This window comes from Hydra vulgaris, chromosome 05, assembly GCF_038396675.1.
Source record: "Hydra vulgaris chromosome 05, alternate assembly HydraT2T_AEP".
Classification (NCBI taxonomy): Eukaryota; Metazoa; Cnidaria; class Hydrozoa; order Anthoathecata; family Hydridae; genus Hydra; species Hydra vulgaris.
This window is the reverse complement of record NC_088924.1, coordinates 38906431-38978519: the sequence shown is the minus strand read 5'-3', so window position 1 is coordinate 38978519 and position 72089 is coordinate 38906431. Positions and strand designations below refer to the sequence as shown.

Sequence of the window (72089 nt, the reverse complement as noted above, 5' to 3'; positions counted from 1 at the left end):
AAAATTTTTTACAAATGTGGCATTTTTTTTTGGCAGAGATTTGGATCCTTGATTATTTTCAAATAATCAAATTTATTTTTTTGTTATGGTCAGGTGATCAAAAATATACCAATTTTGAAATGAATAAAAAAATAATTTTTAATTTAACTTTTAATATAAATCTTCGATTTTTGCATATCTGCATTTATAATTAAGATTTTACATTTTTTTTGTTACCACCAGTTAAACACCCAGTGTTAAGACACCCAATAATGAAGAATTTCTTTTAGGATAAACAAATAAAACTTTTGTTTGTGAAAACATTTTATGATATGCGTACATATGTATAAAATGTTTTCAGGAACAAAATAGCATGGTATATTTGAAAACATTTATCTAAATGTAATTGGAGCTGTTATGGCGAGAAACTTCTTCAAGGTTTTCTGGCTTGAAGAAATTGAGAATTTTGTCATCATACATTGTAGTATAATAGAGATGTATGGAAATTATAATATATAATAATCCAATTTAATTCAGAGTCATGCTTCTTTACTTTTTTACATATTGACAAAAACACAACCTACCTTTAAAGAGTACAAGTGACTTGTCAACGCTAAATTGTTCTCCTGAACTGTAAACTTTTTGGTAATGCTCTCTGGTCAAGTTTAGGTATGACTTTGTGCAATCAATCTTTATTAGGTCATGATTGGAATCATTGTTGTTGTTGAAAGAAAAAAAAAATTTAAACGGGTCCTGAGACACAGTTTTTAAAAAGATTGGTGTCTTTGGTGTCTAAACATCATCAATGAACCAATACATATTTAAACTTGGTTTATAGATGACACCCAATAATTTAAAAATGTTTTTATTTCAACTACTTTAACAGATTTCAATTCAAGTTTTCAGCTCCAGTTGTTCAGGTAAGAGTTATTATTAATATCTGGGTGGCTGTTAAAAAAATATTTGCAAAAACTTTAAGTTCTAAAAGAGCATTGATCAAGTCTTTTCTAAAAGAAATTGATCAAAAAGAGTCAAGAGTATTATTATTATAACATTTAGACCTTCAGTTGAAAAGAGTTTACAAAACAAAAAAGAAAAAATATTAGAAAAAAGTCATGTATCAAAATTAGAGGGTAGCCCCGGACACATAGTTTAACAATGTTTTTACCTCTTCTTTACCCGTGTGACACAAATATAATATATAATTATTTAGCATTTAACTGTTCTCAACTCATTTAAAAAAAATCGTTTTAAAAATTGCATCTAATATATAAGGAATGAGAATGAAAATGTTATCATTTAGAAATAAAACATTTATAACTTCGAGCAACAACAGGCTCAAAACTGTAAAGAAGGTACTTTTTTTTAAATAATCATTTTGAATACAAATTTTCAAGAAATCCAATGCATTATATATAACCTATAGTCTTCCAATACATTAACTAAAAAGTTTAATCTAAAAAGTTTAAGTATAAAATTGTAACCAAAATAAATAAAAATAAATGAAGTAAATGAAGGAATAAAATATAAAATAAACTGTAAAAATTAGTATAAACTATAAAATCCAAAACTCTGTTATGCTTGACTAATACAATAAAAACATTGTAACAATAAAAACATTACATTTCAAGAAAAATATATAAAATATCAAAGTATATCAACCACCTCAGATTTCACACTTTTTGTTGCAATGGAATATTATAGATCAATTCTATAAGTTGTCTTTACACTATCAAACTCCATATTCACAGCACCTCATAAATTTTCTTTCTCAAATGCTGTACTCAGGTTGCTATCTGCTTGCTCCTGAGATGCAGAAATATCACTGACCAAACTTTGAAAATGGGCGGTTAAGGCAAAATTAAGTGTTGGTTTGGTATATTTCTGGAAAAGGCTGCTAGCCTTTTCCACAAAACGTATTTCGTGAATACGAAAGTATTTAAAATACTTTCGTATTCACGTATCACTTTTCTCATTGAAATGCATCATATATTAAGATTAAATATTTCAAAGAAATTAATTTATACTTAAAAACATCTATAATAATTTAAACTTTTGCATTGTTGCCATAAGTTTGTGCAATGTAAAACTATTTGTTTTGTTTTTTCTTTCAAATTTTGTGATGTTTCTACAATGTTTATTTTTTTTTTCGGGTTTTTTTTAATATGATGGTAGGCAATGCTTTTCAATATCTTAATTCTGTGCGCTGATCAAAGGATTAACTGTTTTAGAATGGTCGCGTGTTTTGTCTGTGCTATTCCTTAAGCTAGCTTTCCAAAATGATTTGAATCATGTTATTTGTCGGAAAAGAATGTGGACAAGTATTGCGTTCTTTCCACGCATAGCTACAATTTTTGTACTATTTTCTGGGTTCTGGACTAATTTGTTGTGGACTTTTTTTTTAGTTTCTAAATATCTTCTTTATATGAAGTTCCTGCCAAAAATATATTTTCAACTTTATCAAAATGTTTCAAACCTGTAAAAATGTTTAAGTTATCTATAATAAATTGATTTTTTTTGTTTTGTTTTTAATTCTTTATATTAAAGTACAAAACTATGCTATAGATTCGTTTTTTCTCCACGTCTTGTTCTGAGATGAGAAATTGGTACTTTACAGATTGTTCTGCTATTGGAAACCATATGCGGAAATGTGTGTTTTTTAATCGTCCAAAATATTCCAATGAAAGAATTCATTTAACGCCTCCGAATTTAAATTTAAAAATAAAATAAACTTTTATAATATATTTTTTTATATTTAACTTTTTTATATACATTGAATTTGTTATATATATTTATATAAATATATATTGTTATATATATGAATTTGTTATATATATATATATATATATATATATATATATATACACAGAGGGTTTATTGGTCAAAGTTCGTGCAGAGGCTAATCCAGACCATCCAAAAAGGAGGAGGGGGGAAGGCGACTTAAGTTTTTTTGGTTTGATGGATCTTGACCATCTAGTAAGGGGGAGAATTTTAGATTATAGAATTTATGGGCAGGCAAACCCACAAATTTCATATCATTTTTGAATAGTCTTTATATTAAACCTAGTTTACTTCCTTATTTTTCAAATAACATGTAAAGTGCCCTAAACGCCACCACCCCCTCCTTCCCCCATGGATCTGCCCTTGGGTTTGTGTTTCTGACTTAAAGAGTTGCTGAAGGATCGTAGTATCTTTAACTGTTCCCTCGACCTTGCTAAGTTGAACATGTTTATAAAAAAAAAAAGCTATTTTATTGAAAATTTATTTAACTTCTTTTTTATATTAAAATTTCATATATTAGAAGTGCAGTATTTTTATTTTAGAAATCACTTTAAAATTTGTTGTGTTTTCATTTTTATTTAGTTTTGTTTTATTGCTTAAAACACGCTTTTATTCTTTTTATAAAATATTTGTTACTTAACTTTAAATTAGTATTTATTAGTATTAAAATATAAATAATGAATGTAATTTTTGATTATTAAATTAGTTGTAATTGTCTTGTAAATATACCCATCAGCTTTGTACTACAAGTGATTTTTAATTTTATTGTTTTGAGTGTTGTCGATATTAAGTGAATGTTATTTTGTGGGTAAGTTGGTTTAATATTAGAAAAGGCTGCTGTTTGTGATCTTGAATATAATTAATCGTTTGTTGCTCTACGTTCCTGGTAAAATATTAATTCAAATAAAACTCAACAATAAATTATCGTATTATTAATATGCGCTCAAGCGTATCGATTGTGATATTAATTAAGCTTCTGTAATTAGTTGGTTAGGTTGGAGAAGCTTATAGTATACTACTTTAATGGTCTAATTAAAACCCTTACACAACATTAAGTGTCTTGACAGAATATTCTTTGTTTTTATACGAGTCTGAATTGTTCCTTTTTTATAATCTTTTCTTTCACTTGATATGACTCTTTTTCTTTCGCTTGTATGATTCTTCTTTCACTTTCACTGATATAATTTTTCTTTCACTTGTATGATTCTTCTTTCACTGATATGATTTTTCTTTCACTTATATGATTGATTATATGATTTATATTATATGATATGAATATGACTCTTTTTCTTTCACTTGATATATTTATTTTTTTTTACATAAAACGAAAAACGTATACAAAGATGTCTAATTGGCCCGTATAAAATAAAACCAAAAAAATATAAAATAAAAATATTAAAAACTCGAAGAAAAAAGAAAAAATGAAAATTATACGATATAGTCACGAATATCTGCTATCAAATTTAATCTTCCGTTTTTAAAAATATTTCTTATTTCATTTATGTGTTTTTCTTGTTTATTGTGTTGCCTCAGCATAAGTAACTCATTTAAAAATAATCTTTTAACTTTTCTAGCAAATATTTCTTAGTGAATGTTTTTGAATTGACTTTTCATTCTGTTAATATATATCTCACAAATAAAACTTTCTAATAACAAACAGCCTAAAACCCTCTGGGCTGCATTTATTTTTGTATCCAAAAAAAAAAAAAATTTAAATTGTTATCATGAGGATATTTGGTAGGGTAGAGCTGGTCTAAAATATCTAGAACATAAAATATTAGTGTCTGTACTTTTTCACATTCGTACATCATGTGGGCGGTATTTTCATTTTTAAGTTCGTACTGTGGACAAAGTTTGTCTTTTCTAATCTTAAAATCAAACATTTTTTCGTTGGTGGGCAAAAATGTTTTAAAGAGAATTTCGCTCTCTTTATTGTTGGTATTTCGTTTATAAAGATTCGTTTCTAATCTCTTTCGTTTATATTTTTCATGCTTTCAAAAGATTCTTTCCATTCATAATATTTTAGCTCAAATTTTTCGTTGGTTTATTTAATAACTTGTATAGAGTTAAAACAGTTAGGTTTTTACATTTGTATTTTGTTTTCCTTTTGGCTATTTAAAATGGAGATTTTCTAAAATCATAATTTTGACATCGGCTACTAGTATAACATCGTTATTAACGTGAGTTTCGCTTGGAGTTAAAAACTTATTTGGGATCGTTTTTATTATAGAGTTAAAAAAAAGAGGTTGATTCAAAATTTCTTCAATTTTGGTTATAGGTAAAACATGTTTTTGTTTTAAACTCTGTCAATTAACTAATAAATGAGAGTAAAAAGGGGGTAATAGTTTGATTTGAGTAGGGATAGTTTCAAATGTGTGTATGCTTTGGTTTGCATTACGAAGAAGATTTAGTATGTAAACCATAACATCTTTCCTCGGACCACATATACTTTCGTTGTATATTTTGCTATTCCATTTTCCAAGTTGTATAGCCTTAAGTTTGTTGGTTAAGCTGTTAACTCCTGCGCCGCCCTCATTAATCTTTTGTTAAGTTTTTGTTTTGTTTAGTCTACATATTTTACCTCCCCAATAGAAGTTAATAATTTTGCTTTTATTTTATTTAGAATTGCATTGCTTGGATGGGTTGCTATAAAAGCCAAATGCAGTGTTTTAGAGATAATTAAAGAGTTTATGATTGTTTTTCTGTCTTATAGGGACAAGTTGTATTTTTCCCATTTTCGCAGTGAGTTTTCCATTTTGTTAAAACGCTCCTTCCAGTATGTTTCGTACTGGAAGTTTGCGTTATTTGAGAAAAAAATTCCTAAAATTTTCCTCCCAATTAAAATTCAAATACTCGCTTTTGTCTTTAGAAATATTTTTGCCTGACCATATGGCTTAACACTTGGCAAAGTTTATTTTAGCGCCTGTGGCTTTTTGATTGAAATTCCTACTTTATATATTTGTATTTTCATTTCGCTCCCTTCGACATGTATACCTTTAATATTTTTATTTTGTCTAACATGGGATGAAAATATTTCTTCCTGTATGATGTACAATATCATTGACAAAGGAAAATCTTGCCTTAACCCTCTTAAGGTGGTAGCCCTATAAAAAATGATGAAAAAAATTTTTTTTTTATAAATTTTTTTTTTATTAAAACAGCATCATGTATACCACTACTTTCATTCCCAAAAAAATTAAATCACCTACCATACCTTTTATGTCAGTTTTGATAACTTTTTAGACTATCTATATTTGGAAATTTACATAGCAACGCCCTTAGTTACGGTTCAAAATGATTATGGTCTAATATAATCCCTTCATGTAGTTCTTTTAACTCTTTTTTTTCTCCAGGTAAAACATCCACTTTGCTCTACTCAATATAGTTCTAAAAAGTATATTTTAAAACTACAAACAGCATGTGGAAGTTACATCGAAATTCGTTACATAGTAGTCATACTTTTATAGCTTCATATATATGTTTACTATTTTATTTGGTGCATCCTTTATGTATCTATTAGTATATGCATGTGTGTCTTTATACACATAAATAATATTTTTTAGATTTTAAATAATAATAGAATGCCAAAAAAACAAAATTCCATAGTTAAAAAAAAGAGAAAGTGGAATGGTGCAATTGCAAATAAAAAAAATATTGGGGATTCATCTGTTCTTGGTACTTGTTCAAGTCAAAGGAAATTAAATATGAATAATGAAATGTCTGCATCTATAGTAAAAAATCCTCTTGATAATGACTATTTTATGTTGGTACATTTTGCAATGCTTCAAAATATATTTTGTGAATTAATGTGTCCGAATTGTGGTAGTAACATCATATTATATGACGAAGACTTAAAACGGCGAGGGTATTCACACTCACAAATGTTCCAATTGTGACTGGAAAACCAAAGGAAATTAAAAAGATTCAGGGTCGCAGAGCCTTTGACATAAATGTACGAGCTGTTGTTGCATTTTGTGAAATTGGATGTGGTTTTAGTGCTATGGATACCTTTTCTTCAGTAATGAACTTAAAATGTTTAACTAAAGGTCCATTCATCCAACTTAATAAAGTTTTTAAAGATTGTTACAAAAAAGTAGCTGAGTTTAGTATGAAAACTGCTGCTGGAGAGGTTGTCCATATTGACACTGTTAGTGATATACCATGCACTCGTATTTCTGTTGATGGGACGTGGCAGAAACGCGGCCATTCTTCACTACATGGAGTAGTAACAGCCATTTCAGGTGACAAGTGTCTAGATGTGGAAATAAAGTCAAGGCATTGCTTTGGTCGCAAAATGTGGGAAAACAAACATGGTACCTCTGATTACCAAATTTGGAAACTTAAGCACATCTGCAAAATTAATCGTACAAAATCCTCATGTGCAATGGAATCAGCTGGTGCTGTGGCCTGATTTATAAAGAATACTTGGGAGATAGAGACACCAGTTCATTTAATGATGTTCTAAAACCTAATCCATATAAAGATCATAATGTAACCCCAATCAAGCTCGAGTGTATTGGTCACGTACAGAAGCGCCTTGGGACTCGTTTGCGCAATCTTGTGAAATCATATAAATACACTAAAACACCTTTATCTGGTAAGGAAAAATTTACCAACAAGTGCATTGACTCTATGCAAAATTATTATGGTCTGGCCATTCGTAATAATATTGGAAATTTGAATGCTATGAAGAAGGCAATATTATCGATCCTTTATCATTTCACTGACCTACCAGATCCTTTCGATTGTCATAAATTTTGCCCACGAGATGCTGGAAGTTGGTGCAAGTATTGGTTAAAAGAAAATAAGTCATATAGGTCACTAAATTCAATTCCTATGTGGATAAAAAATCTCATCTTTCCAACTTTTAAGGCTTTAATGGAAGATGAGCTATTGCAAAAGTGTATGCATGGCAAAACACAAAATGCAAATGAGGCTTTTAATGCAATTATATGGTCTCGTGTACAAAATCTATATTTGTTGGAAGAGAAACCATAGAAATGGGTACCTATTCAGCTGTCATACATTTTAATAATGGCAGGAACGGAATCCTTGGCATATTAGAATATTTCGGATTGACAGGAATAGTTTCGCACCAAATTGCAAAGAAACTGGATATATCACGTGAAAAATACATGACCAAAAAAGCTACTGACAATGTAAAAAAGCGAAGAAAATCCATCAGAGCAAAGCAGAAGGATTACTGTGACATTTTAAAAGAAAAAGAACCCATAGACTCTAATGCAACAGGAAATTATTAGGATTTAAAAAAAATATTTGTTGAGATTTTTACTCTTCAAACTTTCTTTCGTATTTTTCTCAGCTTCGCGTTTTGAATGTTTCTTGAAAACTTAAAAGATGATAACTTATTATTTGATAGAGTATTTGCTTTCAAATTTTCAGGATATGCTCACAACATATATGCACTCCATTTAACCGTCAGAAGTTTTATGAATCACTCTAAATATTGATTTATAGACCCAAACGTTTCAAATCATACCACAAAACTATTGAAAATCGATAGGTTCATCCAAAAAAGTTAATAACTTTTTTAATATTCTGATTTAGGAAAAATCTGACGGTTAAATGGAGTATCTAGCTGTACTGCAGAATGTTTTAAAATTTATTTAAAAACAGATAAAGACAAACTGACTTAGAGCATTTTGAAATGTGATCAATTTCGCTGATTTTATGACACTTATCAATCATATAAAGCGATAAGTTCAAAATTGAAATAGTTAATTTATTTTCTTTGCTTGGTGTCATAATAAGCAGTAAATTACATTTTACCGAACGCATAAAAGAGATAAAAAGCAAAAGTATACAAAAAATTATTCTCAATAACTAAATTTTTTTTTTCAAACTAATGATTTCTTATTAGACGATGAATCTGATCCTGATCTTAATTTGAAATTAATTATTTTTCTGAAATTAATTATTTTTCTGATTCTGGTGCTTTGCAAAATAAATGCAACTACTTTCATACCTATGAAATTAAAGGATTTCTTGATCAAAATAGTATTAACACAATTCACATTGATATCCAAAGTTTAAGAAAAATTTTGAAATCTTAAGTAATTTTATTGAAGAAACTTGTAATCTTTTTAATATAATTTGCTTAACAGAAACATGGTGCAGTTCGGATGACGTAAACTCTTTTACCAATTTTGAACTGCCGGGTTTTAATGTAATTTCATTAGCACGAAAAAAAAAAAATAAGCGTGGCGGAGGCGTTCTTATTTATGTTAAAAATAACTTACGATATTTTTAAACTCCTACTTGATCTCCTTTGTATTATCTTTTGAAGAGTTTAAAAATGCCTTTAAAATGTTAAAATCTAACAAAGCAGTAGGTCCTGATAGTATTAATGGCAACATTACTATAAGTTCATTTGATGTTTTAAAAGATATACTCTTTAAGATTTTTTCAATATTAATTAAACAGGGAATTTTTCCACAAGCTCTAAAATTAGCAAAAGTCATACTAATATTAAAAGGTGGTTAGGAATTTGTAACTCTCATTGAGAATATAAACCACTTTACTTTAGGTGTTTTCCTTGACTTGGCGAAAGTTTTTGATACTTTTGATCACGAAATTATTTTTAAAAAGTTGGAGTGGTACGGAATTACTGGAAATATATTAATTTGGCTAAAAAGTTACTTAAATAATCGAAAACAATTTGTTTATGCGGATAATAACGTATCATCTAATTTGTTAAACATTTTATGTAGAGTTCCTCAAGGATCCATATTAGGACTCTCCTATTTCTAATATATATCAATGATCTACCAAAAGCTTCCTAATGACAATTATGATGATGATTCCAACTTATTTCTTTCTCATAATAACATTTTTACACTTTTTAGGAACATGAACATTGAACTAGTCAAAATTTCCGAATGGTTTAGATTAAACAAACTATTAAGTATTGATAAAACTAAATGGATTCTTTTTCATCCTTATGGTAAAAAGCACCAGCTGCCTAGCAACTTACCCTTTCTTTTTATCAATAACATAGTTATTAAAAGAATTCTTGTGACAAGATTTTTCGGTGTATATATCGATGAAATTCTTACATGGAAAAGCCACATTGCTAACTTGTGCAGTAAAATTTTAAGAGTATAGGCATTTTATACAAAATAAGAAACGTTCTTGATAAACCTTAATTCAATTATATTATTCGTTTATTCATTGCCATATTAACTATGCACACTTATAAAAGTAAACTTAAACCTCTCTATCGGCAACAGAAGCATGTAGCACGCCTTATAAATTTCAAGGAGCGTTTTGCTCACGCCAAGGCTCTTTTATATGATATGAAAGCACTCAATATATATGACTTTAATGTTTTTAATATTCTTTGTTTTATGTATAAATGCATGACCCACCTATCATCCGTTTCTTTTGGTAACTTGTATTTACAAAGAGATAGAAATAAATGTATTTTAAATAACGATAATTTAATTCGAGAACCATTTTCTCAAATTATATTTGGAAAATTTTTTATTTCATTTCGTGGACCATTTTTATGGAATAGTATAGTTCCAAATACTTCTAAATGTAATTTTGATTATTTTAAACAAAATCTTAAAAAACTCATTTTTTCAACTGAAATTATACTAATCTACTTTTAAGTTTTTGAAAATCCCTTATCTATATTAGTATGTGTATATATTTAATGTATATTCTTATTTATTTATTTCGTTTTTTTATTAACAAGCAATTATTTAATATGTTTGATTTTAACAAGTTTTTGTTTTTAAGTTTTAAAACTTTTCTATTGTAATATTGTATGTTTATTTTTATTTTTATTTATAATATTATATTACGAACTTTATTATTAAATTTAATTTTGTAATAAAAAAAAATTGAACAAAAATAAATAAATATCAAGAATAAAAACATTGAAAAAATAATAATTAAAAAAAAAAGAAGACAAAAATATTAAAAATATATATATACAAGAAAAAAAAAAAAAAAAAGAATCGATGTATGTATATAATGGATGCGTATGTGCCAATATATGTATGCAGGCTACGTTTGGAGGTGAACCATCCTTTGGCAGTGGCTTGGCGTTTTTGTCGTCAGAAGCGTAAACGGTAGTTTATATATTTGGCAGTGGCTTGGCGTTTTCGTTGCCAGAAACGTAAACGGAAATTTGGTAATTTGACTTTACACACAGCGATAACCATCGTATGGTTATTTAGATCCTTTTGCACAACCTTTTGAACAATCTGGAAATGTATTATATTCAGTCTGGAAATGAGATTATATTGATTATTCTCAGTGATATATAGTGAATAATATATAGTGATTAATAAGATTCAGTGATTATTTTCGACAAATTAGATTCAGTGTGCACAAGAGATTTATCTAGAAAATTATGGACATTATTATTCGCAAGAGTCAGCTTTTCGGAAGACGCAGTAATTTGATTGATGCAAGCTGTAAACACCTTAACAAAAGGAAAAAACCATTAAAAAAAAAACGTTTCAACTTTTTCAATAGCAGTTTCTCTGTGACAAGACCTGATGGTCTTCTTTGAATATCCACGTTCTTTATATTTATTTTTAATCCTTATTTCTTAACAATATCTTGACTTGTTAGTTTTCTTTTTTTATATTATTTGTATCTGTATCATAAATATTATAATAAAGAACAACAACAAAAAAAAAATCTATTTCCACAATCTTTTTATTGAGAGAGATTTATTATGCCTACCATAAAAGCTTTATTTCCTAAGAACTCAGAAGAGGCGGTGAAGGAGGCCATCCAAGATGTAAGAAATAAGAGTACGCAAGGCCAGACAGCTAAAAAAATATTGTGAACCAAGAATTACTCTAAAATATAAATTGGAAGACAAGTCACCCATTGAAAGCAAAATGGAACCTCAAACCGTTCTAAGCTACAAAGAGAAAATAGTTGAAAGAAGTTGAAGAGGAACTGGGTTTATAAATGTGAATTTAGGATAGGATAAGAAAGTATACCAATATATATAATAAAGTATAGCGGTTTCTAGATGACAAGACCATCGGGTTTTTGCAAGTTTCCCGCCTTTTTTTATATTTTTGTATGTTACAACGTTTGTGGGTTTTAATTATATACTTTGTTAATGATTTCTTTATATATATATATATATATATATATATATATATATATATATATATATATATATATATATATATATATATATATATATATATATATATATATATATATATATATATGTATAGATATATATATATATACATATATATATATATATATATATATATATATATATATATATATATATATATATATATATATATATATATATATATATATATATATATATATATGTATATATATATATTTATGTATATATATATATATGTATATATATATGTATATATATATATATATATATATATATATATATATATATATATATATATATATATATATATATATATATATATACATATATATGTATATATATATATATATATATATATTATATATATATATATATATATATATATATATATATATATATATATATATATATATATATATATATATATATATATATACATATATATACATATATAAAAATGATGATTATACATATCGTGAGCGGCGTAGCAATTAATAAGTTGACCTCATCTAAAAAAAGATTTTGCTAATCTGCTAAAAGTAATAGTGGGTAATCGTATTACTCATTCTGTGTTAAATAACGGTTTTCGCAAGTGTGGGCTCTATCGCTGGGATCCAACCATACCTAGGGGCTCCAAGACATTAAAACTACATTACTTTGCAGAATGCTGTGCTAGATAACAATTTACATTCTATTTGTGATATGTTAACCAGGGATTGCAATTCTTGAATGAGAGTTTGGGGTAAGACAAATTGGAATTATTTGAGTAATCTACAAATGATTGGGAGGAGGAAGATCACTTTTTCTGTTGTAGAAGAAAACTGAGTTAGAACTTAAAAGGCTTATTGCCAAATCAAAACAAACATCTTCGAATGACAACACCCCTTTTGAAGAGGGTGAGGAGGGCCATCAAAAATATTGTTTCCAATTGTTGACGGCAATGAAAAATGCTATAATTGCATCACATGTCTTTTAGTTGAAAGTAATGAAGATACCGCAATCGCAGGACAGCACAACACAAAATCACCATATCCATCTAAAAAATATAGATTGTCTCCGTTGTTGGCAAGAAAAAGCCACAGAAGAAAAACCCAAATAAAAGAATACCGGCTATGGTGTTTGGGGAACTTGGCCATTTGTATTTCTAAACGAAGATGGAAAAAAATGAAGCGGAAAGAAAGAAACAAGAAAGACAAGCTGAAAAGGAAAGAAGAGAAAATGAAAGAGAATGAGAATAAAAAAAAAAAAAAAGGAAGATATGGTATGAAAAGTCTTATAATTGGTAAACTATCAAAGATATGGCAGTCAAACGGAATTTTTTCTCTTGAACGGTCAATTACTAGTAATTATTAGAAGGTCCAATTTCGATACTAAGTCGTTATTCATTGACGCTTAAGTGTGGATACTTAAAACAATATTTACTGAATTGTGATATGGAACGTTGGATTTATTATTTGGGTTATAATTACTAATTTGTTTGTCTTTCGAGTTAAAATCAGGTTTTTCTCTTAATGTTTAATTTATATAATCTAGGTATGTTAAATCATCGTATTTGCACCAATCGCATAAAAAAATAATTGCTACGAATCAAAAACCAAAACAGTATCATGGTGCCTCACTCTCCCCAGCTTTCTAAAAAGGTGTCAGAAATGTTTGACTTCAGAAAAACTTTTCATAATAAATAATTTAGTAGTAGCTGTATTTGATTTAGTATAATAAACTAGATTATTTTTTTAATTTAAAAATATAGACTTTTGTATATGCTTAATAATTTTAGGTATTTTTTTTACTTGATTAGCATAACGACATTAATTTATTACGTAAGAATTTGTCTATTGGATTATAAAAAAATTTCAACTCAAGATATCAATTTCTTCTTCGCTATCATCGTCACAATTTGGAAGCGCTGCAACTGCTACAACCTAAATGTAGAACCATCATAGAATTGGTGAATTTTATTATGAAAGAATTATAGAATAAAATACTTAAACGTGAAATATTTTTACAAATTTTACATACTTGTTCATTTACGAAGAAACCACTTTGTTGTTCTTTGCGATCTTGCCGAACATTTTTTGAATATCTTGTTAGTTTTTTAGTGGATCTCGGTAAACAACTCTTAAGTTTAGCTACCTGAATAAAATAAACTGTGTTTAGAGATTCGTAGCAAGGTTTTCAATTCAACGATTTCACGATTTTATACAAACTAATTCAACTAGTAGAATAAAAAAATCACAAAATAAAAATTATTTGCCTACCTTCTCTGAGTTATTAGAAATATTTTTCTTTCTATTAAAATTGCAAGATTCTAAATAAAATTATCATCAAAACTAACATTTAACAAACTTTGTGAAATATAAATTTTAAAAACGTTCCTAATTTTGTTAAAACTAGAAAATAACTAATTATGCAAGGGTATTTCACACTTGATTTTTTACAACTAATTCATTTTAAAAGTTTTTGAATAAAATTACATACTGGTAACTTTACTGCGTAGCTTATGTATTTCTTTGTTGACAAAAATTTTCACCTTCTCGTATTTGTGATCATCAATCAAATCAAAATCTGCATATATAAATAAAAAAAATTTTATACTATTTTTTAAAAAACAAACAAAGAAAGTAATGAAGTAGCACATACCAATAAAGAATTCAGTATCTGATTGGTGGAGTTCAGCTTTTGGATTAATAATATTTATAACTTCTAATTGTTCTTTTAAACCCAATCTCCTTGAAACGATATCCATCAGACTCTCTAAAGCTTTGTATTGTTGTTGTTTTGTATATTCACACCTAAGAAAGCATAAAAAAAATAATATTTTTATTGTCTTCACTTAAGATCTCTGCTCTCAATTAAATTTCAATTTTTAAACCAGAAGTATTAAATGCAAATCCAAATTTAGATTTTGTTTAAATTCAGATACCAAATGAACAAGAAATACTTTTTTTTTTGTTATTGAAAAACCAATGTCACCCATAAATAAAATTTATTTTAATGAATAAAAGAAATGATTTTACAATATTTATTTGCATATTATATACGGTATCATAGAAGGACTTATGAAATATTTTGGTATAAAATAAGAGTCAAAGTAAATTACTTATTACTCTATTTGAAAGGATTATTTATATTTAAAAGATTTATTTAACACTCTTGGTGTTTAGGTGTTCCAAGAAAACCTAATGTTTACAGAGCAGAATTGAAGCAGTATCATACTTTATTTTTTCCCTCAATCCATTAATCTTATATGCCATAATTATATTTGAACCACCGAAAGTTTAAGCAAAAGAATTTATTTAAATTTTTTAAAGTAAATAAATCTCAACTTTGCTTTTTTAATTAAAACAAACAAAAAATATTATTTTTCAGTACGTGATTTAAATAAAACTCTTCAGTACTCTTCAGTATTTTAATGATAAAATTTTTCATACAGCAGGTTAATGTCAAAGTACTATGCTACTAGGTGATCAAAATATTTGGTAAAACCCTAGTTATTACTATTAGGCATTAGGAAAACTATTACTATTACAATATTACTGTTAAAAGTGTTAAAACAATATTGGATATAATTTCATGTTTTTAGATATAGAGTTACTTTTTCGTTAGGGTTCCCTGAATGTCACGGGAGCAGTGGTGTCATGTAGAAAATAAAAGTGCCGGAACGGTCGAATAATATATATATATATATATTTTACGCCGACGATAAAAGTACTGGAAAGGCGTTCGGTACTATGACGTCACTGCACGAGAGGTAGTGTTATTGCTAACTTTAGTGAAATATGTAAAAGAGGTAAATTATAAAATGCTTCTACATAAGACTTTTATTTTTGCAGGTACTTTTAAATTTTTGCTTTACTTATCTTTTATTTTCTATATTCCACTACAAAATAATGGGGATAAAGAAACATGAAATTGTAATTGAAATTTTAAAAAGTTAAAAACTCTTGTTGACTTTCTTCGTGACATTGTTAAATATTCTGCATATAATTACACTGCTAATTCTTCTTTATCATAATGGATTTTTTCAGTTATACTTTTTTCATTAAATTTTATAACCAAATACTTTAATTTTCTGTAGCAATGGCAAGCTTTAAGCAATTTTGATATAAAAATTAGGAAAGCTTATCGAGTTCATTCAATTAAAGAAAACAGACAACTTTCTTTTATATACTTTATGCTGAATTTTCATCTTGATATGCGAGAATAAGAATTTTTATCTTGATATATGAGACTGTTTTGATCTTTCTTTAAAGAATAAACAAGAATTTTCATGTTGATAGGAGGCCATTTTGATCTTCCTTTAGAGGATAAGAATTTTGAGACATCCTAAAGTGAAAAAAACAAGTTTGTTGCTTTCACTTTGAGATCTCTCAAAATTCTGAGATCAAACAAAATGCAATGCTTTAAAAAATTCAAAGAAATTAAAACTAGTGGCAGTGGTTTTAAACCACTACTTAACTTTTCTGCATTACTTAAATTGAGGTAAAAAAAGAAATCTGTTTTTACAATGGCAAAGTTTTCTTTTATGATTGTTACATAAACTATTTATAGAGAAATTATATAAACACTACCATTAAAATTTCTATAATTTATTTAGATGCCACAATATTTAAAATTGCAAAGGAAAATTTTAATGTTTTGAAAGTAATAATGCAAGTTTACAGAAACAGTTGTTGACACAAAATATTAAAAGTACTCCATATGATTTAGTACAAGCTGGGCAAATGAAAAGCTATCAATTAAATTAAAAAAAACAAACAAGAATGAAAATCTTTTCTCTGAACCCACAACTCCACTTCTACATAACACAGTAATACCCACAATATTACACTTTTTGATTACAATAAAAAAATCAAAAACTGTCAAAATTGCCTGAAGTAATTTATAGACAACCCCTACAGAATCCGGATAAAAATCTGAAGCATAAATACTCTGAAACATCAAGTCCCATTTTATCCTTGACTGTAATTAGGATAATCAGCATCTTGTTTACTTTTCAATTTAAACACTTATATTATTTGAAAACTACATTTTATAATATAACAATAAAAGATTACACTAAAAAATGATTCAAAAAAACAAAATTGATGTCTGATTTTATAATTGCTGAGTAGTTGTAAAACAAATGTTAAAGAAAAATTTACCATTTCTTTTGAAACTGCTTTAAGAATTTATTTGATTTCTTTTCAGTATACTTGCTATTCACATTTTTCGTAGAGCTGAGATATTCTTTTGACAAAAACTTTCGAGGAGATTCACAACCTTCAAATTAATACAATTTAAAATTTTTTTGAATTACATATAAAATTACTTGATATCCATAAAACTAAATTTAGGAAGAAAAAAAGTTATAACATTCAACATTAATAAAAAATATTTTCTTTTAAAAATTTGTTGATAAAATTATCATTAATATAAAAAAACAATTAAATAGTTGAAAAAAATTATCATTATCATAAAAAACAATTAAACAATGTTAATAAAACTTGTCTGCAAATAAAAAAATCAACAACACAATGCCAAGAAAAAAACAAAACAGATTATTTCTTTTCTTTGTTAAAATACAAAACAAACCATATTCATCCATGATCATGGAACAAAAAACGAACCATATTCATCCATGATCATGAAACAAAAAACAAACCATATTCATCCATGATCATGAAACAAAACATCAAGAGTTAAAATGTAAATCATAAAGTTCAGAAAAAAAGTTCTGTTTTGTGTAAAAAAAGTTAAAAAGATCTAGTTATAATGCAGATTTTAAACAATATACTAATAGCCGGAATTCCATAAGGACTCTGGCTTTAAGTTTCTATTTTTTGATCTCTGGTCTCCAGCAGCTCTACAAATTTTGGGTGACTTATGAACAGCATAAGTAAAAAATTCATGAGATTTAATGACTTGGAACCTACTTTTTTAAGCCAGGAATCCTGGAGCCCTTCTGCCATTATTCAAAAGAAGTCCGGATTTAATTGATATTTCTCAATACATAAAGATCTGAATCTAATTGATCTTAACCTAAAAGTCATAATTTTTTCCCCTGAGAGTACACTAAACTCTTTATACTAGTGGAGCACCTGGATACAAAAAATCAAAAAGAAATTATCTTTTGTGGCATTGAAATCTGTAATATGTTTTGAGACTATGCATTCCTGTTAATACTATACTAATATACTTATTATTAATTTTTATTAACATTTTTTCTTTAAAATGGTAAGTTTTATTTAAACAAATACTCTGATAAACTTATTTAAAACGCAATCATTCCTTAGAATTTTTAGAATTCCCTTGGAGATTTACTGTTGAAAGGTTTTTTAGATTCTTAATGTTGAAAATTTTTAAATTCTTTCAGTTAAAAGATTTTGATAATTGATTATTAACTGACCCCAAAATTAAATTTTGATTTTCAATGGTAATTTCCAACACCATATAATAAAATATCTTTTTTCCCTTATTTTTACCGTTATTTCTTAAACTATTATTCTTTTTAACTATTCACTAAAAAAACTGAAATTCCTTAGATTTTTTTTCTAAGTTTTTTAAAATTTTTATTAATAAAATATCTAAGATAATGTTCTAGTCTGTAAAAAGATGTAAAGATATAAGATATAATTAAGAATTAATTGAAAATTTATTTCCAAATAAAAAATATTCTGAAATAAAAAATAAAAAATCTATCAATTTTTATGGCAAAAATCTGATGAAAACTATAAAAATTACTGAAGCATGATAACTAGAGTGGTGGTAAAAACAACTTATTTTAAAAATGTCAGCTGACAACCCCTAAATGTGTTTTATATAATAAAATAATACTGGATTTAAAAAATTTTTGAATAAAAAATATTTTTACGGGTGCCACAAGGCCCTTATACATCAAACAGGTTCCTAATATTATAAAAAAAAAAAGTTTTTCAAAAGTATGTCATGTTGGGTCTCAAATGATGCAAAAATATATAAAAATTTCAAAAATATGAATCATTTTATAAATATATTATTATTTTAGATTTTAGTAAATAGAAAATGACATTTTTTAATTTTTTAATTTATAACAAAAAAAAGGGAATTTAACAAGATTTTTTTAATTATAATTTTTTTATCTCTGCTTTTTATAAAACAATGATTATTTTTGAAATTTTTACATAATTTTGCTTCATTTGAGCCCCAACATGATATACTTTTGAAAAACTTTTTTTTTATAATATTAGGAACCTGTTCGATGTATAAGGGCCTTGTGGCACCCATAAAAATGGTCTGGTTGTACTTATCCTTTATTTTGCTGCACCCCTGCCATGAGAGGAACCAAATTTTTTATTAGACCCTGTTTCTTTGAATCATACTTTTGCAGACATTTTTTCTCTATCCCTGTTGGCATAAAACATCGTGTTTTATGCCGACAGGGATAGTATATTCAGCAATCTTATTCACTAGAGTTTCAGTTTGAGAATTATTATTCCATTTCCACCCAATTATCCATTCTTAATTTTGTTTCTCAAACGAAGCTGTGAAATCCCGAGCTGTTATGTTCATATTACTGACATCTTTTGGCATATCACTTCTTAAGTCACTTGTAGTTGACTTTTAACCAAGTGAATTAAAGTCAACTACAAGTGCTTCCACAAAAACTTCATTCCCATTTGGTGTGACAATTCTACTTTCTTCGTTATTTTTAGTGCACATTTTTTATAAATGATGCAGTAGGTACATCCTGAGTTGATCAACACACCCTGAAGCCATTAATGTCCAAACGTATAGTAGGTAACACCATTATTGATTGTTTAGGGAGAGAGCTGGTGCAAACATCTCCCTCTATACATTTTTTGGACGTATTCTTAATGTGTCTTTTCTCTTGACACGAGTAACACATAGCAAACTAGTTGCATTTGATCTTTAATCGACCTTGGCTTTGCACATCTTCTTGTTGCAGCAGCAGGAAAATTTTAATTCATTTCATTGTTCTGTTCTTTAATCATGAGTGCTCTTGCTTGTGCAAGTATTTGTATAGTAGTAAGATCATCCATATGAGAGCTTATCTCAGCACCTGTCGAACTTCCTCAGGGAGCCCAGAAACAAAAGCACATGCAATTGCTCTGTCTGGTACCACACCAATTAGCATAGATAATCTTTGCAGTCCCGCTAAATAAACATCAACTGCCTCTCCATGCTTAAACTTTCTTGTAATGAACTGTTCGTAAGCTGTAAATGCATCAACAGCAAATGCTTTTAGCAACGCCTCTTTAACCTGGTCAAAATCTTCATTATTAGTTTCTGCTAACTGTTGATATACTGCACCATTTGTGAGACAGAGAGGAGGAACACTCGCCAGATTGATTACACCAATGAGTTTGTATACCATTCTGCAACTGATTGTTGACTGTTTCCACTAAACTTTAGAATTAACTTTAAATCAACTTTAGTTGACATTTTCGCCGAAATAGCTTGTTGTTTTACATTAGCAGAGATTTATAAGTTAAGCGTAAAACACCTCATCTATCTTAATGCAATTCAACATAATTTATATACAAACTAATTCTCTTGATATTTAAAATTATGTCTTTATATTATATACAAATGCGCCTATATACATATACAATTATTTACAAGTAATGCTAATCGATCGTTAGCTTTAAAACAATCATTAACTATATTTACACATTACAGGAATGTTAAATATATCTTTTTTTAGATTTCTAAATAATAAAGATAAGTAAGTAATTATTAATTAAATCAAATTTATTAAATAATGAGTATATTAAGAACTTAAAGAAGCTTTTAAAACATTGTTTTAATTTAAATGTAAAATATAAAATATTTATACATATGATTCATAATGCATAAATATATGCAATATATAACTTTGATTCTTCCAAATAGATCCAATAACGGTGGTAAAAAAACACTTGTAACTGTAACCAACACTTTCCAAATCAAACTTCTATGTTAAATTTAAAGAGAAAGCAACAAACAAACAGCAGATAAAACAACATACTTTGCTCTATACTTAACTCTAAACAGTAGTTTTATACAACAGATTGAAGATTTAAGAGTTTAGATTAGGGGGTGTTATTTTTCTGGTGCTTGCAGCCAAAAAAGTAATTGGGGTTCAGACTTTTTCTAATAATCTTTGTCTTGCAAACAGACCAACAGCTATGCAATTTAAATAAGTATATCAAAATGTCTCTTTTCAATAGAACAACCTAACTTTAACATTAATTGTCTCTCAGAATCAGATTTCTCTGCTGCAATTGCACATTTCTTTATGTATGATGAACATGTTGATCATGCCTTTCATGCGGAGGAAAGTTCAATCAGAAACTTTGTTTATATGCAAATACCTTACTTTATAAGGTTTTATAATTGAGGTTGGCACCACAAAAAAAGGCATTTAATTTAAAGGCAATTTTAAAACAAGATATTTCTTAATTATAATTGTTGTTTTAAATTTGAATGAATTAAATTTATTTAACATCTGAATAAGGGGTATATAATTGAACTAATATGAATTAAATACAGTGATAATTTAATTAAAAAGATTTATACAAAAAATGTTAAATTTATAAAAAAATTTTAATGCATTAACATATTAATGTTAGATGATATAATAAGGTTATATAAGCAATGTTATGATATGGATTTAAAATTATTTTAATTTATAATTTTTTTTTTTAATGGGAAGCCTTCTTGTAAGAATAATGCAAAAGTTTTATATTTCATTAAGTGTTACATACTGTTATGATTATTTGGTCCTGCAAGACATCCTATAATGCTATGCAGCTAAAATTACATACAATTATCAGGAGGTGGTAGGCATTGATTTTAGCTAAAAAAAAAACTTAAATCACAGTAGTATTTCATCAATCAGAAATCATCAGGATTGACATTTAAGTTAAAAAAAAATTCTTTGGTTTAAATAGATAAAGAACATTTAAATCAAAATAATTTTGAGAACTGTTAGTATTAATTGATTAAGATCATTTTGCAGAGATAATTAAAAATGACTTTCTATATATATTTTTGTTTAGAAATCGTTTCAAAAGGTAACAAAAACATAAATGAAAGCCACAGTACCACAGTTAAAAATAAATTTCTGAATTTTTATTTTTTACTGAAATTTTAACTACTCGCTGACTGAGGTTATAATTTCTGACTTCTACTTAAAGACTATTAATACAGAAAAACTACAAGAGAACTAAAATTAATAAATTAAAATTAATAAATACTTTGAGGCTGTAGTCGTTCCATTGAAAAAATATCATGAGAGGTCATAAACTCTAAGTCACAATTTTCTGAGCTAGTAGAAGGACAGGAGGAGGATGATGATCTTTCATCATCTAGCAATGATGTATAAAGGTTATCTTCTGAGTAACTGGAACAAAAATTTCTAAAGCAAGAAAAATCTTTATCCAAAAGCTTTGATGGAAGATTCATATTTATAAATTAATTTATTTATTTAAACACACACACACACACATATATATATACACATATATATATATTTATATATATATATATATATATATATATATATATATATATATATATATATATATATGTATATATATGTATATATATATGTACCTATATGTATATATATGTATATATATGTATATATATACATATATATATATATATATATATATACTTATATATATATATATATACTTATATATATGTGTATATATATATATATATATATATATATATATATATATATATATATAAATATATATATAAATATATATATATATATATATATATATATATATATATATATATATATATATATATATATATATATATATATATATATATATATATATATATATATATATATATATATATATAGAACCCTTAGATGTTGTCTAAAAGTTTTTTCCATATTTTGTTGACAAAAAGTAAAAATTAAAATGCAAGACCGGAATTTTTTTTTTATAAATGATAGACTGCCTGCCCCAACCAAACCCTCAGTCGATGTAGCAGCACTCCCTAACGGGTCAGGCTATTTGTCAGTCGATGTAGCAGCACTCCCTTGCGAGTCAGGCTATTTGTCAGTCGATGTAGCAGCACTCCCTTGCAAGTCAGGCTATTTGTCAGTCGATGTAGCAGCACTCCCTTCCGAGTCAGGCTATAAGATAGTCGATGTAGCAACACTCCGCGCATGATTTACAGTAAAAAAAAATAAAAATAAAAACATTTTATTAAAAAAAATAAAAATAAAAACATTTTATTAAAAAAAATAAAAATAAAAACATTGTTTATATTGTTAAAAACATTCAAAATGTTTTAAAAACATTCAGAATGTTTTTAAAAACATTCCGGTCAATTAAATTTGCGTTTTTGTGGTTTTTTTATATAACAATTAATTTGTAATTAAATTAATGGTTTTGACTTTCGTCCAACACGAAAATGTTGGACGAAAGTCAAAAGTAATTAAAAGTGACGTATGTGTTGGCGTAAGAATCACTTTTTTCCTTCCGCTCTTCCCAAAGCCAACAAACTATAGATCTATATATATATATATATATATATATATATATATATATATATATATATATATATATATATATATATATATATATATATATATATATATATATATGTATACAACCCTCAGAATTTGCTAACCTCTTAGTAGAGATCAGCATCAGGTTGGTAAAGACTTTAAGGTCAGCAGTTAGCTCAAAGTCTTTGACCTCAAAGACTTTAAGGTCAGCAGTTAGGTCAACATTGCTGAATGCTGACCGTAATTCTGAGGGTTATATATATATATATATATATATATATATATATATATATATATATATATATATATATATATATATATATATATATATATATATATATATATATATATATGTATGGGTTACACACATTTATCATGATTTACTTCTATATATATACTGCGATAATTAATAACATCATAAGCAACAACTACAGCAATAACAAGAGCAACAATATTAATAGATGCAAGACTTTTTGAAAATACTGTATATTCTAGGATAATAAAAATATTACCAACCATTGGTTTTTAAAAACTTACAAAAAACGATCTGCATGAAAATCAATAAGATAACTTGAAAAATCATCACACATTCCAAGTACTCTAAAAATTGTAAAATTAATATTAAAATTTAAAGTACACAAAAAGAAATGTTATATGTATTAATATTATTTTATAAAATATGTTTTTAATAAGAATCTTAAAAAACATTTATAGATAAATTCTTACTTCTATTCTGTCTATATCTTATTAGAGACATTTGCATACGTCTTTAATTAGTTTTAAATCAATAGTATAAACTTTTTTTATAAAAGTCGAATATAATATATGATATAAATTATACCTCGACCACATTGTGGTCGAGGTATATTTTAATAACTGAAAAATTAAACCATAAATTGGTTTGATAATATGATCCACATCATTTTTGAAGTGTTATAATACTCAAAAAAAATCAAATTCAAAAAATTTACCCATGTTCCAGTTGCTCTGATTCTGAGGCAGAGAGCATCATTATTATTATAGAAAAATAAAAAACGTTATTCTACTTTTTAGATTATAAAATTTATTTCTAGGAACATATAGGCGCCCATTTTGAATGTAATACTGAACACGTGTAATTTTTGTTATGAAATGGTATATTACGCGCATTCAACCCTAAAACTATTTAATATTATCTTGACTTTGACTATTGTAATTCGATCAGCGGTCAAGATTTGACTAAAAAGTAATAGCACTTGGTCATTTTTTCAAAACTAATTATAGAAACCAAGTTTTATGAAGACCAGATATAAGTAAGTTTTCTATGCATTGATTGAAAATTTTGAAATTTATTTTGATTTAGAAATTGTTAATCCATATTATCAATGTAGGCTAATAATCACTCATAAACGATTTTTTTAAACAAAACGAGGTTATGATAAATCGATTATAAGGTCAAAGCTTTTGTAACATGTTTATAAATATTTTTTTTCAAAAGTTAGTACCGGTATTGTCAATAGTTCTAATTAGTAACGCTACTTTGTTTTTATGGTATTGATGATAAATTTTGAGACATGGAAATAATTCAAAACACTTTTATGTTTATGGTCATTTATTTACATTTATGAACATTTATGTAATTTATGGTATGAAAAATATTAATTTATAGTAAAAAAAAAAACAAAGAAAAACCCGAGATACTTGGGTTTTCTTTTGTCCTCTGATACTGCAAATACTTGCAGTGATCAGAGGACGAAAACATGTTCTGATCTAAATAGCTAAAAAAAAGAAATTTTAAGATCATAGTTCTTCAAATGTTGGTTACTGTTTTAATAAAATTTATATTTACGGACATAATAAAATTCTATACAGTAATTTTTCAGTGTTCAAAGTTTATGACCGTTAAATAATTGAGGTCTTTGCCAAATTGAAGGAGGAAAGAGGCGGTTATATACTTAAAAAATAATATAAAAAAAGCAATGCTTTTTTTAGAGGTTTTCAGTTGAAATGATTTTTACTTCAGATTTTATTAAGCCACTCTGTTCAGTAGGGTTGATATATAATCGAAACTGTTAACGATGTAAAAGCTGTACTTAATAATATAAAAAATGTGTTTCATCTTTTTTCTAAGAACTTTACACGTTCAAAAATTAGAAGGCTCTAAACATTATATGGCCCTATTTTTCGAGCGCTAAAAAATACTTTCATGAAACTTGAAATCTTATTATAAGTTATGACGTATATAAAGAACATGTAAATAAATATTTTTTTTCAAAAACTAATTTCTCTCAACCAAAGAGATATTGCGGGTATTTTTTTAGGGAATTTTTTTTTTAACTTGCTGATTTAAGGTAAACTACGTGATGTTTACCTTAAACCACAGTTTGTTTAATTTAGAGACGAATTGCAAAGTATTAGCAAAAAAAAAGTCTTAATATACTACATCATTTGTTGACAAATTGTTAACTTTTCGATTTTAGGGTTTTCAGTTCAATATTTTAAAAACTTAATTCTGGTATCAAATAAAATAACTTTTATTTGGTTTTTTAATCATATTGTGGGATTAAAGATGTTTAAAAAGCTAAGTCACTGATCTTAAAATGTAACATTATTTTGAGATATTTTGTTGTATTTTAAGATCAGTGAACTAAGTAATATTTCATTCCGATAAAAAACGTCTAAGCAATGCCAAACGTTTGGCGTTAAAACATTGTGTCGTTTTTCCCCAATATTTAGAATTAGACAGAAAGTTCAATTAATTATTTAAAAATGATAAATTCATTTCATGAGGAAAAAATTTACAAAAAAAAGAACGCAACAAAAAAGTCTTTTCTTAGAAATATAAAAAAAAGTTAAAAAGCGATGGTAAATAACTCAGAAAAACGTATACCATTTAAAAAAAGTTTTTGCCATAAATAAAATTTCAATGTCTAATATTACGCAAAATGAATACGTCCAAATTTAAAGACGCAACATGTTTACGAATAAATTTTTAGGATATATTCACAAAATTTATATGCACGAGTTATAGAACTTTTAGGTTCTGATATAAATTAGTTTGTGAATTTTGTTTGAAACGTCCACCACCTGATACATGCAGCTGTTTGAATATGGCAAATTAAACCTAACTCCTTAACTATATATATTCAATATGTGAATCTAATGTAACATTAGAATCTTTGTAATGATAAAATTTTAAAACAAATCAATGATCTTATTTTATTGCTTTATGTGCATTTTTCTTTTTCTGTGATTAATATTTAGATAAACAAGAATAAAAAAGTTATTGACAGAAATTAATACCCAAGTATTAATTATTTTTAATAATAATTATTTTTAAAGTTGAATATTTTAGTTTTTGATTTGAAGTATTTGCAAATTTTTAATTGATTATTTATCCTAAAATAATTTATTAATTTTTTTCATAAAACTTTTAGTTCTACTTTAAATTAGATAATTTGTCACTGACAAATAAAATAAAATAATAGAGAAAATACTAAACAAAATTTTTTCTCAAAATAAGCCAGCATAAGGCAAGACTTAAAAAAATAATGGAGATGGATCTGATTCTGTTGTGCACATAGAGACAAAGAATGTCTCTCTTTTGAGAAGATTAGTTCATTACTTTAATAATAAAAGAATTTGTTGACCCTGGATTCAGTTCGAATTCTCATCCGACTGTAATTTACACGTTGCATGACTAACCTTATGCTTTAAACAGAAAGTTGTTGAAACTTCCTGGATAAATCATTTTTGTTAAAAAATTAGTAAGAATGAAGCAAGAAAATGCAAACTGCTATTAATTTTATTTACTGTATAGTCTACTAGACTACTAAAACTAGAGTTTTAGTATACTAGCCTAGCCTAGCCAGTACTTGAAAAAAAAGATTTGTTTCTTGTACGCTTAAAAAAATCTGTTGTTTGTGGCAGTAAAAATATAAATTTTTTGACAGGAGGACACTCTCCCTATTAAAGTTTTAAGAGAATGATTATATGTAAAACATAAAAGAAAAGAAAATATCATGAACTTAAAAATAAAGCATGGTTACACAGCCGCGGTGAAGTGGGTAAAGTTCTAGCTCAGAACCAAGAGGTCCGAGGTTCAACACTTGGTCTAACACATTAGGCGACATTGGTAAGGAAAGAGGCGTGAACTTTCCAGTTAAATATTCTTCCGCAGTGCTTTGTGATAAGACCGAAAAGATTTCTGGCAGCACATTACAAATCACACACTCAAAAAAAGATCTTCCAAAATATGCGGTGTTAGGTATAATAAAGGAAAGAATTGTTTATATGAAGTGTTGCTATCAAAGAAGTAAAGAAATTTTATGTGTAGCTCAAAATAGTAGTAGATATTGTTGCATAATAAAATATTGTATAAAAGTAATTCTACTGTATATAAAAAATTATTTTTGGAAACAAAATCTGGTTCAACTTTTCCAGTCATATGGAAAAGGGGCTGTCCATTAATTACGTCAACAAAATAGGGGAGGGGGTCTGGAGATTTTTGACAATTTTTGACAGGGGGGAGGGGGAGGTTAAGAAAAGTTGGCGTCAACAACGTTACTTTTTCGAATAAATTTAGTTGTTTCGTTACTAGTCATGCATACTTAATTATTTTCTAGTCATGCTTACTGGCCGAGAAAAAAGATATCAAAGCGAGACTATTAAATGACAGGATCAGACGGCCTGCCACTTACAATCATAGTTGCTCATTTAGAAAGAGATCTTGGAGTTCTTATCTCAAATGATCTTAAATGTAATGTTCAAGTTTTAACAGTGCGGTGAACACTAACCACTCCGTTGAGAGGCTGAAAAAAACTTTTCGCAGCTTTAGTTTTTCACTGTGGAAAGAAGTGTACACCACATATGTTCGTCCTCACCTAGAGTACGTTATCCAAGTGTTGTCACCTTACCAACGAACAAACACAGAAGCGCTTGAAAAAGTTTCAAAATCGTGCTACAAAAAACATTTCTGAGATTAAACATCGCACTGCCGAGCAGCGAAGAGTCATGTTAGGTCTTACGACACTTGAAGAAAGAAGAATAGGAGGTAATTTAATTACTATTAATTATTAATAATAAACAGCAAAGAGAACACAATTGCAAGCTAAGAGAGAAATTCTTCACGAACCGTGTTGTGTTGCTGTGGAATACCCTGCCGCAAATAGTAATTGACGCAACTTCCATCAACATTTTTAAAAATCGACTAGATGAACATTTAAATTAGTTAAAAGATAATTTTTAAATGATAACTGGAAATAAACTCTCTCCCCATATGTTTCCAGTATTTTATTATGTTCTTAAAGTATGGTACTTTTGTCGCAGATGTGCATAAGTATCTTAAGGCTATTAGTAAGAGGTGCCTGATTCAGCACATCTTTGTTGGTAATTTAAACATAGAGAACATTCATGATTTTTCAAAAGTCTATAAATTTATTACGGATTGTTGTAAATATTTTAAATTATTGACCACTAAAATAAACTAAATCAAAAAAAAAAAAAAAAATAGGGCAGCGTTTGTTGTCTTGTGATACATATTCACCCAACCCAAGGTAAGGGTTACCTTGGGTTGGTTCAACCCAAGTATTTTAAGGACATTTTCTATATTCTGCTTTATTTAAACTGTGTTGTGCACTAAAAATACCTGACACATACAGAACTAAATGAGCACAGGTGAGATGTTTACTCGTAACACTATTTTTTTCAAAGTTTGTGTTTGTTGGCCTGATGTAAAAACAAATAAAGATTTATGTAAGTGCATAATCTACATTATATTATTTAAATGTTTATTCCAGAATCGGCAACCTGCTGTTCGCAAGCATGTTACCGACCCTGGTATAAACATTTGATGTCAAAATTTAAATGTCATTATGCAACTCTTCAGCTCCATGCACAAATACTATTATAATATTGAAAACAAGATGTTAGTAACTATTTAAAAACTGGAAAAGTTTTATAAATTATAAACTTTGGGTCTTTCGTCTTAAAAGATTGCTAACCCCTTGTTTATACAAATTATCAAATGCATTGTTTTTTATGCTAGACTTTATTAGAATTAGTTTGCTTTTTTGTTTTGTTAAAAAAGATCTTGAATATCTTATCAAAAATTTCAATAGTTTCGATTTCTTTATCATAGTATGAATTTCGGAAAACATCGAGGAATACTCTCCTCCATGAAAGTTTTAATTTTTCTCTTTGTTCTTTTAAATTCCATAACTGAAACAATTTTTTAAATTATCGACTTAATATCGACAAGCAGTTCTTCGATAAGTTGAGTGAATTTAGTTTTTTTTACCTTCTACCATGCACTGAAAGAAGTTTAAACCAATAGTGTTGCATGTAGTAATCACTTTTACTCCTATTCACTTTTTGTGAATTTCCCAAATTGTATGATTTCAGTTCAATTGCTGTGAAGCCATCAACAAAAAATTCTCCTGCATATGACTGTATTATTTGCTAAATAACTTATCTCCTTTGTCCAGCAGTACTACTCAAGAAAAATTATCTAAAGTTGAAAAAAGATGCACAAAATGCCTCACTGTGATTGGACCGGGTTTATCCCATAAATGCACCCCTGGAACTAGAAGTACAAACCTGATTGCACTTGTAAAAACAAACACAAAAAGTGCAAAAATTCTTGCATCATCTGTTTTGGGAACCCAGAAAGCATCTCCAAATGGCATAGTGCGACTAAGCAAATCAAGTGGGGGACCAAAATTACCACTGAAACTTGGTAAGTGTTTTTTCACTGCTTTTTGCCCAACATATTGCTTTTCATTAGGTACATTTTATTCTATTAATCCGTTTTAAATTTCAAGCAAAGCTACTCCAACACAACTGTTTAAGGATCCTCTTCCAACTGAAAACCTTGTGACAGTTCAACGTAACACTGGTTTGTCCAACAACCAGATGAGACAACTTGCTTCAACTCTTAACTCTGAAGGCCAACAAAAAATTGTTGAGCCATATTTTGATAGGAAATTTGCAGAGCAATGAAAGTTGCTCAAAGATCACTTTTCTGTTGCTAAAATTAAATGTTCTGACATTGACCACCTTAGAGATGTTGTTCATTGTAATGATATTGGTAGCCTTCTTCAATTTATGGTATCGCAAGATCTGTCTCCGAGGAACATCTAATTAAGATCGGACTTGATGGTGTAGGTAACTTTCTTAAGATGAGTCTAGAAATTATTAAGGTAGCCCTAGAACCAACCAGCCTCGTCTTGAAGACTCCTAAGCTTTGTAGTTCTTCCTTCAAGATTCTGTAAAGTAAAGAAACAGCTGTTTATATCTCTGAAGGAATGCCAATAGTATTGCAATAGTATTGACAATACATCACTATAATACAATAGTATTGACAATACTTCACTATAATATAATCGTATTGACAATACTTCACTATAATACAATAGTATTGACAATACATCACTATAATACAATAGTATTGACAATACTTCACTATAATACAATAGTATTGACAATACTTCACTATAATACAATAGTATTGGCAATACATCACTATAATACAATAGTATTGACAATACTTCACTATAATACAATAGTATTGGCAATACTTCACTATAATACAATAGTATTGACAATACATCACTATAATACAATAGTATTGACAATACTTAACTATAATACAATAGAATTGACAATAATTCACTATAATACAATAGTATTGACAATACTTCACAATATTACAATAGTATTGACTATTTCCTTTGTCTTGTTTTGTGGTATGAAAGTTGCTAACATTCTTTGTGGACTTCAGTCTCATGCTAGCAAACATCCTTGCTGTTGGTGCGATGCAGACTCTTCAAACCTTGGAAAATGTGGTGCACTGAGAACTTTTGGAAGCATCAGAAAGGCTCACCAAGCTTTTGTTGCTGAAGGAAGTAATTTAAAGGTTTCTAAATGCTATGGAAATATCATCAACGTGCCCTAGCTCAATATTTCAGATGAAACACTCATTCTAAAAGCAATACCACCAATGGAACTTCACCTACTGATGGGTGTGGTCGACCACCTTTTCAAGAGTCTGAGCAAAGTTTGGCGAGAGTTCAAAGAATGGCCAGAGGTTTTAAAAATTTTCCTCCAACCCTTTCATGGAGGATATTTTCATGGAAATAATTATCAAAGGCTGTTAAAAAATATTGATAATCTTCAGCAAAAAGTTGAAGCAGCAGCTGTAAGTGCAGCATTTCCCTATGTTAAAGCATTCAGGCAATTTGATAAGTTAGTTACTGCATGTTTTGGAACCCATCTGGATGAAAATTTTCAAGAATAAATTAAAAATTTCAAAGCAGCATGTCTTGCTCTTCCAGTCTCAATCACTCCAAAGGTCCACACTGTGTTCTTTAACGAGGCCCAGTTCATCTCTCTGAGTCATCAAAGTCTTGGAATATACAGTAAACAAGCCACTGAAGCTCTTCATGCAAACTTCAAGCCTCAATGGCAACAATTCAAGAGACATGCACTTCACCCAGAACATGGACTGTAATTACTTAACTGTGTTGTAGACTGCAACAGCAAACATGAATATTAGAATTCAGATGTTTTAGCTATATGATTAAATCTATTATGATATTAACTGTGTTAATATCAAAATAGATTTAAATCTATTATGATATTAAGATGACCAAATTGTGAAATTATACAGAGATTTTCTTTGTTGTTCTTGCTTTTTCAGTTGTTTTGTTAGAAAATACAAATTTTTGAAAACAAAATCTCAGAACTGGATGAATGAATAGCCTTTTAGTACTAAAAGATAGTTTTGAAACTTAGTATTGAGAAAAACAAAAATGCTAAGTTCTCTCACTGACGGTAGTTGTTGATTTTAAAATCACTTGTTATAACATCCTATGGGTATGTACTACCATCCCTCTTAAGGGTTTTTTCGAGTATTTTTGTTGATGACTCACCCCAAACATTTTTAAACCGACAACGGCATCTGACGTCAAATATACGTGATCCGATATTTGCTATCCGGAATCATAGTGAGATAATCAAAATTTTATATTTATATATATATATATATTTTAAATTTTTACACATATATATTTAATTTTTCTTATATATATATTAAAAGTTTGTGTATATATATATATATATATATATATATATATATATATATATATATATATATATATATATATATATATATAAACCATGAGCGAGACTAGGTTTTTTCAAACCGAGACGAGACCGAGACGAGAAGTTAGTACTTCTCGTGAGACCGAGAACGAGACGAGACGAAAAATTTAACAATTTTTGAAAACAAATTTATTAAAATCCAAGTAAAAAAAAAATGTAAACATGGTTTTGACAAATAGACACAAATGACATTTGTCAAATGTAAACAACTTTTTCAAATATAAATTCAGAATTTTTTTGCCAAACTTTTCCAATAAGACAATGTTTTCTCTGATTAAGATGATTTGTTCTACTTTTTCTGGCTGTAAGTTGTGTCTGGATGATCGGACGACATTTCCACCTGAGCTAAAAACTCTCTCTGATTTAATTGAACTTGCTGGAATAGCAAAAATTTGTCTAGCTAATGAAGAGAGTTCTGGCAATGTATTTGAATTCAATTTCCATTAATCAAGAATCAGAAAGTCTTTTTTGGCATCAGGGAGATATTCATACTGGCACATTTTGCTCAAAATAGGATTCAGTTCAGATGTTGGCTCTTGTGTTTTAAGTCTGACGTTTAACTTGCACTTCAGTTTTGAATTAGGGGACAAATCTTCTGAAAGGACTCTGGCAACAGGTTGGCACTCAAAATTATCCTTAACCTGTGAGGCTAACCATTCTTTTGTTGTTTGAAATTTTTTGAAGAGCTTTAAGTGAAGTCCCTTTAAAGCAGGATTTAAGTAATTTGCTGCAGCACTCAATAAGTTTCCAGTGTGACAAAGAGGAAACCTTTTCTCAATGCAGCTTTTCAAGTTTTTTGCATACAAGACACCGTAGCCATTTTTTCCATCCGTCTCAATAAATTGATCAATTTTGTCATGGATTGAATAAAGAGAATCGGCGACAGTGTTAATTGTTAGAATAGACTGAGCCGACCACGTTTCTGTAGCTTCTTTAAGTGGTGCCAAAATTTCTTTTGCTCCCTCGATTGATTTCCACTGTGATGCACTGATGGTCTTTGAAGAAAAAATATCTTTGCACATTAGCTGATAATTGCACTCTTTAGATGTAGGATAGAAGCCATGCAATCCAGTTCACTATTCCATCTTGTGTCAAAAGATTTGCGTAACTGTCTAAAATTGATTCCTTGAGCGTCTGATTCAAGCAACTCAGCTGCAACTGTTGACTGGTGAGTTAAAGAAGCCGAATCTTTGCATGTTTGCAACGCATCATCCATTCCAGCATTCATTCTAAATGTGTCTCGAACTGCATATTGCAAAATATGATTGTTGCACAAGTATTGGTCAAGGCGCTTTGACAATTTGACTGCGAGTTTTATGTTTCTTGCCTGGTCGTTCACGCAGTACATCGGCAAATCAGAAGGCAAATTTAGTTCTTCTAAGAAAGAATCCAGCTTTCCTTCAATTAAGATACCTGTGTGTCTACCTGGGAACTGTTGGACATGGGGTGTCCAGTGATGTAGTCTCCAATTTTCGTCAATAGCATGAAAAGTCCAAGAGATGTAGCTGTCCTGAGCTCTAGAAGTCCAAAGGTCAGAAGTAAATGCAGCACTTTTTAGATTTGAAACAATTTCTTAAAAACTCTTCCTTCGACTGCTTAAAAGGATGCCATATCAGTGCAAAAGTAATCCAGCATTGCAGAGTCAAACTGTTTTTGAATGGAATTGTCTTTGTCATATTTGGACTTTGTTTCAAGCATTTCGACCATGGTTCGTTGTTTCTTCTTAGGAGGAGGAAAAAGAGAGTCGTCGGTTTTTTCAGAATACTCAACGTAATCTTTGCTGTGTTTTTTTTCGAGGTGACGATGAAGTCCGCTTGTGTTTCCATCTTGTGTTTTCAAAGACTTTTTGCACGCCTTGCATTCAGCACCGTCACTTGTTTTTTGAAAATATCTCCAGATTTTGTTTTTTCTTGGTGACATTTTTGATCGTTGAAATGAGGGAAGAATATTTCTTTTCAATATGAACAATATGTGTCAAGTTGAATTCCACTGGTAAAATAATGAAATTAAGTCGAAAGTGCACCATTTTATACAAAAAGTTTTTGTATTTAAAATCTAATTAAAAATATTTAAAATCTAATTAAAAAATTTTAATTAGATTTTTTTTTTAAATCTAATTAAAAAATTTTAATTAGATTTTAAATATTTTTAATTAGATTTTAAGTATTTTTAATTAGATTTTAAATGAAAAATTTAATTTGTTTTTGTCAAAAACAAATTAAATTTTTCGTTAGATTTATTAAAATCACGGAGTCAAAATTTTAATTAATTAAAAAAAACAAATTCTTAAGCATTTTGTAAATTATAGTAATATTTAATTTGGAAAATAATATAATATTTAAGTCTCGTTCTACTTCTCGCGAGAATTTTCTATTTCTCGTTTCTCACGAGAAGTCCCATTTCTCACTAGAAACGAGAACGAGACGAGATCTCGCTCATGGTTAATATATATATATATATATATATATATATATATATATATATATATATATATATATATATATATATATATATATATATATATATATATTAATCGATATATATATATATATATATATATATCGCAAAAACTTTTGACGTAAACGGACGTAATCGGTGCTTTCTTTAAACTAAATTAAAAATGGCTAAATTCACCGTTTCTCAAATGAAAGACCTGTTAAATATTCATGAGAATACTTTATTAAAAATATTTAACGAGAAGTTCGATAAAATGGAAATTAAGCTATTAAATCTTCATGAAGAAAATACAAAACTAAAAAAAGAAACTAATGAACTAAGGAAATCGGCGGAGTTTCTTAGCGAGAAATATGAATCAATTGTTCAAGAACTTTTTGAAATGAAAAAAAAGCCAAACTTAACATCAAACCAAAATGATATTACAAACGTTGTTGTCAAAGACAAACTAGCTGAGTTGGGAGACAGGAGCAGAAGAAATAACCTAAGGTTTACAGGAATTGAAGAAGATGAAAACGAAACGTGGGAATTGAGCGAGGAAAAGATTCAAAATGTTTTAAAGACAAAAGTTGGATTTAAAAGTAATGTTGAAATTGAACGGGCGCACAGGACAGGGAAAAAAAGTAGCAATGGAAAAAAGTATAACAGAACCATAATAGTTAAATTTTTAAACTACAAAGACAAAAAAACTGCGTTGGATAACTATGTTCAGTTAAAATTGTGGAACGATCGATTTTACGTAAACGAAGACTACAGCGAAAGAACTTTAGAATTGCGAAAACAATTATTTAAAGAAGCAAAAGATTTGAGAGCCAAAGGTAAATATGCTAAAGTTGTATATAATAAACTTGTAACGCGCGACTTTTAAGAAATTCTTTTATTTTAGAGTTATTGATTTTATCTTTATTATTTATTTTTTTTAATTTTAATTTTTTTTAAATACAAAAATAGATTCAAGTCGCTCTAAAGATTTTGATATTTTTAAATTGAATGATTTTATACTTAACAAAGAGTCCGATCCGGATCAAAGTTATTTTAGTGAAACAGATGCTTTACAAAGCAACTGCAGCTATTTTTATACTTTTGAAATAAAGAATTTCTTGAGCGTGATAAATTTAATGCAATTCATATAAATATAAAAAGTTTAAAAAAAATTTTTGAAAATCTTTGCCATAGTTTTGAGGAAAATCTAACTATTTTTAGTGTAATTTGCCTAACTGAAACCTAGTGTAGTTCTGATGACTCAAATTTAGATAATAATTTTAAATTACCGGGCTATAATTTAATTTCATTAGGGCGGAAAACAAATAAACGCGGCGGTGGTTTAATTATTTATGTAAAAGAAAACCTACGGTATTTTATTAGGCATGACATGAGTATTTCTGACGTCAATATAAAGGTTTTAACGATTGAAATATTGAGCAATAAAACTAAAAACATTGTAATTAGCTGTTGTTGTCGCCCACCTATTGGCGAAATTAAAACATTTAGTTTTATTTTTACATGACGATATTGTAAATAAAAGCAACCACGAAAAGAAATTACTTTACATATTAGGTGATCTGAATTTAAATTGCATTGAGTATCACGTCAAAAAAGACATTAATGGGTTTTATAATGGCCTATTTGAAAATGGAGCAGTTCCTCTAATAAACAAACCAACAAGAATTACTCAAACAACAACTTCCTTAATTGATAACATTATAACCAATGATATTTTTAATAATTCACTTAAAAAAGGCATTATTAAAAGTGACATATCTGATAATTTCCCTATTTTCTTTTCAATAGATATTTATGCGAAAATTTTATATAATGCAAAAAAATCATTTAAAAAACGACTTTTTCATAATAAAAACCTAGAATCTTTTAAATGTCAACTTTCTTTAGTTAATTGGACATTATTAACTTTTCTGAAGACATTAATTTAATATACAAATGTTTTTATAAAATTTTTTATGAAATTTATGACATCAATTTTCCCAAAGTAGAAATTAATTACAAACATAAAAAAATTAAATCGCCATGGATTACTAAAGGTATTCTAAAATCATCTAAAATTAAACAAAAAGTTTATATTAAATATTTAAAATTGAAAACAACTGAGAGTAAGACCATTTATAAAAGTTACGTAAGACTATTTGAACGCCTAAGGAAAAATTCAAAATCAATATACTACACTAATTTAATACAAACTTAACTTAAAACGCACTTGGCAACTAATAAACGAAATTACGGGTAACACTAAAAAAACATCGCAATCTTTGCCCTCAGTTATTAAAGTAGATGATAATTTTATTCTTGATCAAAAAATAATTGCTTCCGAATTTAATAAATATTTTGTATCTGTAGGACAAAACCTAGCCGAAATAATTCCAAACCCTAAAAAATCATTTAAGGCAACATATGACCCTCTAAACTCGTATCTAAATTTTTTTGATTTGTCTTTTAAAGAGTTTAAAAGTGCTTATAAATTGTTAAAGTCAAATAAAGCAGTTGGTCCAGATGATGTCAATGGGAATGTTATTATAAACTGTTTTGACGTTTTAAAAGACATACTTTTCAAAATTTTTAAATGCTCTATTAATCAGGGAGTTTTTCCTGATGATTTAAAAATAGCAAAAAATTTCCTATATTTAAAGAAGGAGAAAAAACTAATGTTAAACACTATCGTCCAATTTCTATCCTCTCTGTTTTTTCTAGAATTTTAGAAAGAATTTTGTACAAAAGAATATACAATCACCTTTTATCAAACAAATTATTATATAACATGCAATATGGATTTAAAAAAAATAATTCAACAGAGCATGCAATTATTCAGCTTACAAGAAGTATATCAGACTCATTTAATAATTCTAAATTCACATTGGGAGTATTTATTGATTTAGCAAAAGCGTTTGATACCATTAATCATAAAATTCTTTCTAAAAAGTTAAAATTATGTGGTATAACAGGCAATGTTTTAAAATTGTTAAAAAAGTTATTTAACTAATTGCAAACAATTTGTTTACGCCGATGAAGCATTATTATCAAATTTGTTAAATATTACATGTGGAGTTCCTCAAGGATCCATATTAGGACCTCTTCTTTTCCTTATTTATATTAATGATTTATACAAAAGCTCGGAGTTAATAACAATTATGTTTGCTGATGACACCAATTTATTTATGTCACACAAAAGCATTCCTTCTTTATTTAGTTGCTTGAACATCGAGTTAATCAAAGTATCTGACTGGTTTAAGACTAACAAATTATTTCTTAACATTGATAAAACTAAATGGGTTCTTTTCCATTCTCTTATCAAAAAACATAAACTGCCAATTAACATGCCCCATCCTGTTATTGACAATATACAAATTAAACAAGTAACAGTAACCAACTTTTTAGGTGTTTATATAGACGAAAATCTTACATGGAAAAGTCACATTAAAATCATATCAAGTAAAATTTCAAAAAGTATAGGAATATTGTACAAAGCAAGAAATGTTTTAAATAAACGTACTTTAGTACAATTATATCACTCATTTATTCATTGTCACATAAACTATGCAAACATTGCTTGGGGTAGTGCAAAGAAAATTAAACTTAAACCTCTTTATTGTCAGCAGAAGCATGTAGCACGTCTCATATATTTTAAAGACCGTTATACTCATGCCAAGTCTCTATTATTTGAAATGAAAGTTTTTAATATATATGAGCTTAACATTTTTAATATTCTTTGTTTTATGTTTAAATGTAAAACCAATTCAACCCCTTTTTCTTCCCATAATTTGTATTCATCGAAAGATAAAAATAAATACATTTTGTGGAATGATAATTTTATTAAGCAGCCCATTTTTCAAACAAATCTTTTTAAATTTTGTATTGATTATCGCGGACCATTCTTATGGAATAAAATAGTTTAAAAAAATTTTACTAAGGATTTTATTCATCAAAGTAACTACTTTTCTTTTAAACGAAAGCTTAAAGAACTCATTTTTACAATCGAAGATGTAACAATATACTTTTGATATATTTTTTTTATTATTATTTGTATTTTAAATATTGTAACGAAATGCTTATTTATAATGTAATAAAAAAAACAACAACAAAAAAAAATTATATGAATTTTTAAAATCTTTAAAAGTCATATCTTGTTAAACGATATGTTTATAAATGTATTAATTTTAATAATAAAGGCAGCGTATAACTATTTTTTTTTTACTTGATTAACTGATGAGGCTGACCACAATTGGTCAACGAAATATCGTACATATATTATTATAACTAAAATATACTTAAAAAAATAGTTGTACGCTGCCTTTATTATATATATATATATATATATATATATATATATATATATATATATATATATATATATATATATATATATATATATATATATATATATATGTATATATATATATATATATATATATATATGCACATATATTTATAAATTATTCATTGAATAATGATTAATTTATTTTTTATAATTGAATAAATTAACCAATTAATCTTCTGAATTCGTTCCGGTCCTAATTTAAAAAATAACGTCATAAGTTTAACTTACTTAACTTGTTGATTCTAAGTCATTGAACGTGGAGACAAGATTTAGTTATTGCCAAAATTTTATGTTCGAAAAGGGTAGAAAACTAAAGTGGTCTTCGATAAAGTATGGTTCAAAAACTTTAAAAAATTAACGGATTGTAAAACTGAAGTCAATTAACGGATTGTAAAACTGAAGTCAATTAACGGATTGTAAAATTTTAATAATTTATAGAATTGTAAAACTTTAGTAAATTAAGGTATTGTAAAATAATATTAATTATGGTTCAAAAACTTAAGTAAATAAAAAAATTATTTTTCAATTTATTAGAAATAGGTAATAATGCTCATATACTTTGATGTTAATAAGATTAAATTGATTTGCAAATTTATTGTTTAAATTATCTACTCAGTTTTTGCAGTTGCATTGATTTGTTTATAATAACATTTGGACCTGCATCTGCGATTGCAACTGCGATTACAGGTTTTTGTTAGCTGAAAAATTGCTTGCATCAACGCGCAAGTTGCGAAGTCTATTTTTTTTAAATTGCAACAAAAAATGATTTGATAATTTTTTTTTATAAAAGCAAATATTATTTTAGTAATTAAACGTTAATATACAAAAAATAATATTTTCTTACAATCTCTTAATCTAAAATAAATAACAAGACTTTAAAAATAACTTTAGTACAATTTAGATTCTTTCAACATTTTTTGTAGAGTAAATAGTTTCTGATTTTGTAATATATGTTTCAGTTTTATGTTGAACGTCTGAATGTAGCAATACTGTTGTTTGTTGGAGTCGATCAGTTTTTTTCAAAATTCCAGTAGAAAGTATTTCTGATTGTGTTGCATCTACTGATATAACTTTGTTGACTAGCTGTAATTTAGTTGTAAGTTCTATGTGTTCAGACATTTTTGCAATTGTTTTCATTTTTGAAACGTAAGTTGTGACAGAAGGTGCAACATAATTTGTAACGGCTGAAAACATTTTTATTTTTAGTTGATTGGTTACTTGCAACATTTCACTGGCTTCTAAATGTTTTGTAGTTAGAATTTCTGTTAAAACAAGAGCAGTTTTTTTTAGAGATTTTTTTGTAACAGGAGTTATTGCTTTTAAAGTTTCTGTTGAAACAAAAGCAGTTTTTTTTAGAGATTCTGTTGTAACAGGAGTTATTGCTGTTAGAATTTCTGTTAAAAAAATAAAAATTTCCATTAAAGATTCGGTTGCAAATGAAGTTGTTGCTGATAATATTTTTGCTGAAACAAGAAAAGTTTCTTTTAGAGACTCTCTTTCAATGGGTGTTGCTTTTAAAGTTTCTGTGGCAACAGGAGTTGTTGCTTTAAAAGTTTCTGTTGAAACAAGAACAGCTTTTTTTAGAGATTCTGTGGCAACAGGAGTTGTTGCTTTAAAAGTTTCTGTTGAAACAAAAACAGCTTTTTTTAGAGATTCTGTGGCAACAGGAGTTGTTGCTTTAAAAGTTTCTGTTGAAACAAGAACAGCTTTTTTTAGAGATTCTGTGGCAACAGGAGTTGTTGCTTTAAAAGTTTCTGTTGAAACAAGAACAGCTTTTTTTAGAGATTCTGTGGCAACAGGAGTTGTTGCTTTAAAAGTTTCTGTTGAAACAAGAACAGCTTTTTTTAGAGATTCTGTGGCAACAGGAGTTGTTGCTTTAAAAGTTTCTGTTGAAACAAGAACAGCTTTTTTTAGAGATTCTGTGGCAACAGGAGTTGTTGCTTTAAAAGTTTCTGTTGAAACAAGAACAGCTTTTTTTAGAGATTCTGTGGCAACAGGAGTTGTTGCTTTAAAAGTTTCTGTTGAAACAAGAACAGCTTTTTTTAGAGATTCTGTGGCAACAGGAGTTGTTGCTTTAAAAGTTTCTGTTGAAACAAGAACAGCTTTTTTTAGAGATTCTGTGGCAACAGGAGTTGTTGCTTTAAAAGTTTCTGTTGAAACAAAAACAGCTTTTTTTAGAGATTCTGTGGCAACAGGAGTTGTTGCTTTAAAAGTTTCTGTTGAAACAAGAACAGCTTTTTTTAGAGATTCTGTGGCAACAGGAGTTGTTGCTTTTAAAGTTTTTGTTGAAACAGTAACAGTTTCTTTTAAAGATTCCATTTCAAATGGAGTTGTTGCTGTTAAAATTTTTGTTGAAACAGCAGTTTCTTTTAGAGATTTTGTTGCAACTGGAGTTGTTGCATTTAAAGTTTCTGTTGAGACAACAATAATTTTTTTCAGAGATTCTGTTTCAAATGGAGTTGTTGCGGGTAAAATTTTTGTTGAAACAAGTACAACTTTTTTTAGAAGCTTCGTTAGGGTTGTTTGTGGTAGATACTTTGTTATAACTGGAGCAGTTTCTTTTAGAAGTTTTGTATTAAATTGAACATATGCTTTTGGAGATTCCGTTGCTACTTGAGTAGTTTCTATTAGAGGTTCTGTTGAAAGTTGCTTAAAAACTGTTTCTGGTTTTGCAGCAAAAGTCATATGTGTTTTTATTTGAGTAGTTTCTTGTAAGAACTTAGTTACATGCGAAAAATGTTCAATCATGCTTAAAATATGGGTTGAAAATAGTTTAAACTCTGTGACTGAAAAAAAAAACTTTGTTTCTGGAGCAGTTGCATTAGTTACTCCATCAGTTGCTGTTATTAGATTTGCTACAGAAGTTGAAAATTGCGCAAGTTGAGTTTCTTTTAAATATTCAGTTGATAAATCTAAACTTTCAGTTTCAAAAACATTATTAACAGAGTAGGGTTGTAATTTTATTTCATAAGATGACGGTATTGATGTTATTAATGGTATTTGAATAGTTTCTTTCGGAGATTCAGTTAGAGTTAGTATTTCAGCTCCGCTTGAAACTAATGTAACATATGGAAAATATAGTTCGGATTCTTTAGCAAGCTTTGAAAATGTTTTATTGACTAATTGCTCGGTTATTTGCAAAGGTTTAGTTGCAAGTGCAACCAGTTGAGTTTTGCTCAAAACCGGTGTATTAATAAGTTTTGATTTTGTTGCAAAAGTTGATAGTTTATTATCGACTAAGAGAAAGGAACTAAATTCATTTACTAAATTATGTTTCTTTTTGTTCTCATTATGTTTCGCTTTAGTAGATGATAATGTTAAGTTTTCAGCTGGTAATTGATTAGGCGGTTGAGCTGACGGCGTTACCAGTTTACATGTGCTTGAGCTCCACAAACATGTAAGAAAATTACTATCCCAAACTAACATCGATGGACAAGAAAATTTCAACTTTCTACCGTTGGTACAGATAAAAAACTTGTTACAATTTTGCGGATCAGCGTAATAACTTCCACTTTTACATTTGTTTGAAACTATAAAGTAAATAAATATTTTTAGAATAAATGTTTACATTGCATAAATATAACTTATAATTATTTATCACTGCTTCGATTTAGAGGTTTTAAGTTGACCTAAAAGGTACTTAAGATGTTTCAAAAGATATTAATAAATTGGGTGTGCATGAGATCTATTCCTTTGAAAACAAAATAAAAAGCGTTCCTTTTTGAGATTTATACGCTTTTTTAAATAATCACTTTGCAGAAGAAATAATCAGTGGCAGATCCAGCTTTTTTTGGTGTTTTAGATACTAACTTTCAAACATAGAGTAAACTCGAAACATTTATATGTTTATACTTGTGTCAAAATAAGGAAGTTTTGTGAAAATATTGGAATGATTGGAGCCTGGGAACAAAAAACCTAGAAAAATAATTTGTTAACTCGTTGCTCTCACGTTTAGAGAAGAGGGGGAATTTATTTTGGGGTTTTTCTGTTCCCAGGCTCCAATCATCCCAATATTTTGCAAAACATTTAATTTGACATAAATATATAAATATTTGGAGTTTACCTTATGCCTGGAAGTTTTCTTTCTCAAACACCAAAAAATGCAGAATCCGCATCTGTCTTAAGTATAATTTTGTTTAATTTTAGGTTGAATATGTTTACAAAGAATATATATCATTCTTCATGAAATATATAATAAAATAAGGATTTTGACGTTGAACCATATGGACTGGAGTTTAAAATCATTGCGACATGTTCCAATCTTATTATAGTCCTAAAAAGACCATACCTTTAAGTTCATTAAACTAAAATATAGGGTCTTTGAACAAATTTTAATCAGTTGGATTGAATCAGAAAGTAGTTTTAAAAAAAAAATCAAAAATATATTGTAATCGTGTAAAAAAAACGTTAAAAAATTTTTGTCTTAATTTTCAGACTAATAAACATTTAGCAAGTTTATTGCGCTTATTAATTGGTTAAAAATTTTAACACCGTCAACAATGTCATTCAAGCCAGTAACGCGACTTTAGAGATAGAGGTTTCAAATATAGAAAGCTTGCTTTCACAAATATTCGTGATAGTTGGAAAAATATTAGCTATTCGTGACAGTTGGAAAGCAATGTTGAAAGAAGCTAAGCTTATTGCATCCAGCCTTGATATAGAAATAAAATTGTCCAGGAACGATATTTTTTATTTTTTGCTTGTTCGGCCGAACTATTGCCGAACTTTCGGCAAAACAGGCGAACGTTCGGTTTTGCCGAACGTTCGGTGCATCCCTAATAAATATTCCTTTGCAGTTTAGTGCTTTTTCGCGATCAACAAATCAAGGCGTGGTACTCAAAAAACATCATCTGTCATAGATAATATTATTACTTATAAATCAGGAATCCGAAAATAAAAACTGGTATCATAAAAAAAGATATTAGTGACCATTTCCCTACTTTTTTTTAACAACAAATAGCTGTATAATCAAAAAACCCATAACAGTATTATTAAGGCACATTAACGATGACTGAATTTCGCATTTTCTAAAAATTTTGCTGGAAATCAATTGGGAACTATTGAACGATTGTAATGACGCATGTAAAGCATACAATTTTTTTATCCGCGTATTTACTAAACAATATATAAAAAAGATTTCCCCAAAATTAAAATAACCATAAAGTCTAAAAATAAGCATTAGGGATTGTCCATAAAAACGTCACGCAATTTTTTTCATTTTTTGACCCCTCCCCCTCCCTCGTAACGCTTGTTTTATTTTTTTTTAGTTTGTGCACAAAATTTTTTTTTTGTTGCTACAGACTTTTTGTGCACCAACTAAATAAAGTCAAAGCGCAGAACGTGCACTGCACATAGACATGTTAAAGCCGTAGACGCAACACGTTGCACCTGTAACAGGCTGTAACTACTCCGTCAACACAATGTACACATAAACTAAGTGAGATTTAGGCGCAGTTGGTTTTCCAATCAACATGTAGATACATCAACTGAAGGTTGTGGTTTAGTCAGATACTCTTAAATAACAGAAAACCTTTTCTAGATTTAAAAATAATTAAAAACAAAAGGTTGTCACGAAATCGCCAACCCCTCCCCGCAACCCCTTCCTAAAATGTACGGTAATTTATAGACGACCCCTTACATCTGGAAGACAAAGGACTTTTAAAATTGTCAAAGAAAAAACAAAAGCTTTAGGAAAAAATTTAAAAGAAAAACCAACCTATAGGGTGGAATGCAAGAAACAAACTTGATTTTCAGACTAGAAAACCTTATGTAGAAAAAATTGAGAAAGCATCTCCAGATCATAATGTTTTTTTAAAATTAACACAATTACAACAACCATAAATTTTCTAATAAAAATAATTGGGAGCAAGATATAAAACTCTAAAGATTAAAAGGTTTCTTTAAAAAAAAGAGTTATTTTAATGTATTTGAATTAAACTTGCTTTTTATTGGAACTGAACTTGCTTATAACCACTTAATAGCATAAGTTACTGAAAACTGCAAAATACCAAATAAATCTCTACATAATAAAACAAAGTTCAAATTAATTTTATTTTTACAATTAAAAAATAACTTTTCATCATTCAGCAAAAAATTAGACATAACAGAAAGAATTCTTTTTATCACATCAATTATTTTGTAAAAGACCATTAGAAAATTCTTCTTGCACAATAACTTGCACAATAATTTGCACAGTAACTTGCACAATAACTTGCATAATTTTACTATACATTTATTAGGCAGATTTTGAACACTATTTGTAAGTTATGAAAAATCTGGTTTCAAGGTTATAGTTGATATTCTAAGCAACTCTAACAAATATTAACTAATTAGATTGTCACGATACTTTGATTAAACAAATTTCATAGTAGAAAATAAAGATTCACGTATATATGTTGAACCAAAATTGAAATGAGTGTTATACTAATCCTTTTCAGTTGAGGATACTTATATTCAGGAGCTATTTTCCGAAAATCCAATAAAGTTAGTGTTTTATGCAGCATTTGAAGATTTGATCTTCTTGGAGATCTAATAATTCCATTTCAAATTGAGATGTTTCTTTAGGTATGTTTCCGAGAATTTGATAACAATCATTAATAATATCAATTAAAAAAAATTTACTAAAAATGCTAATGATGATTTAAGAGCATACAAATCTTTAAACCTATTTTGAAAGTCTTTTAATAAATTCTTTAGTTTTTTTCGGTATGATTCAATCTTATGATCATAATACTAAATTGTAGGATTAGGATTATGAATCATCTTCTTCATTTGAGGAAAATGATTAAAAGTTTTTAAGTTAAGATTTTTCTGAAATAATTTTTACTTTGAAAACAGAGTCTGAGGAAGATCAGTTATACTTTTTTCTTTTTCATCTTTTGATCAGATATATATTTTCTTTTCCCTGAAGTGACAAATTCAGATTTTGTAAATGTTGTATTACATCAGTTAAAAATAAAAGATCATACAGAAAATTCACATCGTCAAAGATTTCAAATGTCTTTTGTTTTTCAAGAAAAAAATTTAATTGGTTCTAATAGTTCTAGAAACCTATAAAGAACGTCACTTCTTGATAGCCACCTTACAGCACAGTAAAACGACAAGTCACTTGGTTTGTCAGCAAGATCCAATTCACTAATGAAATTTTTAAACTGCCTGTGATTTTTTGCATTAGATCGAATATAATTTACAATCTCCAGCACTAACTTAAAAACAATTAGAAAATTAAAAATTTTTTTGCTGCTAAATGTTCTTGATAAATCACTCAATGAACTAGGATAAACTCTGAATACGCAGGCTCACTTTTTAGTAAACCATTAAGGCCAAAATGTTTTTTAACCTTTGCTCTTGCACCATTTGTAGCAACACTAACAAGCTTTTATTAGGAGCATTGACTTTCACCAGAACAGTGTCTAGGGCTTCCTTTAGATCAATTCCACGAGTTTTGTCTTTTAGTTCAACTAAATCTAGCAACTCTTCTTTTACAAGTACATCTGGTGTTACATATCTAACAAATACTGCCATTTGAGGTTTATATTGAATATCTGTTGTTTCATTCAATGCTAAACTGAATGCTTCACAATATTTTAAGTAATTTAACAAATGCTGTTCAACTTTGATACTAATCTCAGATATTCTTCTTTCAGTTGTCTGTCGAGAAACAGAAATACTTAAAATTAACCTTTGAATTTTGCTATATTAGGATCTAAAACTGAGATCACATCTAAAAGATTTTGTTCACAATGTGACATGTAATGTTAAATCTTTAAATTTTTTTGTACTGTTCTCAATTAGACTTATATTCATCGATAAATTTTAAGTTTTATAGTATTATCTTTCAGCGTTCAAAAATTATAATCATATAAAGTTTAAACCCTCCTCAATTTGAAGGTTTACAAAAAGGGGTTAGATCCGCTGCTGAAGAACAATATCAGCTAGTATCCGAGAGAGATCTCTCATTGAAATATTCCGTCTAAAAACAAAAATATTTAATATCATGCAAAAACCATGTTTACCAATGAAAAAAAGTGAAAAGCTGTTTAAATCTATATTTTATTTCATATTAAATTTTGAGTTTCTTGATTATTACCTCCTAACATCTTCTTCTCGGAGTAATGCTTCTTGGATAAGCAGACCTTTTCTCAAAATATTTCTTAAAGTTGGCACTTCTGACGGAAGATTCTTACTTCCGCCTAAATAAGTTGATTACTTTGTTTCCATATAGTCTTGTATTTTTTAAAGCAGTCGTAGTTAATTTATTATCTTTATAAGGATTTAATTTTACATGATTGCAAATAAAAAATTGAACTCTTTTTATATAGTTGTAAACCACGATAAACTTATAAAGACATAATTATAAAGTCGTAATAGTTTGAAATAAGCTACACTTCAACCCCAAAGTAAAATTAAAGCATCATTATTAGCAAGTATTTTTTTTTAAATATATTTCGCTGTTCATATAAAAATAAAATAATAAAATTACAATGAAACTTTTACTTTACACAAAGAATATACATATAAATCAGACAGGGGCTAAAAGAAGATACGGATGACTGGTGTCACCACAATCTTTTTATAGAGCCTCTTTACAATAACATTTAAAGCCCACATAGTTTTAGTAAATTTACAATAAATATTTTTCTGAAAATTACTACGTGAAGAATAAAAACTCATATATGCATACATACTCATATACACATATACACATATGTGTATATGAGTATGTATGCATGTATGCATCAACACACACACATATATAAGCATACGAATATATATGTCAAAAATTAAGGAGATGCAATTTTATTTGTCGTTTAAAAGAGAAATTTTTCAAATTTTGTGTATTGTTATTTTTCAATTGAGAATTTAGACACTAACGATTTTACTCTGCTCAAGTGATAGTTATGGTTGGTATTTGACCGAAGATTGTATTTTTGTGAAAAAGCCGACGTAAAAGTATCAGAAAATACTTTTGGCAGCAAGTTATTCTTATATTTATACATAAATATAAATTTTTGAAGCAAATTAAGTATGATATATTTAAGACATTTATGTATTTCATTACAAATGAAGGGTTTTCTAATAATACTATTCTAATAATATCAAAATAAAGTGTTTTGCGTGATTTATAATCAAGAAGGGTCCTAGATTTATATAAAACACTTATAGTAGAAGATATTTTTGCTTCAATAAGACTAATATGTTTTTTCCATGATAAGTTCTCATCAAAAATTACTCCCAAAAACCTTGTATGATTTACTCGATTTATTTCATTTTTATTAATTGACAGTTTTGGTATACTTTCAATTTTTACTTTTTTACAACTTTTGGTATACTTTCAATCATAGTCATTTTATCTGAACTTTAAAGACGTCATTCATACAAATAAAGTCTGAAAAGTTCCAATGTAAAAATTTTAATAAAAGTTTTAATTATTTAAAGAATTTATCATTTATTCTATAATACCTGCTTTTTTTATTTTCAATTTTACATCGCCCTTTGCCCCGCAAAAATTTATTTTTTTAAAAAAAAAAAATTATTCATGTTTCATCATCTATGGTAAAACATGAAGAAAAAACTTTATACAGTTTTAGATTTCGATAATTTAAAAAGTATGAACCACCCTTGCGTTTATACTTAAATCAACAATTTTATGTACCCAAAAAGTGCAATCCGCATTGATAAAAGTTTGTTTTTTTTTAATTTTTTTTTGGAAGTTTATACTTACATATAGCACGACATTAATTTTTTGCCAAAAATCTTCCAACGCGAATTGTTCGCGCGAATATCAAAATTAAGTGCCGTGTAGACTGGAATATTTTTACTTTTGGTTCAGTCTACACTAAAATATGCAGTTAAGTAACCCAGGTTCATGGCTTAATTGGTCAAGAAGTGAATGTTTTAATGTGTTAATATCTTAAAATATAAGTTATATTTTTGTTTATTGCAGAATATTTTTACACATGTTTGTATTTTTACAAATGTTTGTATTATTTAAACCATGATAAATAAGTCTACAAAAAGATGTTCAATAAACCACTATGTTACCTCTTCTATACACATAGTTTTATATTTGAAACTGGTACTTGCATTATTATCTTTCTTTTTAGCTAGAGATTTTGAAAGATTATATATATATCTTGAGATATTGCATTTTTTCTTGTAAAAATTAACATTTTTTATTTTCAAAAATTCTTTAAACCTAAAATATTGAACTACCTTTAAAATCTCTAACTAAATATTATTATATAACATATATATATATATACATATATATATATATATATATATATATATATATATATATATATATATATATATATATATATATAATGGTTTATATATATATATATATATATATATATATATATATATATATATATATATTATATAATATATATATATATATATATATATATATATATATATATATATATATATATATATATATATATATATGTATATATATATATATATATATGTATATATATATATATATATATATAAATATATATATATATATATATATATATATATATATATATATATATATATATATATATATATATATATATATATATATATATATATATATATATATATATGTATATATATATATTAGGGTACGTCACTTAAAACAAGAATGAACAAAGAAACTTCTAGCATCAATATTATAGTGCCAATATATATTATAAATAAAAATTCAAAAAAACAAAATCTAAAAAATTCTTTTTTACCTACCAGTGAACTGGTTTTTTGTCATCAAAAAATGTAAAATTTTAAAATTAAAAAAATTTATATCTCAGTGAATTTCAGTCCAATTTTAATGCTATTTGTGTATACGACATGAAAAAATTGGGAAAATGATTGGCGTCAAAAAACCAAGATTAAACTAGGGCCAACGACAGCAGAGAACCCGTCTGGGGCTGTCCCCAGACTTTTTTTTTTTTTGCAGAAGTTTCAAGTAATAGTAAACACAGGTTCTGATTTATCTTCTTTGTCCCAGTGGATCAGTTCTCGTATGGATAAAGCTCCCAGATTCCTTATCTTGCTATGCAATATATATCTATTGCTTGGGAATGAATCAAAGATTCAAAATGAGCAAAATAAGCTCCATTTTTTATGTACGGAGTAACAATTTCTTTTATCTCATCCTCCTGTTTTCTCTGCAGTCTTAACAGTGTTACTATATGTTCCGGGACCTTAACAATACTGCGTTTTGCTTTGATTTTATACCACATGTGTAAATACAATTGAACTACCCATTTTAAAATTAAGTGAAATCTTCTTAGCACATCATCAGTAAAGCCATGGTCACTCATTTATGTACTCCCCAAGGAACCATCCAATTAAATAGTCCAATCGCTGCTTGTTTAGCAGGCTTATTGGATGGTATTGCCTTCATGGGTGTAAAATGTGTAATATAGTGACTGTCAGGTTCAGAAGTAACACTAATGTGTTCTTCTTTCACAACCCTTTGATGAAATCGTTTTGTTACAGGGTTGTGCTTTAAAACTCTGATAAAATCTTTTCTGCCATCAGCAAATATGCCTTTGGTAGGTTGTACTTGAATCTTCATTTCTTCAGATGTCTTTGCTTTAGTCATTCCTGTTTGCCTAGCTCTAACAACTTTTTTAGGATCTACAGCCAAATAGGACATTTCAGGTGTTAAAAAGTTACCCAGAATAAGGTCTTGAAGAAAAGCTGAAACTACTGCAAATGTTGCAGATAGTGAAATATCAAATATCAAAGAAGAATATCATTAAATTTAGTTTCCAGTTATCAGTGGAAGCTGGTTCATCTTCCATTTCTATTCTATTTGAATTATCATCACTTATGAAAGACTTAACAAGATCTTTATTTCTTGAAGTTTCTCCCTCTTCTTTTTTTCTAATTTTTTTCTAGACTTGACTCTCCTTTCAGCTTCTTTTTTTCTAAAGAAACCTGTCTAGCTGTTTCTATAGTATCTTTACAAGTCATTTGATATTTTGATCGTGACCCAGTTTTTTCTCTTTCAGCTTTTAACCAAATAAGTTCACTTTTTGGATTTTTTTTTCCCTCGGACAGGTACACTGAATTTGTGCAAAAACTAGACAACTAATTTTTTAGGCTTCTTTTCCAATAGAAATATCACCAAACTTATTCTAGGCTAATTTTATTTTCTGTACCAAAGTTATCTTGTTTATTATCAGAGGAAACTTAAAAAGAGCAGTCAATCTTGGCCACTGTTGAAGAGCCAAGAAGTACACTAAGTTCTCTTACAAAAATACTCCTTAAAAATAAAAAAAATAATCAAAGGTTTGGCCTAGTGAATACAAGTAAGTATAAACAATATTTCTGCAATCTTTTAATGTGACTTTTTTTACATACTTGTCAATCTCTTTTTTAATGAGCAAACATTCTTGAAACAACCCTAAAGATATCTCTAATAGTAGGCACTTCTGAAGGATTAAGATCATTACTTCCACCCAAATACAGTGAAAACTTTGATTCTTTTTTTTATCAGAATTGAATCTTGTAATTTTAGGAGCACTCATTCTTCCTGTTAATATTAAATAAATACTAGCAATTAGCAAAACTGGAAAATCAACCAAACCGTAAGTAAAGCACTTTTGCACTGCGTATTCATGTAAGAGGTACATGAATGCACCGTACGAAAGTAATTTATTTCCAGTTTTATTGATTGCTAGAATGAATAAATGATAACATATGCTTAAATACAAAAGTATTTCAGAATGTGATGTATTGTATTCTTTCCAGAGTACATACAGAAGAGTTCATTAGTATAAAAGTGTGCATTATGAGCACATAAAAAGTTTTTAGATAAGGAGGACCTTTTTATGTGCATTATGTGCACATAAAAAGGTCCTCCATATCTAAAAACTTCAAAACCTTTATTAAAGAAAAAAAAACAAGTTCTTTATAGAAAGAGTGAGGGAGGGGGGACATGTGACCCCTGATCCTCTGGCATCATCAGCCCTGATATGCTCTCAATCTTTCAACGCCAATCATGTTACCATTTATTTATTAGTTGTTAGACACAAAGAACATTAAAATTGAACTAAACTCACTGAGATATGACTTTTTTAAATTTGTTTTTTATTTGTGTTTATTATATATATTTTGGCACTATATTGATGCTAGAAGTTTCTTTGCTCGTTTTTGATTTAAGTGACGTACCCTAATATATATATATATATATATATATATAATATATATATATATATATATATATATATATATATATATATATATATATATATATATATATATATATATATATATATATATATATATATAAAATAAATGTATATAAACTAACTAAATAACTTAACACACTAAGGACAAATTGTTAAATTTTTTTACAAATGAAGTAAAAGATAAGTATGGATTTATGTTTAATGTTTCAATGTAACTTTTTGATTAATTTTCAGAAAATTGACAGCCATTTTTAAAAAAAAGTGTGTTTTTTAATATTTGATTTAAAAAAGCAAACTATTTTTTAATAAAGACTTTATCTTGTATGTTAAAATGTAGATGTAGTAAAAATTTTTCAAGGTAATTGTATATTATACAATTGTATAATATACAAGGTAGTTGTAAATTATACAATTACCTTAAAAAAAATAATATTTAATATCATAAACGACTTGGATTTAGAAAAAATCATTGCACTGAGCGTGCAATAGTTGACTTGACTGACAGTGTTTTAAAAGGATTTGATGACAACAATTATACACTGGGAGATTTTGTAGATCTATCGAAGGCATTTGAAATTGTGTATCATGAAATCCTTCTCTATAATTTACGAAACTACGGAATTTTGAATTCGACTTCAGTCTTATCCTTTGAATCGTAAACAATATGTAACGTATGACCTTACCAGTACACAGTTAAAAACTATAGAAACTATTACTTATGGTGTCCCCCTCAATATTTGGTCTTCTCCTATTTCTCATACATATAAATAATACCCATTTATTCTCGAAATTCCTAAATTTTATTCTCTTCGCGGATGGTACTAATATTTTCTTTTCTGGTAACAATTTAATGTTCATTTTTTCTACTGTTAACACTGAACTAGTAAATCTCAACGAATGATTTGAAGCTAATAAACTTTCCTTAAATAATGATAAAACGAAACACATTTTGTTCACAAAACCCTCAGAATCTGATATCTTACTCCTTAAATTTCCAGTTTTATTTATAAACAATAATAAAATAAAAAAAGTCCATTCAATAAAAATTTTAGGCATTATTTGACGAACATTTAAATCATATTAAATTAATAGAAAATGAAATCTCTTAAATTTTTGTGATTATGTTTAAAACCTTTCGAATAATATGTGCCTAAAAAGAGAATTGAACATGCAGTAATAAAGTTAGTTTAAATATTTTTCATTTTTCCATAGCTTTATTAGCTTTGTAATATAGCTTGGACAAGTAATCAGTTATTTTAATTAAAAAAAATTTATAGCAAACAAAAGCAAGCGACTCGGTTAATTTTAAATGCAAACAGATATGCATACGCCAAGCCTTTATTAAAAGAAATTACTGTTTTATATGTATACGAACTAAATATTTATCAAAATTTATTGTTTATGTTTAAACTTAACAATAATAAGCTTTCGTCGTATTTTCAGCCACATGTCTTCTTAATTAATTACAGATACTTAACAAGACATTCTATTAACAATTTTTACACTCCGTCAACAGCACTTTTAAAATCTCAATTACTTGTCGGGGTCCACGTCTGTGGAACTCAATCCTTAATAATGACATGAAATCTATAACAAGAGTTAAAGCTTTTAAAAAAACTGTGAAACAACATTTGTTAAATCTAACTATTTAAATACCGATAACAAAAGCATTGTTATTAATGATCAAAAAAAGATTGCTGAAAGCTTTAACATCGAAAAGACACTAGCTAATAAAATAACTCAAAGTAAAAAAATAATTAAGTCATATTTAAAAGAAGTGGACTTTGTAATGGACGGGTTTGACTTATCCTCTAATGAGCTTCGAAATGCATTTAAAACAATACAATCAAAACAAAGTCCGGGCCTTAATGACATAAGCTCTCAGGTGGTTAAAGAAGTTTATGATGTTATTGAATATTCCCTACTGTATATTTTTAATCTCTCATTAAAGATTGGAGTTTTTCCTGAACTCTTAAAATTAGCACGCGTAGTTACGATATTTAAAAGCAGAGATAACTCTACTTTGTCAAACTATAGGCCTGTCTCCATACTTTTATGCTTCTCGATAGTACTAGAGCGCATAATGTACATTAGGCTTTTTACATACCTCCAAAATAACAATGTCCTTTTTAATACGGATTTAAAAAATACCATTCAACTGAAAATACTGTAATAAAGTTAGTTAACGAAATTTTGAATGTGTTTGACAAAAATCAATATACACTTGGAGTATTTATCGATTTGTCAAAGGCTTTCGATACAGTGGATCACGAGATCCTTCTACAAAAACTTAGTAATTATGGTATATAAAAAAAAATATATAAAATGGTTTAGTTGCTATCTAAGCAATCAGAAACAAGCTTTACATTACAATAAAACTTACACTTATATTGAAGCCATTACTTGTGGCGTTCCCCAGGGATCTATTCTAGGTCCTTTGCTTTTTCTTATCTATATTAACGACATACTTTTATCTTCTCGTATACTAAATTTTATTCTTTTTGCAGATGACACCCAAGCTTTCTACACCCACTCAAATATTAAAACTATTTTTAACACAGTAAATCAGAAGCTTGAAGAACGAAGCGATTGGTTGAAGGCCAACAAACTTTCCTTGAACATTGAAAAAAGCAAATACATTCTTTTCGCAAAACCATCAAAGTCAGACACATTATTAGTAAAACTTTCAGATATTTTAGTTAACAAAACAAAATTAAAAAGGGAATTTTCTGTGAAGTTTCTAATAGTAATACTAGATGAACTACTAGCTGAAAAGAACACTAGATGAACTACTAGCTGAAAAGAACTAGATGAATACTAGCTGAAAAAAACATATCAAGTTGTTAAAAATAAAATACCTAAAAGCATTGGGATTATGCAAAAAACTAAGTATATTTTAAGTATGTTTAAAAAGTTTATACTTTGCAGTTGTTCATAGCTACATTAGCTACTGCAATGTTGCTTGAACAAGTACTTACCAATCAAAACTAGCCCTAATTCATAAAAAACAAAAGCAAGAATGCCGCGTATTCACAAATGGATATGCTAGTACTAAACAAATAATGAAAGAACTGAGAGTTCTTAATATTTATGAACAAAACATCCATAACATCCTTCACTTTATGTTTAAATTAAATAATAATTTGGTCCCAAAAATATTCCATAATTACTTCCAACTTATTAATCATAAATACGAAACAAAACATTCTTAGCAGAACTACTATATTCCGAAAATAACTTTGAGACAATTTTAAAATTCCAAATTCTAAATATTTAGAAGAGGACCACAATTGTGAAACTCATTTCTCATTAATGAGATCAAAGCGATAAACTCGTTTCAACATTTTAAATGCATTGTTAAACTACAGTTACTTGACCTCAACATTACTGAAACAATCTCTTATTTTTTAAAACTTTTCCACGTTTCGAAATTTTTTTCATTTACACAATAAAAAAAGGAAATGTTTTTGGTTATATTTATATAAATGCATTTAATTGTATTTATATTTATAAAGATACATTTACTTGACTATTTTAATTATACAAGTTTTTATATTTATATATATTTAAGTATATATTTATATGCTACAAATATCTTATATTTAACTGATATTGATAGTAAAATATAACTGAAATTAATGGGGCAAGATGATAAGACCATCGTCTTCATCTTTTTTTTGTATTTTTAACTCGTTTTGTTATGTATTTATTTATCTTGTTATATATTTACTAATATGTATGTGTGTGTTTTACTCTTAAATATGTAAGAACTAATTTTATACTTATATATTTTATGAATTAAATCGTGTAAGTAAAGTAAACTATTTCGCTACCTAATGAGAAAGGTGATAAGATGTATTGTCTTCTGCTTGCTCCAGTCAGAATTTAAAGAGTATGTATATATATATATATATATATATATATATATATATATATATATATATATATATATATATATATATATATATATATATATATATATCTTTTACAAGTACATTGTAAAAGTGTTTGTTTAGTGACGAAATATATATACAAATACAAATATATATACAATACATTTTGAGCGAACCATTGGAGTTTTGCTGTAATCGGCTGTTACTTTTGGCAGCTGCCACAAAAAGCACCTCCATGACATTATTTTCACCTCAATATTTACCTTATATATTTTTAATATATATAAATTGACATGATTGAGCAATTAAATGTTATAAAATAGATCATTTTAAATAATAAATCTGTATAAATAATATTTATACAGATTTATTATTTAATTGATATTTATAAAGTATACAATCTGTTTAAATGCTAAACTAACTAAATTAACCTAACTAAAAAAAGTTTCAATTGAACCGAACGCATCAATCATCAAAAACAAATAATCATATAAGTCGGTTTTTAAAAAACAGAGCTAACAAGTTACTTGTTTGATTGTTAACAAAATAACTTCGTGCAGTTTTAGAACGTGTCTGCCACCCCCCTCCCCCACCCCTTGTCACCCCCCTTGTAACTCTTTATTTTTGGACTATTTATGAGCTAGTTATTCAAATTGTTTGCATTTTTTGTTATGTCTAGTAAAATAATTTTATAAATTGCAAATCATTTTTATGAAATAACATATATTTCGTATTTATTATAGTTATTTGCATTCTTTACACCTTTTCCACAATCCGTATCAGGTAAACATGGACGCAAGAAGACAATGCAAATAATCTAAATTTAAAAGTTAATAAATATTTTTAAACTGAATTTTAACCGCTGAAAAACGTTTTTACTTGATTTTTTTTTTTTAATAAAGTACGAGGGCCATGTGACAATTTTGCATCCGCCAGATCCGCTAAGCATCAACTCTTTTAATTTAATAATTAAAAAAGCGTAACAATAATTACAAATGTTTTATCTAAATTTTTAGTAAAATTTATATCAGGGATATTTTAATACAGCGGGGAAGAAACAATATATTTTTCTGGAATGTATATTCTAGAATATACTTTCCAAGAGTAAAGTTTGTCCTTGTTCATACTTTTCGAGGGACAAAAAAATGTTAGGAAAATTTGTCACACAACACTGGCTTTGGCCAAAAGATTGGTAAGTAAGAAGGCATAATCTTTCTGCTTAAATGGTCTGCCGCGGTGCTGCGTGATAACACCTTTAGGTTATCTTGAACCACCTTGATAACCATAAAAAAAATATTTATTTTTAATTGGCTTATTAATCAATCAAAATAATAATAATATCGACTCAATGAGTACCCTGCTAACATAAATGTAAGTGGGCTACTAACAACTAGCCAAATTATAAGCTTCTATATAATACCGCTAAAAATGGCTAATGATACCAGCAAGCAAGTTATAGCGGAATTTCAGTGGATTTATACAAGCAGTTAGAGTTATCCACTGTAGTTTTGCTCATCGGTTACTTAGTTTGCCATTAGTGAGAGCCACCAAAAGTGGCTAGCCAATAACTAGCAACTTATAGCAAATAGCAGTAGTGGTCCACTAAAAACCCGATGAGCAAAACTCCAATGAACCGCTCAAAATGTCTTTATAGGTCAACTCCAAATTCACAAATTAGTTTTAAATTAACTAAATGTTAGTATACTGCCAACATTAATACCCAGCAAACGTTCTATAGAGAAATTTCAGTGGACCTATATAAGCATTTTGAGCGGACCACTGTAGTTTTGCTAATCGGTTACTTGGTGGATCATTAGTGATATCCACCAAAGTGGGCTAGCTGATGACTAGCCACTATATCACATGTTGGAAAGTTATTGGTTGGCCACTAATAGTGGATACCTCTAATGGTCCACCAAGTAACCGATAAGAAAAACTACAGTGGACCGCTCAAAATACCAATATAGATCTTCTGTAAGTTCACTACAAAAATGTTTGCTGGATATATATATATATATATATATATATATATATATATATATATATATATATATATATATATATACACGCACAATAGTTAAATTATACCAAAGTAATCATTACGCGTTAGCCGAACCGCATAAATTATAACAATGTTTACCTCGTTTGAATGATAAAGCTTCATTTATTAAAGCAGTGTAAAAGAGAAAACAAAAGTTCCAAAATTTTTTCATTATATCTAAAAATGGTTTTCTTATTAAAAATTAATTCGGCAAACAAAATTCTTAAAAAATTTATTCCCTAACTTTTAATCCTAATTTGCAATTTACCTCATATCCTGTAACGAAATTAACAATCTTTAAGCGTAAAGAAACATTTATCCATATACGCGTATACTATGCTATTAAATGCTATTAAATATGTATTATTGCTTAGTCTGCAATTTTATCTGCGGATAAAGTTGTAGACTAAGCAATTATACAATTTAATTTTATAGGCCTATAGAACTAACATTAAAAAAAAGCCAGCTTTTTTAATCAAAAACAAAAGCAAATTGGTGAAAACTATACATTTTTAGTATTTAGTAAACATATATATATATATTGATTGATGCAAGCCGTAAATACTATAACAAAAAGAAATAACCATTAAATTTTTTTAATAGCGGTTTCTCTGTGACAAGACCTGATGGTCTTCTTTGAGTATTCGTGTTCTTTATATTTATTTTTATTCTTTATTTCTTAACGATATCTTGACTTGTTAACTATACATACATACTATAAATATATGCAGTGCTCGAGGTGGGGCGGGATGCCATCCCGTCACTTCTTTATAAAGTATAAACTCTCTCGTCACCTTATTATAAATCTCTATATTTGATTTTCAAGTTATAGTCGGTTTTTTTTACGAATTTAGTCGGCTACGGGTATTTGACACAATTCAGTGGGGTAAATTTTAGTTTTGAGGACCTATTCTTTTTTTTTTTATTGACAGGTATTTGAAAAAATTAAAGTTTAAACTGATTAACATGAATTGATGGTAGATTAAGTGATTTCCAAATACGCATTATTATTATTATGATATTAGAAAATAATTTGAATCTGTTAACCACAGTTGATATGATAATTCATTTTTAGCGTTAAATGTTTTTTTTAAAACTTTCAGGAAAACTTGTGTTCTTTCACATTTCTTTTTTGACGAAATTTTCATATTATACTTAATTTAAAATATAACACAATAACTATTGTTGTTGCATTTTGATAACTTATATCTATTTTAATTAAAGTTTTTTATATTTAATTTAATTAAAAATTTAATTAGGTTTTTTGTGTTTGAACATTTTATAAAACTAATCCTATTTTTATTAAAGATTTTTATATTTAGTTTAATTAAAAATTTAATTAGGCAATAAAAATTATACTTATATTATAAAATAGTATAGGCTTAGTATGAATTTTCGATTAAAATTATGGATTAGGTTTTAGACCACTCCAAAATTTACATAACCATAAGCAAGTTTCGATCATTATTTTATTTTAATCGAAAAGTTTTTTTTAAGAAGAAAATGGATTCTTTAAACTTTGGAGTTATTAAATAGACCATTCCCCCCCCGACCTAAAAATAATAATAATAACAGCAATTTAATTTGTGGTAGTGAGGGGGAGGGGAGACATATTTTAAAGTATGGTACCTATTATGTATTACTTTTCTTCATTCAAAAAAAACGAGGTATTTATGTTTTTCAAAACTGTCAATGTTAAAATAATTTCTTTAATTATATCTATAAAAATATATTTTCTTTTAACACAGAGTTTTTTTTTTAAATCTTTTTTTTTAACATTTCAGTAAAGTGTTTTACAATATAATAGTTAACTTAAAACATTGCTACACAATAAAAAATATAAAATAAATAGTAATAAACAACAAACAAACAAAAAAAAACAACGAAGAAGACCAATTAGGTTTTGTCATCGAAAACCGCTCGTAAATTACAAACCTCATAAAATTCCAATATTTACATAAATTCATAAAATATACAGCTAACTATTGAGCGTTTAAAAACATAAAACATATCATCAAGAGACAAAGAGATTTCTAAAATCTTTTTCCCAAAAGAACTCAAGAGAAAAATATGAATATTTTAAAACTATTCTGTTCTAAAGAGAAGCTCCACGAAACTATTCTGTTCTAAAGAAAAGCTCCACGAAACTATTTTGTTCCAAAGAGAAGCTCCACAAAACTATTTTGTTCCAATGAGAAGCTCCCCCAGTAAGCACATAACGTTATTTTAACGTTGCGAGTTAGTTGATATATCGTTAAAAAATAACGATCTAAATTTAAACGTTAATTTAACGTAAGTTCAATGTCAAAAAAAAAAAAACGTTGAAAATTTCAACGTTAATTGAACGTTTACTTTTGACTAATTTTATTAATTAAAAAATGTAGTTAAAAATAAAAGTTGAATTAACGTTGAAATTTTCAACCTCTTTTTTTAACGTTGAAATATCGTTGAAGTTTAGATAGTTGAAAATAAACGTTCGAAATGTCAATCTTATTTTAACATTAACTTTTAGTGTTTTTTTTTTTTACGTCGAAAATGAATAAAAGTTTGCCAACGTAAATGTACTAATATTTTTTTTATTAAAATAAACTTTAATATTGCACATTGATGGAACATTAATGGATTAAGAAGTAAATGGCTGCTATCAAAAGAAGAGAAAAGCATATAGCTGAACTTGTTCGTTATATTATAACTAGAGATTGTCCTCCAGCCTTTTACAACCTATTTGAAGATCGTAAAATTTTTATCCATTCTTTATCCAATTTGAAGATCCATCAAATTGGATAAAGAATGATTTGGTCCATTGTCCGAATAGAAATATGAAATAAAAAAATTAAAATATAACACAACAGGTGGTTGGCTTAAGTTTAAAGTAAAATTTAAAGTAAAACTACAGGTACTTTAACCTACTATATATAAATGATTACAACATATCTATAATTATAAGAGTAATATTAAAGACCATTTAATCTTAGGTAAATCTTATTAAAGTATTTATTAATTGTATCCCTTTGCTAGGGATTGGTATAATATGACAGGCTCGAATCTAGGGTAGAGCCGTTGTGGCTAAGGCTACACCTTAAAATAATCAACGAATAATATAATATATAATAAAAAATATAATACTTCAACATATTTTTAAAGTAAAAATAATATAAATATTAAAATAAGTTTTGTTTTTATTTAAAAGCGATTACTTAAAACTAAAAAAAAAAACAGAATAAAAAAAGAGATCAGTCATTGCAGATCGGTTTGTGGCAATGCCACAAAAACTTGATTTTACGACATAAGCTGACTAAATTATTGTTTTTTTTAAAGCAGTATGTTTTTATTGAGAAGTCGTATGTTGTCAACACTCGTAGCCCATGGCTAGATTGCTATTTTCAAATAGGCCGAGCGCCTTTATTATTTTCTTAGTAAGTTGGTAATTATGGCGGAAATGTTTTGAAAAGATACTGTTCCAAATACTTCTCCCATTCATAACATAAATGTTGCGAAAAATAATTGTTTACAAAATCAAATGGCTTAAATATCTCACCAGTTTAATTTCATCGTTAAACTTTTGGCTTGAAGATGCTTGATATAAATGCTTTTATACCATATTTCAAAATGGATCATGGTTTTGAAGCTTTAAGGTAGATTTTTTTAACTATGTTTTCACGAACTATATTTGTAATTAAAAGAAAACATGCTTTTATAATTGTAACTTTTATACTGTTATACATGCTTTTATAATTGTAACTTGTTTACTTATATACACCTGTTTCTGTGCTTATTGTTATAAAATTCTTATAAGATTTAACTAAAACATTTTTATTTCATTAAACAAGTTAATACTATTAAAAATAGTTTTGCCGCAGAGCTATATAAACAATTTTTAATTAAAATATTATATTTTTAATTCCTCGTAAAAAGTTTAAATCTTCAAATTGAAGCTTTAATTAAAGAGGATCCTATAAGTTGATTCTATTGTCATTAGAATCAACTATAATACAATGTATTGGAGACTCTCCTATAATATAAGAGAGACCTCAAAAAAAAGTTGAAGGAAATATTTTCAAACTACTTAATTTTGGAATTTATGCAGGTGACAATATCTTATAAGATCATTTAGTATCAGCCCCTAAAAATGTCACATATATTACTTAAATCACACAAACTTAACTTATGGAGTGTTGTAGTAAGGCTTTTGAGGAGATTCTCATTTCTGAAATCAATAAAAGCAAATAATTTTCAATTTTAGCTGATAGAGCATCTGATAGTGCCAATCTTAAAAAGTAGTCTATCGTTATAAGGTATATAGACAATAACTATACTCGTAAAGATTTCTTAAGATTTGTTGACTGTCCTTAATTATTTAAATGTGCCCTTAGTCAAAAATTACAGGCATGTTTAAATAATTATCTTTTTGTTGGTAAAGCAAAGCTAATCAATGTCTGTTGTACTTGTTGGCTTCAAAAACGGAAAAGTCTAGGCATTTTTTTTAGCAAAAGGCTCTTCAAAGTTGATGTTTGAATTTTCTTTCAAAGTAACTTTAGTTTTAACAAAAACTTGATGGATTGAATCTTTTAGATTATAATTAGACTCCAAGGTAAGCAATACGACATATCTTAAAATTCAGAATCTTGAAATAGACAATCAAAAAAACACGCTTCAAGAAATTAAATTTGGTATTGATATCACTACAACTGGTTTGATATCGCTTTTGAATTAGCTATGGCTTTAAATGTAAAAGAAAACAAAAAACTAGAAAATGTGGAAAGCAAATCATTCATGATAATCACTCATTATCTGATTATTTTATGCTTTCTATCACTTTATCTCTACTGCTCCATCTTATTAATGATCTCATTAATTATATTAGATTTCAAACAGAAAGCATGTTAATTTATATGGGACGTTTGCAGTTTATCTGCCATGTTAAGTTACCTGAAACTAACTAAGATTGGAAAGTTTACTTTCAGGATTTTCTGGATATCTATCATTCCTATCTTTGCATCAAACCTTTATTCATTCAGAGTTGGATTATGGAAGCCTCTTTAGAAAGATCAATCAAAACCCCTATCAAATAGTTCTTAAACAAAAGTCATGACAATGGCTGGTTTCCCCAACATTCTTAAATTCTTTTAAAGATTTAATTCTAGGTACAATACGTAGAGATTAAAAACTTATTCCAGAAGTAGAGTGCTAGAAAATTGATTGAATGGCCTAGCCTTAATGTCAATTAAAGCTAGGTCATTCAATGACTTTTTTAACCAAGGTTTAATAATCATAAAAAACAAAAATGTAATAAATTAACTTCCGGAGGATCCTACAGATGGTGAGACTGTTCAAATCTTTTTATTTAATTATATATTTATATATAGTAGTATGCAATTTTAAAGTAAATATCTTTTATTTTGTTAATGCAGTAACAGTTGCAGTTACTCTATCAGTAACAAAAATACAAAGGAAAGAATCCAGATATGGAGGGCTTTTTTCGTCAACAAGAACAATACTTTTACATTGACGCCTAATATGAATAGGAAAGAATTTAGAAATGGAGAGCTAACCTTAGGCAGCATTATAACCTACATATGAAGTGTAAAGTCCTATGGCTTACCTTCTAGTTGGTTCACTTCGTTAAGTAAATTAGACATTGTATGTCTAACTTACAAACAAAATAGCCGAGCCAAACTTTATATTATAACATTAGTTATTTTACTAGAATCCATTAAAAATAAATGAATAATATATGTATACAAAAAGTGAAAATTAAACTAGGTAAACGACGCAGAAGCTGTTCAACCCTTCAATTAAAGACGCTCAGATAAAAAAACTGCTTGGCAGCGTCTACATGTCGTAATAATCAGACTTCTTTTTGACGTAGACTAACCGACTTATTAAATAGCTGCAATTATGACGTAATTTTTACAAATTTTAGCTACACCTATATAAAATCCTAGATCCGACACTAATATGTATAATTCTTATTCGTTTTTAAGCGCTAAACAGTTACTTAATAGTTGCACATCTGGTGCAGAAATTTTTGATAAAAACAAAAAAAAAGACTTTCTAGAAATGTTGTTTGCAATTCTTGGTTAGAAAATAGTATTAAATAACATTTGTTTTATTTTTATTTTTATTTTTTAGAGCGTTAAATAATTGAATACATTTAAAAAACAAAAGGTAAATCTGCAGTTAAGCGGCATAAAATAGTTCTATTTTCTCGCTCTCATTCGTAGAGACTTTAAAACATCTTGAGAACTGAATAGGTATATTTTATTTTTATTCAAATTACTAAGTTATTTCGATGAAAGAAGAATCAATATAAAATCAAATCTACTAAATCTTACCACTTGTTATTTATGTTTAATTTGTATGCATGCCTTTCCTGGTCCTAATTGAGATCCACTGTTTTTCTAAATTATTTTACCATCATTTTGTTATTTAATCTATTTATGAATATGAAGGATATATGATGTTTTTATTTTGTTATTTAATTTATTATGATTATGAAGGATATATGAAGGGTGCAAGGTAAGAATAGGGGATGTCAGTTTTGCATCAAATCAAATTGAGAGTCAAAATGACAGAAAACGGTAAAGATACAGATGAATTTGTGATGAAATTGTGTTATACAGATAATACATGTGAATTGACGATGGAGATAACAATGACATGATTTTATCAAGTTCGTTTTAAAAATTATTATAATTTTGTAAAAGTTTTATTTTAAAAATGTTTAAATTATTTTTTGGTTTTATTTGCTTTCAATTATAATATAAATACCTGCGTTAACAAAATGGTAAAGGGGCAGATGTAAAACTATATTAACAGTTAATAATATAATTTAAATTAACTATTAATAATAATAATAATAATAATAATAATTGAAAGCTGTAACAATTGAGAATCAGATGTGAAGTACAATAACATAAGATATTGTACTATGACAGCTATTATGAGTTTATGGTGGCATAGCAAGGAGATAACCTTGAGTTGTGCTTTCTTGGAATGATATTTCTTGACCCCCTGCCACAAAGAGCCTCAATGGATTTTGATAAGTATTTATTAGGTAAATTGAAATTAATGGACAAATTATATGGATGTTGTGTAAGGCAACTTGTCGATTCATACAATTAAAAGCAGTCTTTGCGTCTATCAAAAGTATTGCACCTGTTTTGAAACTGTCGATTATTTTCTTCATGGATTTACAGCAGCTTCAGCTCCTGCTCCATGTCCAGCACAGATTTGTAATGGCCTTGTTGCCTCTTTTATTTCACTGTTGAAACTCCAAATAATTAATTTACGTATAATGCGCCTTAGTACTTTTCCTTCTCCAATTGGTCTAATGCTTGGATTTTTATCTAGAGGAATTAATCGACATGCAGTGAAAGCTTCTAGGAATGTTGGTTTATATGTTTCGGTTAGTAAGTTTTGTGTCATTTCAGCAATTTCTTTTCGGAGTTCTGTACCTTTTTTGATTAGGTTTTTAGGACATAAGATGCGGTGATGTATATTGGATTCCATTCGTGATGGTCCAGCAGATCCTTTAGTTGCTAACGCTGCTTTCATAACTAGTTGCTCATCAATACAATCAAAGAAACATTTTGGGATTAAACTGATTGGTCCAAACAGTAAGCTATGATCTTCTACTCGTCAGGGTTCAGGGTATTTGCTTTTAAGGTCTTTTATTGTATTGTCCAATAGTGGTAGAATACCGGATGATGCCTCTTTTTCTAAAAGTTTCTGCGCTGCATTAATTTTGTCTTTCGTAATTAATTTGGCAAAAATTCGAGTTAGATCTTTTATTTTTGGAGTTTACAAATTTTATTTGTATATTTCGAACCTCTTTTAACATTAAGCCAGTATCTCCTTTCTTCCAAAGGTCAATCCTACGAGTTAAACATAATGCATATTCTTTGGACTTCGATTTGGCGGAGGGTTTTTGCAAAAGAAGATTCGACAAGGCCATTGTAACTTTTAGCACAACTGAATTTAAGCTAGAAGTAGAGTTAAACTTTCTTAACCAAAAGGTCTCCTTTATATAATCTTTACCTGCCTTTCCAGATGGTATGTTGAAAATATTTCTTCGGTAATTTACGATCTCATCATAGGTAGAATTGGTCTGGTAGACGGGTAATTATTTCAGGCAAAAAGGGAACATTTTTGAAATTTTCATTGAATGAATAATTTGTTCTTTGAGAAGGAAATTTGGGTAGTTTTCTACGAATTGTATGTGATGTTATACTTATGGGTGTTGTTTTAATAGAAGACATTGTACTTATGAGTGTCGTTTTTCTGGAAGACGTATGTTTTAATGTGTAGTCCTTTTTTTTGATTAACTGCTAAGTTGTTAGACAAAGTGGATGGTATTATAAAATCATTTTGTTTTGTAATTGAGGGCATTACTTTAGTGTTTAGTTCAAGTGTTAAAAAGGTATCCAATTTTTGTAGGCTGAATTTTTGCAAAGGATTCTTTTTGCATTTTAAAATATGATGGTTTATTCCGTAAGTTGTTTTAAGTTTTACTTTACAGTAGGGCACATATGAGTTGTAGCAGCTTTGCAGCTGTTCGTTGTACTTGTTAAAAAATATTTTTATTTTTTATTATTAAAAAAATATATAATTTAACTAAATATTTTATTGTTTACTGCGAAGAAAAAGGATTAAATATTTTTATACTGAAAAAAATTGCAAATATTAATAGAGTAAATTGGTATTTCGCACTTTTGCAATTTGCATTTAAACCAGTTTTTGCAACAGCTTCACAACTATATCAATTCGCAACTATGGCAGTTCGCACTTATGAAATTCGTACTTATTCAGTTGTCCCGTTCGAAGTCTGTGTTTTTTTTCTAAATCGCAAACTTACCTTTGGATCATCCAAAAGAGAGCTAGGGTAACTTAATTGAACCTCCCCCACATCCGCCATAAAGTTGATGTTGACAGGCTACTATTAGAATTACACAGCTACACTATATATTATTAGATAGTTTATTCCTTCAGCTACAAAACTAAATAGAACTCTTTAAATTTTTTGAGAGTAGTTGGCAGTACCATTATAAATTGTACAGCGTGTCAAAAGCACTGATTCTCGCCCACTTGAACTCAATCTTGCCATGTTGATTTAAATTTACCAACTGTGTTTCTTTAAAAAATAACTTATAATTGCCAAGGGCAAATTTATACACAGGTAAGTGAGATTAAATCTCGTTAGTTGATTTGTATGCTCAATTGCACTATTTTAATTAGAATAGTTTACAACAGTGGGGTTTTATTGAATGCGAACTTTCGCCTCTCCCTAGATTCTGACCTAAATCTGGATTCTGAGATCAATCCTAATTATAGTTGTAAAACGTGTAATTAAAATAAAGTTTTAACAAATCACAGGATACGGGCTGTAGTGATAAGGCAAATATTGTCTTCTTTTGCCTCAGTCATGAATTTAATTTTTATATTGAGCAGCCGTGGCAAAGTGATTAGAGCGTGGAACTCGTGGTACAAAGGTTGCGAGTTCGAACCCTTCTCAAAGGATATTCGTTATCGGTTAAGCTTGAAATGGGGAACCAACTCATTAAATGCTTATGCCTTTGTGGCGGTGCTTTTTGATAAGACCATTAGGTCTTATCAAACATAAGAGCATTAGAGTATTCTTAAATAAAAAAAATAAAAAAGTCTATTTAGATAAGACGAAATTGCATGCATTTTTAATTATATAAAAAATGTTTTCAAATATTTAGTTCATATTAGTCAGTATTGTTCTCAGCATCAACCAATGGTTGCAATTCAGATGATAGTGAAATGAACTTCTTTTTTGTTGTTGCTGTAGACTTGTTGGCACGATTTTCTAATTTTTTTTCTTAGCCGATACCTTTTTTTCTTCTTTTTCTTTGAGTCGCTTAGCAATATTGATAAGTCGCAGCTGTTTTCTTTTTCACTTTTCTCTTTCCTGTTGGATTTTGTCTTAGTGATATTTCAACTTTGCTGAGTATGTTTCTTGAGAAGTTAAAACGAAGTATTTAAGTTGACCTTCTCTGTTCGCTATCTTTTTCCGTGCGGTTGCCTTATGATATGCCAAGACATCATCATCTCCATCACCTGCATTGATAAAAACATATACTCAATAAAAGTAGAATTATTTAAATCATTTTAAAAATTTTGAATTATTTTAAAATTAGAAATTTATTAAAAGTTGCATTGTTGCTATAAAACTATCGATCACTTTGTGAAATGATTGACTTACCAGGGTAGGAGGAGTTTGCAAATGGATTTCTTTTTTTTCGCTTAGTAAGATTGATAAAACTATTCCAAATGAACTCAGCTTTTTTTTTAACTGGATTGACCAAATATGCAAGCTGCTTATCATGAAAAACAGTTCCTTCTTCCAAAAGAAAAGCGTTGCTCAACTGGCTGTTGATATTTCGGCAAATATGCATCTATAGGTTAGCCTGAGAATTAACCTCATTTAAGCTACGTTATGCGAATCATCAAAATCTTTCAACATAAAAAAATACAAAAACGACACTGAGTTGTCCAAGGAAGTATGGGAATTAAAAGAAAACAATTTCACAACTTCAATCAAATGGAATATTATTAAACGCTGTAAATCATACAATCATGCGTAAAAAATTTGTAAGCTTTGTTTAAATGAGAAATTCGAAATATTATTTTACAAAGGAAACAATCTGCTAAATAAAAGAGGCGAATTAGTCTCTAAATGCAGACACAAAAATAAATTTCTCCTTTCATTATTTGATAGCGGAGATTAGTTTTCCATTACGTCTTCTTGTACTATAACGTCAGAACTCATTCTACTGTAGTTTGTAATTTTTAAACGGTTTTTTATATTTTTAATTTTGTACTTCATGGCTGATGATTGCCGATAGGCATGAAACTTTAAGTTCTATTATAAGTTGTTTTTTCTAAAATTTAGGTATAAAACGCTCTGTTTTTGAAAAAATATATATTTTCTTAAATATTGAGCACTCTACAACGATCAAGAGTTTAGTATTTTTAATACTAAATCATACAACAACAATATAAACGCTCCTTTCAGTTGAGCACTCTACTCAAAATTGTCCAAGATGGAAAAAATAAACTTTAAATACTCAATCAAAAATATACCCATACCATTTGAAAAAGAATTTATACTGCAGTTACTCGAGAAAACTGAAGCGCTCTTAAAAAGAATGAGATGGAAAGCGTTATTTTTTATTAAAAAGCAACTCGGTGATGCGTCCATCCAATGGCAAAATACGCAGAATGTGATAAATTGGTTCCGAAAATTTGATGATAAACACCTTTGTAAATTTTTAGTATTTGACATAAAGGATTTTTTTATATATATAAAAAGTAAATTACATCTCGATGTAATTTTTTTACATAACTATAACCAAAATTACTTTTCAAAGTAATTAACTATACACGCCTTACCATTAAAAGTAAGTTACATTTAAAATTAAAAGTAAAAATGCAAACAACTTTTACACTAAAAATAAATTACTTTTTCGAGTAACAGTTACTCATTTAAAAAACTTAACTTAAGTAATTAAGTTTTACACGTTATATGATTTATGTAAAAAAAAAAACGAATTACTTTTACATGTAAGTAAATTATATTTTTTTAGATGAGTTATGTAAAGTAATTTACGTTTAAAAGTAATATGCGTTTTTACATCCAATTAAGTAAAGATGCCATTTCTCGTGAGAACGGATCTTTAAAATCTGTCATCATTATGTTGCTTCGCAAACGATGTTAAAGAAGCACGTTCAACAGCACGAGGAATGTTTATGGTTTATTAGATTTTTTTCAATACCTTTTACTTTTATTCACTTTTTGTTTAGAACAAGTCTTTGCAATTTCAAATGGTTTTATTAATTTGAATATGTTCATAAGTTAAAAGTTCATGAAATTTTTTTTTGTAAACTTTTGTTTTTTTAATCACTTTTTTGTTTATTTAAAGAATCGTTTTTTTTTATTTCATTTTGATTTTTTTTTGTTGAGGGGAGGGGGTGATCCAATGTTGATGTGTTTTTTGGGATGGAGGGAGGAGGGCGAGGAGTTTGACGTAATTTTATAGGAAAGTCTTTATATGTTTGAAAAGTTGTTGACAAGAGAGGGATGGGAGAAGGGGTAGGGGGGGGGGGGAACGCAGGTAAAAGTTGCCAAAAAATTATTGACATAATTAATAGACATCCCCTTAGAATAATCAGAAAAAATGTTCTTATACTTTCACAAAAGTGTCATATATAATTTACACTCATTTTAAAAGTGTTTAACTTAAAAACAAAAATTTATTTGCATCATTTTTCAAGCGAATTAAAAATTTTTGACTAGTTTATTTACAATACAAAGATTATTAAAAATTTGTACAACGTTTTGTTAAACATTCCCCAAGGGCTACTTTCTAAAATTAGGAATTAACATTTGAAATTCTAATAAACAAAATAACTTTGTTGTTCGCGCGGGGGGTTTAATACATTTTCAAATTATTAAACAATTATTTATCTTCTTTAAAAAATTTAAATTTACTACAGTTTGTTTTAATATGAACGGTTTAAAACTGATTTTTTCCGTTTAAAACTCTTTGATCGAAACTTTAATTTTTAGCCAAAATTTTTAAAACCAAAGCACATTGATTTGAATAAGTTTTCGAAACCAGATTAAAACTATTCTTATTTTACTTAACTAAAAACGTTTCAAAATGTTCGAAAACACGTGATTGTTCAAATAATTCGAACAGTTTAACTTTTTTTGCAAATTAATTGTTTGTAATTTAGTGTATTGTAATTGTAATTTAGACTGTGAAACTTTATTTTACAAATTACAAAAAACTTTATTTTTACAAATTACCAAAAATTCACAAAGCAGGACAAAATAACAGGTATATCATTGTTTACGCAAATTCATTAAAAAAAATTCTTTGTGATAAAACTTGAAATTATTACTGAATGTTCAATTCGAATAAGGAAGTTATCATTTTATTTACGTTATAATAAACTTAGTTAAATCCATTATTATACTATTTTTACTTCATAAGATATTTATAAGTACGTTACATAAAATTTTTAAATTGATTAAATACAAGAACGTTATATATCTTAAATACAGTATTTTTAGAAATGATCGAAATTGAAAAATTTATAAAAACAGAATAGAAAAAGTTATGATGTTTTAAGTAACAAATTTTAGATTTATAGGTTTGTTAAAGAAACTGTTGTCAAGTTTAATTTTTAACACGCGGTCTCATTCGCAGAGACTTTAAAAAACATAAAATATTTATTATATTATAATTATTACTTTAAATATATATTTTATGAATGATATTCACAATTATTGTTATAAATATACAAATAATCATTATAAATAATTATTATCATTATTATTATTTTTTTTATGATATTCATTTTCACACTCTTCTCCATTTTTTCAAAAAAGAAAAATTGAAGTATTTCAGACCACTTAACTGTAGGATTACCAAAAATGGTTATAAGAGTAGGCTACAAATGTATATTGTCCAATAACCATCAGACATATCCAGTAAGCTAGGGCGTCATTAAAAGAGCATCTTACCATCAGCGCCGTGCTGTAACTTTTGGGGGCCCTGTGCAAAAACTAAAAAAATTTTTTTTTTCTTTTAATTCGTAGTA

At 27.7% G+C, this 72089-nt stretch overlaps 5 protein-coding genes across 8 annotated transcripts in view; 3 read left to right on the top strand and 2 right to left on the bottom strand.

Annotated features, from left to right (window-relative positions):
* Window positions 1-5479, top strand: part of LOC101235737 (F-box only protein 40) — an 18906-nt gene extending 13427 nt beyond the window's left edge. The window contains exon 5 of one of the 2 annotated variants that reach the window (XM_065798135.1): window positions 5384-5479. In XM_065798135.1, the coding sequence (XP_065654207.1) occupies window positions 5384-5443 (60 nt within the window). In that variant the 3' untranslated portion in view covers window positions 5444-5479. Of the gene's footprint in view, window positions 1-2544; window positions 3510-5383 lie in introns of those variants that run through there. The other variant, XM_065798134.1, reaches the window with a different exon arrangement.
* Window positions 5480-13711: 8232 nt separating this feature from the next.
* On the bottom strand, window positions 13712-24536 carry LOC100197413 (protein FAM199X). The gene is made up of 9 exons (XM_065798133.1): window positions 24374-24536; window positions 23940-24002; window positions 22120-22280; window positions 17044-17161; window positions 14540-14691; window positions 14378-14464; window positions 14158-14207; window positions 13919-14032; window positions 13712-13821 (listed from the first exon to the last, which is right to left on the bottom strand). The coding sequence occupies exons 1-9, from the start codon at window positions 24412-24414 to the stop codon at window positions 13753-13755; spliced, it is 855 nt and encodes a 284-aa protein (XP_065654205.1). The 5' UTR covers window positions 24415-24536; the 3' UTR covers window positions 13712-13752.
* Window positions 24537-35163: 10627 nt separating this feature from the next.
* Window positions 35164-35865, top strand: LOC136080370 (uncharacterized). Its single transcript, XM_065796985.1, has one exon. The coding sequence runs from the start codon at window positions 35164-35166 to the stop codon at window positions 35863-35865; it is 702 nt and encodes a 233-aa protein (XP_065653057.1).
* A 4258-nt stretch (window positions 35866-40123) lies between these two features.
* Window positions 40124-60482, bottom strand: LOC136080843 (mucin-3A-like). 3 transcript variants are annotated; one of them, XM_065798130.1, is made up of 3 exons: window positions 58723-58812; window positions 58554-58631; window positions 40124-42854 (listed from the first exon to the last, which is right to left on the bottom strand). In XM_065798130.1, exons 2-3 carry the CDS (start codon window positions 58624-58626, stop codon window positions 40222-40224), a joined length of 2706 nt encoding a protein of 901 aa, XP_065654202.1. In that variant the 5' UTR covers window positions 58627-58631; window positions 58723-58812; the 3' UTR covers window positions 40124-40221. The 3 variants fall into 3 exon arrangements, with proteins under 3 accessions (XP_065654202.1, XP_065654203.1, XP_065654204.1); XM_065798131.1 differs by lacking the exons at window positions 58554-58631; window positions 58723-58812 and adding an exon at window positions 60390-60482; XM_065798132.1 differs by lacking the exons at window positions 58554-58631; window positions 58723-58812 and adding an exon at window positions 54904-55206.
* A 10698-nt stretch (window positions 60483-71180) lies between these two features.
* Window positions 71181-72089, top strand: part of LOC101241437 (double-strand-break repair protein rad21 homolog) — a 57930-nt gene continuing 57021 nt past the window's right edge. Inside the window, exon 1 of the mRNA XM_065798129.1 lies at window positions 71181-71323. The gene's annotated coding sequence lies outside the window, so the exon portion shown is untranslated. The remainder of the gene's footprint in view (window positions 71324-72089) is intronic.

What these genes read in the sequence shown, in the direction of transcription:
- LOC100197413 (XM_065798133.1), bottom strand. Translation starts at nt 24,414, where the DNA reads ATGATGCTCTCTGCCTCAGAATCAGAGCAACTGGAACATGG. An exon ending in AAGCAGTTTCAAAAGAAATG is followed by an intron (nt 14,692 to 17,043) that starts GTAAATTTTTCT and finishes ATGCTTTCTTAG; the next exon opens with GTGTGAATATACAAAACAAC. An exon ending in AGATACTGAATTCTTTATTG is followed by an intron (nt 14,465 to 14,539) that starts GTATGTGCTACT and finishes TTATATATGCAG; the next exon opens with ATTTTGATTTGATTGATGAT.
- LOC136080370 (XM_065796985.1), top strand. Translation starts at nt 35,164, where the DNA reads ATGGCTAAATTCACCGTTTCTCAAATGAAAGACCTGTTAAATATTCAT.
- LOC136080843 (XM_065798130.1), bottom strand. Translation starts at nt 58,626, where the DNA reads ATGAAAAAATTTTGGAACTTTTGTTTTCTCTTTTACACTGCTTTAATA. An exon ending in AGCTTTATCATTCAAACGAG is followed by an intron (nt 42,855 to 58,553) that starts GTAAACATTGTT and finishes TTTACTTTATAG; the next exon opens with TTTCAAACAAATGTAAAAGT.